The sequence below is a fragment of the Oncorhynchus masou genome, chromosome 21 (assembly GCF_036934945.1).
Source record: "Oncorhynchus masou masou isolate Uvic2021 chromosome 21, UVic_Omas_1.1, whole genome shotgun sequence".
Classification (NCBI taxonomy): Eukaryota; Metazoa; Chordata; class Actinopteri; order Salmoniformes; family Salmonidae; genus Oncorhynchus; species Oncorhynchus masou.
In genome coordinates, this window is record NC_088232.1 from 48,501,154 (window position 1) to 48,573,242 (window position 72,089).

Consider the following 72,089-nt stretch of genomic DNA (forward strand, 5'->3'; position numbering starts at 1 on the left):
GAATGGGATGGAGAAATGGTTTACAATAGGCAGGGTGGGGCTAAACTAGTGGAATGGGATGGAGAAATGGTTTACAATAGGCAGGGTGGGGCTAAACTAGAGGAATGGGATGGAGAAATGGTTTAAGGGTGGGGCTAAACTAGAGGAATGGGATGGAGAAATGGTTTACAATAGGCAGGGTGGGTTAAACTGGAGGAATGGGATGGAGAAATGGTTTACAATAGGCAGGGTGGGGCTAAACTAGAGGAATGGGATGGAGAAATGGTTTACAATAGGCAGGGTGGGTTAAACTAGAGGAATGGGATGGAGAAATGGTTTACAATAGGCAGGGTGGGGCTTAACTAGAGGAATGGGATGGAGAAATGGTTTACAATAGGCAGGGTGGGTTAAACTAGAGAAATTGGATGGAAAAATGGTTTACAATAGGCAGAGTGGGGTTAAACTAGTGCAATTGGATGGAGAAATGGTTTACAATAGGCAGGGTGGGGCTTAACTAGAGGAATGGGATGGAGAAATGGTTTACAATAGGCAGGGTGGGTTAAACTGGAGGAATGGGATGGAGAAATGGTTTACAATAGGCAGGGTGGGGCTAAACTAGAGGAATGGGATGGAGAAATGGTTTACAATAGGCAGGGTGGGTTAAACTAGAGGAATGGGATGGAGAAATGGTTTACAATAGGCAGGGTGGGGCTTAACTAGAGGAATTGGATGGAGAAATGGTTTACAATAGGCAGGGTGGGGCTTAACTAGAGGAATGGGATGGAGAAATGGTTTACAATAGGCAGGGTGGGGCTAAACTAGAGGAATGGGATGGAGAAATGGTTTACAATAGGCAGGGTGGGGTTAAACTGGAGGAATGGGATGGAGAAATGGTTTACAATAGGCAGGGTGGGGCTAAACTAGAGGAATGGGATGGAGAAATGGTTTACAATAGGCAGGGTGGGTTAAACTAGAGGAATGGGATGGAGAAATGGTTTACAATAGGCAGGGTGGGTTAAACTAGAGAAATTGGATGGAAAAATGGTTTACAATAGGCAGGGTGGGGCTAAACTAGAGGAATGGGATGGAGAAATGGTTTACAATAGGCAGGGTGGGGCTTAACTAGAGGAATGGGATGGAGAAATGGTTTACAATAGGCAGGGTGGGGCTTAACTAGAGGAATGGGATGGAGAAATTGTTTACAATAGGCAGGGTGGGGCTAAACTAGAGGAATGGGATGGAGAAATGGTTTACAATAGGCAGGGTGGGGCGAAACTAGAGGAATGGGATGGAGAAATGGTTTACAATAGGCAGGGTGGGGCAAACTAGAGGAATGGGATGGAGAAATGGTTTACAATAGGCAGGGTGGGGTTAAACTAGAGGAATGGGATGGAGAAATGGTTTACAATAGGCAGGGTGGGGCTAAACTAGAGGAATGGGATGGAGAAATGGTTTACAATAGGCAGGGTGGGGTCAAACTAGAGGAATGGGATGGAGAAATGGTTTACAATAGGCAGGGTGGGGTTAAACTAGAGGAATGGGATGGAGAAATGGTTTACAATAGGCAGGGTGGGGCTAAACTAGAGGAATGGGATGGAGAAATGGTTTACAATAGGCAGGGTGGGGCTAAACTAGAGGAATGGGATGGAGAAATGGTTTACAATAGGCAGGGTGGGGCTAAACTAGAGGAATGGGATGGAGAAATGGTTTACAATAGGCAGGGTGGGGCTAAACTAGAGGAATGGGATGGAGAAATGGTTTACAATAGGCAGGGTGGGGTCAAACTGGAGGAATGGGATGGAGAAATGGTTTACAATAGGCAGGGTGGGGCTAAACTAGAGGAATGGGATGGAGAAATGGTTTACAATAGGCAGGGTGGGTTAAACTAGAGGAATGGGATGGAGAAATGGTTTACAATAGGCAGGGTGGGGCTTAACTAGAGGAATGGGATGGAGAAATGGTTTACAATAGGCAGGGTGGGGTTAAACTAGAGGAATGGGATGGAGAAATGGTTTACAATAGGCAGGGTGGGGCTTAACTAGAGGAATGGGATGGAGAAATGGTTTACAATAGGCAGGGTGGGGCTAAACTAGAGGAATGGGATGGAGAAATGGTTTACAATAGGCAGGGTGGGGCTAAACTAGAGGAATGGGATGGAGAAATGGTTTACAATAGGCAGGGTGGGGCTAAACTAGAGGAATGGGATGGAGAAATGGTTTACAATAGGCAGGGTGGGGCTAAACTAGAGGAATGGGATGGAGAAATGGTTTACAATAGGCAGGGTGGGGCTTAACTAGAGGAATGGGATGGAGAAATGGTTTACAATAGGCAGGGTGGGTTAAACTGGAGGAATGGGATGGAGAAATGGTTTACAATAGGCAGGGTGGGGCTAGAGGAATGGGATGGAGAAAACTAGAGGAATGGGATGGAGAAATGGTTTACAATAGGCAGGGTGGGGCTTAACTAGAGGAATTGGATGGAGAAATGGTTTACAATAGGCAGGGTGGGGCTAAACTAGAGGAATGGGATGGAGAAATGGTTTACAATAGGCAGGGTGGGGCTAAACTAGAGGAATGGGATGGAGAAATGGTTTACAATAGGCAGGGTGGGGTCAAACTGGAGGAATGGGATGGAGAAATGGTTTACAATAGGCAGGGTGGGGCTAAACTAGAGGAATGGGATGGAGAAATGGTTTACAATAGGCAGGGTGGGGCTAAACTAGAGGAATGGGATGGAGAAATGGTTTACAATAGGCAGGGTGGGTTAAACTAGAGGAATGGGATGGAGAAATGGTTTACAATAGGCAGGGTGGGTTAAACTAGAGAAATTGGATGGAAAAATGGTTTACAATAGGCAGAGTGGGGTTAAACTAGTGCAATTGGATGGAGAAATGGTTTACAATAGGCAGGGTGGGGCTTAACTAGAGGAATGGGATGGAGAAATAGGTTTCAATAGGTAGGGTGGGGCTTAACTAGAGCAATGGGATGTAGAAATTGTTTACAATAGGCAGGGTGGGGCTAAACTGGAGGAATGGGAAGGAGAAATGGTTTACAATAGGCAGGGTGGGGCTTAACTAGAGGAATGGGATGGAGAAATGGTTTACAATAGGCAGCGTGGGACTTAACTAGAGGAATGGGATGGAGAAATGGTTTACAATAGGCAGGGTGGGGCTAAACTAGAGGAATGGGATGGAGAAATGGTTTACAATAGGCAGGGTGGGGCTAAACTAGAGGAATGGGATGGAGAAATGGTTTACAATAGGCAGGGTGGGGTTAAACTAGAGGAATGGGATGGAGAAATGGTTTACAATAGGCAGGGTGGGGCTAAACTAGAGGAATGGGATGGAGAAATGGTTTACAATAGGCAGGGTGGGGCTAAACTACATTTGAATTTGGTGGTAGCTGCAGAGAAATATTTGGGCATACGAGATTTGACTTGAAAAGAGTTCCACGGTGTGTTGAGTGAGTGGTGTCCAGTCCTCCCAGGCCAATGGCATGGTGCAGGAGTAGATAGGGTGAAATTACTGGAATGGGGTAGTGGGTTTTTAATGAGTGTAGGGTGTGTAGTTGGAAGGGTGTGTTTTTCATAAAGTATAATGGATTTATAATATAGTCCAGTTGGGGGCGGTAATGCGCCATATTGGATGCCAACCACCGTTATCCCCAAAGAAGAAGAAGAACGGTTAGGCTGATCCGATTTCGCAAAGAAATTCAGGGGGGGGGGGTGCTGGTCATGAAAGACAATGGCGGACAAGGAAAAGAGAAAGAAAGTGGAACATATTATAAATAAATATGGAGTGGGGGGTTGCAGAAACCTTCTGGAAGATCTGATGAAGGAGAAGATGGTGGATAAGGAAAAAAGGACAAAGTGGAACATGTTTTGATGGAATATGGAATGAAGGATCAAACAGAATTTTTGGAAGAGCTAGAGAAGGAAATTGAAAGTGAAGAGAGTGAGGATGAATTAAATGTGGTAGCAGGTGCAGTGATGACCACCGCGAAGGAGCTGAGTGGAGGGGGAAGCGGTGTGATGAGTAAGGTTGGCGTAAAGTTAAAAAAAGAGGGATACGTACTCCAGTAGTTCAGAGATGGAACCCGACGAGAGTGAGGATGAAGTACCTGCCGTGAGGGCCGTCGAGTTCGAGCCTCGTCCCGAGGATTAAAAGGATGATTCTGGCCCAGTGGGAGTAAGGTTTGTGGGGAAGATCCTTGCATTTTGGGTGATCAATATGTGGTGTCAGGTTGGGTGGAGAAGAGGTTGGGGACTGTTGACTTGGTGAGAGCACCTCGAAGTGGATTAGTGATGATTCATTGTGTTTCTTCAGTCCAGAGGGAGCGGGCGCTCCGGATCAAGGATTTAGGGACAAGAAATGTGACTTTCTTTACTCTCCAGAGCAGGGCGCCATTGAAAGGAGTGACATTGGCGGCATCTTGGCCATGTTCTGTTATAATCTCCACCCGGCACAGCCAGAAGAGGACTGGCCACCCCTCATAGCCTGGTTCCTCTCTAGGTTTCTTCCTAGGTTTTGGCCTTTCTAGGGAGTTTTTCCTAGCCACCGTGCTTTTACACCTGCATTGCTTGCTGTTTGGGGTTTTAGTCTGGGTTTCTGTACAGTACTTTGAGATATCCGCTGAATTATGAAGGGCTATATAAATACATTTGATTTGATTTGACATTAAGTGTTGTGGAGGATCAGTTGAAATGGAATATTCCCGGTGTCTGTGTTGCCCGCCGTTTGGTGGGACACAGATCCGATGGAGAGCGTGGGGAAATGGAGGAGAGGCTTTGGCAGACAAGGTCAAGTTATCCCGTGAGAGCTTTTGTTCCCGAAAATACTACAGTGTTTTAGGTATCAAGTTTATGTTGCAGCAGTGTGAAGGAGGGAGATTCCTAGATGTGGGAAGTGTGCAGGAGGGAATGTGTAGAGATGAAGGAATGTGTAGTAACAGTGGAGAAAGTTGCATGTAAGCTGTGTGTGTGATCATGGAGCTGGAGAGCTGAGGTGTGCGGTGAGAGAAAGGCAGAATGAGGTTGCTAGGGTCAGAGTAGAACAGAAAGTGTCGTATGCTGAAGCAGTGAAGAGAGGGCTAGAGGAAGATGGGTACAGGGTGAAGGATCCTATGAGGATTCCTGTGAGTAGGCAGAGACCAATAGAGAGGGATGGGAATATGTGCTTCAGTAAGGACAACTGTACTGCAGAAATGGAACGCAAGTCACAGAAAATAGAGGTTGTGGTGGCAGCTGCAGAGAAGTACTTGGGATTGCGAGGTTTTACTGCAGAAGATTTGCAGGGGGTGTTGAGTGGTAGTGTTCTGCCCTTCCAGACCGTTGGCCTGGAGTAGAATTAGATAGGGTTAAATAGTGGAATGGGGTGGGTTTTTTTTATTGAGGGCTAATAGTTGGCAGTGTAATTGTCCTTTTTTGGAATGTTGTATTACCGTATCAAGAATTGAATGTAGGTAGGCCATGAATGGCAAGACTCACCAGTAGGTGGCGGTGTATGCACATGAAAGTTGGATGCGATCCACCAACCAAATCCTAAAGAAGAAGAAGGAGCGGGGGCGAGAGAATGGTTAGCGCCAGTGTTTGGAATACATTGAGCTTGTTGACAAAACAGACCTTGGGACATCTTTCCACATGGAGATGCATTTAAGGTCTGTGTTGGGTCTGTGTAAGCTATGCAATTATATTGGAGACCGGTTTATAGTCGTGAATGTCATCTATTAATTTACAGTAATAGTATTTCTGTGTAGCAGCCATATTACAGCCAGGGAACGTAATTGTTCTCACTTTATGATAGAATATTCAGATTTTTTTCTGCCTGACTGTGGCACTCAGAAAAAAAGAACATGTAATGAATGAGTTACATTCACTCCAAGGTATATGAAACCAGAGTGGCTAAGCTGAAAGGTCAAGTCTGTCTGCTGGAGCTGTAGCACTGCTGGATTGAGTGGGAAGCACTCACTTTTCTGGAGACCAGAGAAGGTAAACAGGTTACAGGTTTATTTACATATGTTATCATTACATGCAGATGATTTTTTACTCTATGTTCGACTCCTTCCCTTGTTACACCTTGTAAAGAGCAGGATGCCCGCAAAGCTCCTGAAAAGGGGCTCAATGGCAACAGCAAATAATAAAGGGGACAGAGGGCAGCCTTGGCGTGTCCCACGTTCAATGGCAAAATAATCAGAACGGGTGTCATTGGTACAGACACTGGCCTGGGGAGATCCATGAGCTAAATTTGTCCCCAAATCCATTTTTTTAAGAACAGCAAATAGCTACTCCCACTCAATTCTGTCGAATGCCTTCTCTGCGTCTAGGGAGATTCCCACCTGGAGAATTGTTGGAGAATTGTTTATAATAAATAATGTTAAACAGCGTACGAATGTTAAAAAATTATTATCGGTCCTTCAAAAGCCGGTTTGTTCCTATGATATGAGTCCTGGTAAGATTCCAGATGCCTCGCTATCACTTTCGCCACCACCTTTACATCCACATTAAGGAGACTTCGGGGCCTAAATGAAGAACAGGAAGTGGGGTCTTTCCCCTTCTTAAGGAGAAGCACTATTGAAGCCTGTGTTAGGGTGGGTGGCAACGAACCACTTTCAAGTCATAGACTGAATAACTTCTTCAAGAAAGGCAGGCTACTTTGAATCTCAAATAAAAATATTTTGATTTGATTAACTTCTTATGGTATAGGGGACGCTTGCATCCCACTTGGCCAAAAGCCAGGGGAAATGCAGCGTGGCAAATTCAAATAAAATGATATAAAAACCGAACTTTCATTAAATCACACATGTAAGATACTAAATTAAAGCTACACTCGTAGTGAAAGCATAAGAAGCTATTATCTGATGATAGCACAACAGTAAACAAAGAGAGTACCATATTTCAACCCTGCAGGCGCGACACAAAACGCAGAAATAAAATATATAACATGCCTTACCTTTGATGAGCTTCTTTTGTTGGCACTCCGATATGGCCCATAAACATCACAATTGGTCCTTTTGTTCGATTAATTCCATCCATATATATCCAAAATGTCCATTTATTTGGCGCATTTGATCCAGGAAAAAACAGCTTCCAAATTGCGCAACGTCACTACAAAATATCTCAAAAGTTGCCTGTAAACTTTGCCAAAACATTTCAAACTACTTTTGTAATACAACGTTAGGTATTTTTAAACGTTAATAATCGATCAAATTGAAGAACGGTCTATCTGTGTTCAATACAGGATGACAACTCTCAACAGTGTTACCCATTTCCTAGATGGCCGTACTTCTTCATTGCACAAAGGAATAACCTCATCCAAATTCCAAAGACTGGTGACATCCAGTGGAAGTGGTAGGAACTGAAAACAAGTGCCTAAAATATATTGTTTCACAATGAGAACTCACTGAACAGACAGAGACCTCAAAAAAGAAATCTGAGCGGTTAGGCCTCGGGGTCTTGCCTTCTACATAAGTTCTGTTATACTCACACACATGATTCAAACAGTTTTAGAAACTTCAGAGTGTTTTCTATCCAAATCTACTAATAATATGCATATCTTATATTCTTGGCATGAGTAGCAGGAAGCTGAAATTGGGCCAATATTTATCCAAAAGTGAAAATGCTGCCCCCTATACCTTCAGAAGTTAACACTTTTTTGGCTACGACATGATTCCGAATGTGTTATTTCATAGTTTTGATGTCTTCATTATTATTTTACAATGTAGAAAATAGTCTAAATAAAGAAAAACCCTTGAATGAGTAGGTGTGTCCAAACTTTTGACTGGTACTGTATAAAAATGAGATTTGCCGGAATTAAATTTTCATTAAACTTGCAAAGATTTCTAAAAACATGTTTTCATTTTGTCTTTATGGGGTATTTTGTGTAGATGTGTGAGAGAATACAAATCCATTTTGAATTCAGGCTGTAACACAACAACATGTAGATTAAGTCAAGGGGTGTGAATACCTTCTGAAGGCAATGTACTGTGGTCCTACAAGGCTGAATAGCTGGTGTTGTGTATAACTTTAGTCCCATATTAATTTGTGTACAATTAGCCTTTGAGCAAGCACAACCATACACAGACAGGCAGAAAAACAGACAGCCATTTTACATTCTTCTGAATTCGTGGCAACCTAAAATGTATTTCAATTAAAAATCCTATTTTCCCCAACCCTAACCCTTATCCTTACCATAACCTTAAAATTAACCCTAACCCTAACCTTAACCTGTAACCCTAACCTTCACCCTAACCTAATTCTAACCCTAATTCTAACCCTAACCTTAAACCTAACCCCTAAGCTTAAAATAGGCTTTGTTCTCATGGGGATGCGGGAAATGTTCCCACAAGGGCAAATTGTCCTTGTTTTACTATCCTTGTGAGGACTTTTTGGGGATTTTAGGTCCCCTCAAGGGTAGAAGAACCAACCAACCAACACACTCACCCAACACCCACCCACACATCCACACATCCACACACACACACACACACACACACACACACACACACACACACACACACACACACACACACACACACACACACACACACACACACACACACACACACACACACACACACACATACACAGTGGAGAGTGATTTCTGATGCTTGACCTCTGGGGTCAAGATACTCTAAGGTTAGGACTAAGGTTGAAATATCACCTCACTTCAAAGGAAGTATGTGAAAGTGACAGATTGGGCCATGGTGGTCATGGTAAGGTTATGGTCAGGACCAAGAATGTCAACATAATCATCAGCAACAAAAGAAGGTTCCTTCAGGGGTCGAGTAGGGATAGTTGTGTGCTCAGGTTGGGGTCAGGGGCAGGACGTGCCATGGGGCGGAGATGCTTACGAAGTGGCTTCTTAGGCTGTTAGGGATCAGAAAAACAGTACTATTGAAACACAAGACAAAGTATTTCACCATAACCTACTGACTGTATGATCAGCTCACTGATTAGCTCACTCACCTTATCTCAGCTCACTGGTCACCATAGCAGCACCCACTCGTAGCACGCGCTCCAGCAGGTATATCTCACTGGTCACCCCCAAAGCCAATTCCTCCTTTGGTCGTCTTTCCTTCCAGTTCTCTGCTGCCCATGCCTGGAACGAATTGCAAAAATCTCCTCACTAGCATTAAGCACCAGCTGTCAGAGCAGTTTACAGATCACTGCACCTGTACTTAGCCCATCTGTAAACAGCCCATCTACCTACCTCATCCCCATACTGGTATTTATTTATTTATTTTGCTCCTTTGCACCCCAGTATCTCTACCTGCACATTCATCTTCTGCACATCTACCATTCCAGTGTTTAATTGCTATATTGTAATTACTTTGCCACGATGGCCTATTTATTTCCTTAACTTACCTCATTTGCACTCACTGTATATAGACTTTTTGTTTTCTTTTGTTCTACTGTATTATTGACTGTATGCTTTGTTTATTCCATGTGTAACTCTGTGTTGTTGTATGTGTCGAACTGCTTTGCTTTATCTTGGCCAGGTCACAGTTGTAAATGAGAACTTGTTCTCAACTAGCCTACCTGGTTAAATAAAGGTGAAATATATATATATATATATATATATTAAATGAGACATACCATATCTGTGAATGGCTAGATTTCTACACTTGCATTGCTTGCTGTTTGGGGTTTTAGGGTGGGTTTCTGTACAGCACTTTGTGATATCAGCTGATGTAAGAATGGCTTTATAAATACATTTGATTGAATAAATAAATTTTATTGATTGGAGCACCATGTGGGAAGGTCAAAAATCCTAGAGGTGTCTCATCCCTATTCTTTAACATGAAGCAAAGAAAAAGAGACTCACAATTAGTTACCATGAAACACCCAGATATTGAAAGTCACTGCTAGACCTTTCTTTCTGACTACTCAAGTTTGACAGACCAAGATGGTACCATATCAGGTCAGATAAGTAATTCAGCCCCATAGTGTATGTCTCCAGGCCTTTCTCCGCCCTCTTGCTGTGTTCCATCACCATCTTCCCCTTGGCTAGCCAGATCTGCTTGCGATTGGCTTCTTCCTGATGGGACTCATAGGTCTTGTCTGCAAATGCACAGGTTCTCTCTATTAGGATTTTGTGTTAGCCTATATTCTAATGAAAGGTGCAATTTGTAATTTGTTCCATGTGGTCATTGGAAGAATGAATTAACCTATTTCACTTTGCTGAGTAGAACCAGAATTACTGAATTGAGCTTTGAACTACTCAAACTCCATGTCCACCTCTGCTTCATCCTCTCTGTCTGGACGAGGGGGGTTCTGCAGCAGAGGTACAGTAAGTAACGCTGGGTCTTCCTTTCCTGTGGCGGTCTTCAATTACATCATAGCGCTTGATGGCTTTTGCGATGGCACTTGAAGAAACTTTCAAAGTTCTTGAAATTTTATTGATTGACTGACCTTCACGTCTTAAAGTAATGATGGACTGTTGTCTCTCTTTGCTTATTTGAGCTGTTCTTGCCATAATATGGACTTGGTCTTTTACCAAATAGGGCTATCTTCTGTATACCACCCCTACCTTGTCACAACTTAACTGATTTTCTCAAACTAATTAAGAAGGAAAAAAAATCCACCAATTAACTTTTAACAAGGTACACCTGTTAATTGAAATGCATTCCAGGTGACTACCTCATGAAGCTGGTGGTGAGAATGCCAAGAGTGTGCAAAACTGTCATCAAGGCAAAGGGTGGCTACTTTGAAGAATCTCAAATATAAAATATATTTGTTTAACACTTTTTTGGTTACTACATGATTCCATATGTGTTATTTCATAGTTATGATGTCTTCACTATTATTCTAAAATGTAGAAAATAGTGAAAATAAAGAGAAACCCTTGAATGAGTGGGTTTTTCCAAACTTTTGACTGGTACTGTATATCATTATAAAAGCATGGGATTTTTATTGGATTTTATCCATAAATAAGATCAAAAGATGTGCACCTTTCTGTCCAATGAGGTAATATCTGGAGAATATTTCTGCAAGTAAAAATATGCTTTGCCTATACTTTAGAATAGGGAACACATTTTAAGTAGGTACTTTGTCCTTAATGACCCCACATTGAAACACATATTGAATCTCCACCACAAATAGTTGCACAGGTGTAAAACTTTTATTTTCTTAATTTTTTACATTTATTTACATTTGAAAATCAGAATGATTTTTAGTGTTTTTTTTGCGCATGAATAACATTCTTAGAACAGGACTATTTTCTGGGTGTTACTGTATAATGAAATGTGTGACCCTCAACTACCAAAGAAATAATGCCCAACATCTAAAAATTCTGGTTATTGCTACAAAAACTAAAATTTGCTTAAATTATTGCTCTGGTTTTGTCTGTGTCAAGTCATCTTCACCTTCCGGAAGCTTCAGATATCCTCTCCTGGATCTGTGTAGGGGAAATACAAAAACATTGACCATCAACAGAAACCGACTGACCAATGTACTGAACTATAGCTATTAATCACCGTGAATTACAAAGGTTAAGTTGTTATGATCAGTTTTTGGGGAAAATGTGATGAATTGCCAAATGGACTGAACTTTTGGCCTTGTGGACATATTTAGAAGAGACGCGTTTTTTTTGCATTTGATTAGTAAATATTTCAGCTTTTATTTTCAGTGTTTTCTTTGTGTGTGTAAAGAACAGTGTTCCATGTCTGAAATGTGCTGTATAAATAAAGTTTGATTGGATTTAATTTGGACTCATTTATATAAGTGTATGAGTTGTTTACGAGTAGCTCAGCTTCAATCCAACATGAATCTTTACTCAGTACACAAAGGCCCTTCTGTCTGGGATTATACTCAGTAAGGCTGTGGTTCAACATCAATTCCTCATGGTTACCATTTCAATTATATGCGCTTGGGATAGACACTGCTAGTAGGTGAATGATGTGTAGTTAGACACTAATACTATAGTAGCTAATGAAATAGTATGTGAGTATAGATATAGTTGTGATAGACACTAATACTATAGTAGCTAATGAAATAGTATGTGAGTATAGATATAGTTGTGATAGACACTAATACTATAGTAGCTAATGAAATAGTATGTGAGTATAGATATACTTGTGATAGACACTAATACTATGGTAGCTAATGAGATAGTATGTGAGTATAGATATAGTTGTGATAGACACTAATACTATAGCAGCGAATGAGATAGTATGTAAGTATAGATATAGTTGTGATAGACACTGATGGCCGTCAGACTCACCCTTAGACCAGGGGGTAGCTGGAAGCGGTGGCGATGCCACACTGGTTGTGCTTGTTCCTGGACATCATGATGTAGCCTTTATCTCCCCATTCAAGGCCCCAGCTGGAACACACACATCGATCAACCATTGATTTAGCATTTAGCAATAGCATAACATCGTTCATCAAGCAACCACTTACTTAGCATTTAGCAATAGCATAACATCATTCATCAAGCAACCACTGACTTAGCATTTAGCAATAGCATAATACCGTTCATCGATCAACCACTGACTTAGCATTTAGCAATAGCATAACATTGTTCATCGATCAACCACTGACTTAGCATTTAGCGATAGCATAACATCGTTCATCAAGCAACCACTGACTTAGCATTTAGCAATAGCATTAAATCGTTCATTGATATTAGTGTGTCGGACTGCTTCCCCCACCTGTTTTTAGCATCACAGTTTGCTATGGGTACATCAGGAACCATGCTAACTAAAATACCCCCCCCCCCCCCCATCCCCCCAGTCCTGTTATACCAGAGCCCATCTCTGACAGTACTGAGTACTAGTTGCTCTTGACCAATCCAATAGGCCTAGCTTTATTCGATACAGTATGCAATATGTTGTTGTTTACCTGTTCTTCACCAGCCAGTAGTCCTGGCCGTCATCACTAGTGCCATAGCCAACAGCCAGCACACCATGATCCAGATCATCACTGCTGCACTCTGGCTCATCATAGACACCTGGGAATAAACAAACAATCCATTATTATCAATATGCACCCAATGTCAGCCTGGTATCAGTTTATATTTGTCACATTGTGAGGCTTTTGCAAAAGAAAGGGGTCACAGTTGTTGACGTCTAAGTCAATATATTGCATTCAATGTACAAAAGAAGGAAGCATATACTTAGCAGAAGCTCTTACCCAGAGCGACTTACGGGTGCAATTAGGGTGCCTTGCTCAAGAGCACACTGACATATTTTCAAGTAGTCAGCTCAGGGATTCTAACCAGCAACCTTTCGGTTACTGGCCCAACCTTTTAACCGCTAAGCTACCTGCCGCCCAGAACCGCAAGTCACAGTCAGTTCACAGTTATGAACAACCAGCTATGGAGTCAGTCTCAATGATGCTTCACAAACCATTCATAAGAAAATGTCACACTATAAATCATATAAGGCTAATGCCACATTTGGTAAAGAACCAGATGTCAGGATCTATTTGCTTATAAAATATGTGTGAAGCATATACCTGGGCCTTATCAAGGGTTTAGGAAGGCGTCATTGCGCGTTAGATGTTATAGTTTGTTTAAAGTGTGACCAAGATGACAAGTGTAGGTCCAGACTGGAGTGAGCCGTGTCTTAAAATGCATAACACGATTCCTCTAGAGAGACGTGTGTCCACAAAGACCTCACCTGAGTCGTAGAGCTGGAAGGAGGAGTGTGCAGCATCGATAGCCACAGACACCGGTCCCACGGTGGACACCGCCTGCTGCAGTGCGCTCTCGTCACCACTGGTCACATCAACAAACCCGCTGCAGGTGGCACCCACACTGTCGGGCTTGTAGCGGCACTTCTTGTCCTGTCAAAGAAAGACGTTAAATAAACCCTACAGAAGCATAGTTGCTAGTTGTTTACGCGTTTCTATAGAAACGTTTTATAAGGGCTTAGTTGCTAGTTGTTTCCACAGCATTATTTTGACTGAGCATAAAAATATGTATTCTTAAAACAGGTGTATCTACAAATTGGCAAAAAAATAGCATGAACTAGTAGAAGTGCAAGCACATACCTCATAGCGAATTTAAAACCAAAAATTCATACCGAAATGCATCGTTGTAAAATAATGCTCCTTTTTGTCAGAATCTATTGCACCGCTAAATATATACCCTAGATGGCAGTGTTGTGCTACTTCCTTGAGTCAGAAAGGAGTCATAGCCCAGTGTTTTCAAACCTCTCCTCGGGGACCCCCAGACGTTACCCTTGATTAGCTGATTTACCTAATTAGTCAACAAACTCAATAAGGTGTGCTAGTTCTGGAAGTTCAAATACATGGAACAGCAGGGGGTCCATGAGGAGAGGTTTGAAAACCCCTGTCATGGCCTACTACTATGCTGTGTGCCCCACATTGGGAGAAGGATGACATTAACAATGGACTGAAACAGGGAAGGCCTAATGAGTTAATTAAGAAACGCTAATTTTAGTTTTCCATTGGGAAATGTTTTTACACATTTGGCCCGAATGAACACAAGCCTTCCCACTGCTCACTGCTCAGTACTTACCTCAGCCTGGTAGGGGTAGGAGTCCTCAGTATCAACGCCTCCAGGGGCCAAGGACTTGATGTATTCAAAGGCCTGGTCCATGAGACCGCCCATGCAGCCCATGTTGCCGAAATCACCGGAGCAGTCAACCAGCTGCTGCTCACTGAGGGACACCAGCTTATTGGTCTTCTTATAGTGCTGGCCTTCCAGAGATCCAGTCTGAGGGAGGGAGATGGGGAGTTAGAGAGACATGGCAGGGAGATGTAAATGTACAATTAAGGACACTCACATTCTAATAGATGTACCTTTGCTAAGTTTTAGGGTCACGACCCACAGTGTTTTGAAAACAGCCAAATACAAAAATGGAAACATTTACAGACTGTGGATATTGTTTCTCTCTCACCACACACAAGACGAACGAGAACAAGTATTAGAACAGAATTAGAATTAGTCTACAGTGGAGGCTGGTGGGAGGAGCTGTAGGAGGTCTCAATGTAATGGCTGAAATGGAATAAACGGAACAGAGTCCAACATGTGGTTTCCATATGTTTGATGTGTTTGACTCCGTTCCATTAATTCCATCCGTTGTAGTTAACTCACTCTCTTAACCCCTTCCCACCCTCTCCCTCTCTTACCGCACTGAATGCCCAGCAGGAGCCACACTGTTTCTGGTCCTTGATGGGGGTGACGTAGCCCTTGTCCCTCCAGTCCACGGTGGTGGGCAGGTCATTCTCTCCAAGCATTGGGAAGAAGGTAGAGCCGCCGCGGGCCTTGGAGGCGTTGAAGGAGCCCAGGCAGCCCTGGGAGATGACGCGTCTGTACTCCTCGTTATCCTGTGATAGTGGGGCACAACAATAGATACACATACTAATTTATACATCATTGATATTAGATACATTGGTGGTGGATGAGGTAAGGTTTCCACTTACTATTGTAAAACGCATTGAGAACCTTAGTTGGTAGAAAGGCTCTATATAAATCCAATCCGTCATAATAATTATTTATTATCAATGGACTAAATGATTTCACAATGACTATTTCCCTTGTTTCTTTTTTTTTGGGGGGGGGGGTTCTATCCTTCTATTGTTTTTAATTATTTACTTCAGATAAAGGACACAGATCACAACATATTAACAAGTCCATAGTTCATCAAAATCATGTCAATTTATTTGTCAGTTTAATCGTGTCAGTTTTCTGAATTTTTCTATGAATGCTGTGAATCTGAAAATGGGACAGACAAAGAGAGATCCTTCCATTGTTCATTTAATCATTGTATCCTTCATAAATTGACACATACATATGTGATCAGTGTCTACAGTGACACGTTTCTGGGCCGTACCATGTCAGCGAAGTAGGTCATGCCCAGACGGAAGGACTTGATGCCATTGTCAGCCAGCATGTTGTGAACCACTACCAGCTTCCGGTTAGAGATCCAGGAGCTCATACGCTGAGCCTCCTCCGCCTGAGAGCTGTAGGACTTCCCTGTAGGAGTCAAAGTCAGTTCATTCAAGGCCTTATTCAGACTTGAGATAAGTTGACTCTAAACATGACTATTTTTGACATACAGTAAATCCATGTTTTATTGACATAAGTCCATGTTAAATCTACTCATCTCAAGGCCCTCCGTGAGGAAACAATGGAAAACAATAAAGCCAGACATTCAGGACTAACAGGTGCCTCTATTAAATATCACCAATTATAATAACAAAATATGCAGCTCTTATGAAAGAAAGGTTGATGTCCTCCTGCTCTACATCACATTAAACAGGATAACGAGAGAGCAGAGGTTCAGATTGATAAGAAACATGAAGAACAGAGGAGATAGTCACAGACTCCATTAAACAGGATAACGAGAGAGCAAAGGTTCAGATTGATAAGAAACATGAAGAACAGAGGAGATAGTCACAGACTCCATTAAACAGGATAACAGAGCAGAGGTTCAGATTGATAAGAAACATGAAGAACAGAGGAGATAGTCACAGACTCCATTAAACAGGATAACAGAGCAGAGGTTCAGATTGATAAGAAACATGAAGAACAGAGGAGATAGTCACAGACTCCATTAAACAGGATAACGAGAGAGCAGAGGTTCAGATTGATAAGAAACATGAAGAAAAAAGGATATAGTCACACACTCCATTGTTGTCAATGATAAGAAGCTAAAGTGAAACAAGCTGACGTGAAAAGAGATGCTTCTCTTACCAAACTTCAGTTTCCAGGCATGGAACTCCAAGTCCTCCAATGAGAGGCTAGCGGCACTCGCCACTGCCAGAGCAGCAGCCACAACTACCAACAACTTCATTCTGAGGAGAAAGACAGAGATTTACTAAGAACAACAGGAGACAGATCATACAGGGAGCTACAGTAAGCGTCAGATGTTTCTGAAACAGGAAGCATGTGTGTGTCTGTCTGTGTCTGTGGCTACTCACCTGTGTGTGTGTGTAGGATGTCTTGAAGCCACTGGCTGGAGATGGGTAACTGTCACTCTGTCCTCTGCTTAAGTACTTGCTGTGGTTATTGTTCAGTCAGGTGCCTGTCACGAAGCCATAAACTTCAGCAGGGAAAGACACGGGGGCGAGACAGACCAGAGAATGCTTACCAGTCAATTTACAGGAAGAAAATGGTGGTGTGGGAAATCACACTAGAACAGTTGCATGACAAACATGCCTTTGTTTTAGAGAACATCATGTCATTTAGATCTTCTTTATTGTAGATGGAAAAATTACATTAGTCTTTACAGTATTTTGTGACAGAGCAAAAAAGACATACAGATTGAATTTGTAATCAACCAATCCAGTGCCGTGTATTCTTAGATGCCAAGCTTCCTGCAAATAAATGACCAATATTTTTTTTAAATAATAATACTAATTTATCTTTTGTCACTCTCTGTGTTTTCATAATTTTACATCAATTCACAAGTGGCTGAATTTCACCAGATATATAACTTGAGAGACGGAAACAGCCCCCCTCTGTCTCAGAATGGACTCTATGCAAACTGGAAACAATATATCCTGAGGCTGCATTTATTGTAGCTGGGGATTTTAACAAAGCAAATTTGAGAACAAGGCTACCTAAATTCTATCAGCATATTGATTGTAGGTATCGTACAGGCACCAATTCCCTTTGCTGCTCTATCTTCCGCAAGGCCCTCCCCCGCCCTACCTTCGGCAAATACAACCATGACTCCATTTTGTTACTACCGTCCCATAGGCAGAAACTCCCCCTCTCCTTCTCCGTCATTAACGTGAGTAAGACATTTGGACGTGTTAACCCTCGCAGGGCTGCAGGCCCAGACGGCATCCCCAGCCGCGCCCTCAGAGCTCAGACCAGCTGGCTGGAGTGTTTACGGACATATTCAATCTCTCCTTATCCCAGTCTGCTGTCCCCACTTGCTTCAAGATGGCCACCATTGTCCCTGTACCCAATAAGTCAAAGATAACTGAACTAGATGACTATCGTCCCATAGCACTCACTTCTGTCATCATGAAGTGCTTTGAGAGACTAGTCAAGGATCATATCACTGCCACCTTACCTGTCACCCTAGACCAACTTCAGTTTGCATACCACCCCAATAGGTCCACAGACGATGCAATTGCCATCACACTGCACACTGTCCTATCCCGTCTGGACAAGAGGAATGCCTATGTAAGAATGCTGTTCATTGACTACAGCTCAGCATTCAACCCCATAGTACGCACCAAACTCGTCATTAAACTTGAGGCCCTGGGTCTCAACCCTGCCCTGTGCAACTGGGTCCAGGACTTTCTGACGGGTGAAGGTAGGAAACAACATCTGCACCTTGCTGATCCACAACACTGGGGCCCCACAAGGGTGTGTGCTCAACCCACTCCTGTACTCCCTATTCACCCATGACTGTGTGGCCATGCACGCCTCCAATTCAATTATCAAGTTTGCAGATGACACAACTGTAGTGGGCTTGATTACCAACAACGACGAGACGGCCTACAGGGAGGAGGGCAAGGCACTTGGAGTGTGGGTGTCAGGAAAACAACCTTTCACTCAACGTCAACAGAATAAAGGAGATGATCGTGGACTTCAGGAAACAGCAGAGGGAGCACCACCCCCCCACCCATCCACATCAACTGGACAGTAGCGGAGAAGGTGAAAAGTTTTAAGTTCCCCGGCGTACACATCACGGACAAACCGAAATGGTCACAGACAGTATGGTGAAGACAGCGCCTCTTCAACCTGAGGAGGCTGAAGAAATCTGAAGTAAATAATAATTTGTTCTTAACTAACTTGCCTAGTTAAATAAAGGTAAAATAAAAAATTAAATGTTATACCATCTATTGCCTATGCCGCTCGGTCTTCGCTGATCCACATATTTATATGTACATATTCTTATTCCATCCCTTTAGATTTGTGTGTATTAGACAGTTGTTGTGGAATTGTTAGATTACCTGTTAGATATTACTACACTGTCGGGAACTAGAAGCACAAGCATTTCGCTACACTCACATTAAACATCTGCTAACTATGTGTATGTGACCAATACAATTTGATTTGATTTGAGTGATTAAATCCACATTAAACCCGGGATCGATTGAGTTGAAAGTTGTATGCGTATGTCAACAGTTATTTGATGCGACATGATTACAGTGCAGTAGCATTATCACATAAGTGAAATAGCATGGAAACAATATTGACTGAACCACTTTGTTTCCAGTGCACATGTAGGCCTGAATTAGTTTCATTTTCTAATTAGGGTTTCCGTCAATGGCGATGCTTCAACTTCTCTGAAAGAAATGTGTCATTTACAGAAGATTTTCATTTCCCCATTTCTCATCTATTACTGAGTGTCACATGGTAGTGGTGTGGTAGCTGTGCTCTCCACTACCATGTCTTTCTATTGGACTGTTTCGGAGGTGTCCAGATGCCCTGTGGTAATGGTCATGGTAATTCCTCTTAAATAGGTGATACTGGGAGGGCATAAGAGGAACACACACACACACGTAACATCACAGCTGTTCGAGTATCTACTTCATGTCCCACACAAATGATTGATGTTTGGGTCAACTCACTGAGAACACGTTAGAACAAAAAATATCTTTACAGTTTTTACTCTATTCTAAAATGGATTAAATCGTTTTCCCCTCAATAATCTACACACAATACCCCATAATGACAAAACAAAAACAGGTTTTCAGACATTTTTGCAAATGTATATTTAAAAAGAAAACTGAAATATCACATTTACATTAGTATTCAGACCCTTTACTCAGTACTGTGTTGAAGTACCTTTGGCAACGATTACAGCCTCAAGTCTTCTTGGGAATGACGTTACAAGCTTGGCACACCTGTATTTGGGGAGTTTCTCCCATTCTTCTCTGCAGATCCTCTCAAGTTCTGTCATGTTGGATGGGGAGCATCGCTGCACAGCTATTTTCAGGTCTCTCCAGAGATGTTCAATCGGGTTCAAGTCCAGGGTCTGGCTGGGTCACTCAAGGACATTCAGAGACTTGCCCGAAGCCACTCCTGCATTGTCTTGGCTGTGTGCTGAGGGTCATTGTTCTGTTGGAAGGTGAACCTTCACCCCAGTCTGAGGTCCTGCGCACTCTGGAGCAGGTTTTCATCAAGGATCTCTCTTTACTTCGCTCCGTTCATCTTTCCCTTGATCCTGACTAGTCTCCCAGTCCCTGCTGATGAAAAACCTCCCCACAGCACGATGCTGCCACCACCATACTTCATTGTAGGGATGGTGCCAGGTTTCCTTCAGAGGTTTCCTCCAGATGTGATGCTTGGCATTCAGGCCAAAGAGTTTAATCTTGGTTTCATCAGACCAGAGAATCTTGTTTCTCATGGTTTGAGAGTCCTTTAGGTGCCTTTTGGGAAACTCCAAGCAGGATGTCATGTGCCTCTTACTGAGGAGTGGCTTTCGTCTGGCCACTCTACCATAAAGGCCTGATTGGTGGAGTGCTGCAGAGATGGTTGTCCTTCTGGAAGTTTCTCCCATGTTCAATGAGGAACTCTGGAGCTCTGTCAGAGTGACCATTGGGTTTTTGGTCACCTACCTGACCAAATCAAATCAAATCCAAATCAAATCAAATTTTATTTGTCACATACACATGGTTAGCAGATGTTAATGCGAGTGTAGCGAAATGCTTGTGCTTCCAGTTCCGACAATGCAGTAATAACCAACAAGTAATCTAACTAACAATTCCAAAACTAATATCTTATACACAGTGTAAGGGGATAAAGAATATGTACATAAAGATATGAATGAGTGATGGTGCAGAGCAGCATAGGCAAGATACAGTAGATGGCATCGAGTACAGTATATACATATGAGATGAGTATGTAAACAAAGTGGCATAGTTAAAGTGGCTAGTGATACATGTATTACATAAGGATGCAGTAGATGATAGAGTACAGTATATACAGTATACATATGAGATGAATAATGTAGGGTATGTAAACATTATATTAGGTAGCATTGTTTAAAGTGGCTAGTGATATATTTTACATCCTTTCCTATCAATTCCCATTATTGAAGTGGCTGGAGTTGAGTCAGTGTGTTGGCAGCAGCCACTCAATGTTAGTGGTTGCTGTTTAACAGTCTGATGGCCTTGAGATAGAAGCTGTTTTTCAGTCTCTCGGTCCCAGCTTTGATGCACCTATACTGACCTCGCCTTCTGGATGATAGCGGGGTGAACAGGCAGTGGCTCGGTGGGTGTTGTCCTTAATGATCTTTATGGCCTTCCTGTAACAACGGGTGGTGTAGGTGTCCTGGAGGGCAGGTAGTTTGCCCCCGGTGATACGTTGTGCAGACCTCACTACCCTCTGGAGAGCCTTACGGTTGTGGGCGGAGCAGTTGCCGTGCCAGGCGGTGATACAGCCCGCCAGGATGCTCTCGATTGTGCATCTGTAGAAGTCTGTGAGTGTTTTTGGTGACAAGCCGAATTTCTTCAGCCTCCTGAGGTTGAAGAGGCGCTGCTGCGCCTTCTTCACGATGTTGTCTGTGTGAGTGGACCAATTCAGTTTGTCTGTGATGTGTATGCCGAGGAACTTAAAACGTACTACCCTCTCCACTACTGTTCCATCGATGTGGATAGGGGGGTGTTCCCTCTGCTGTTTCCTGAAGTCCACAATCATCTCCTTAGTTTTGTTGACGTTGAGTGTGAGGTTATTGTCCTGACACCACACTCCGAGGGCCCTCACCTCCTCCCTGTAGGCCGTCTCGTCGTTGTTGGTAATCAAGCCTACCACTCTTGTGTCGTCCGCAAACTTGATGATTGAGTTGGAGGCGTGCGTTGCCGCGCAGTCGTGGGTGAACAGGGAGTACAGGTGAGGGCTCAGAACGCACCCATGTGGGGCCCCAGTGTTGAGGATCAGCGGGGTGGAGATGTTGTTGCCTACCCTCACCACCTGGGGGCGGCCCTTCAGGAAGTCCAGTACCCAGTTGCACAGGGCGGGGTCGAGACCCAGGGTCTCGAGCTTGAAGACGAGCTTGGAGGGTACTATGGTGTTAAATGCCGAGCTGTAGTCGATGAACAGCATTCTCACATAGGTATTCCTCTTGTCCAGATGGGTTAGGGCAGTGTGCAGTGTGGTTGAGATTGCGTCGTCTGTGGACCTATTTGGGCGGTAAGCAAATTGGTGTGGGTCTAGTGTGTCAGGTAGGGTGGAGGTGATATGGTCCTTGACTAGTCTCTCAAAGCACTTCATGATGACGGAAGTGAGTGCTACGGGGCGGTAGTCGTTTAGCTCAGTTACCTTAGCTTTCTTGGGAACAGGAACAATGGTGGCCCTCTTGAAACATGTGGGAACAGCAGACTGGTATAGGGATTGATTGAATATGTCCGTAAACACACCAGCCAGCTGGTCTGCGCATGCTCTGAGGGCGCGGCTGGGGATGCCGTCTGGGCCTGCAGCCTTGCGAGGGTTAACAAGTTTAAATGTTTTACTCACCTCGGCTGCAGTGAAGGAGAGACCGCATGTTTCCGTTGCAGGCCGTGTCAGTGGCACTGTATTGTCCTCAAAGCGGGCAAAAAAGTTATTTCGTCTGCCTGGGAGCAAGACATCCTGGTCCATGACTGTGCTGGATTTCTTCTTGTAGTCCGTGATTGACTGTAGACCCTGCCACATACCTCTTGTGTCTGAGCCGTTGAATTGAGATTCTACTTGTTTGATAGCCTTACGGAGGGAATAGCTGCACTGTTTGTATTCAGTCATGTTACCAGTCACCTTGCTCTGATTAAAAGCAGTGGTTTGCGCTTTCAGTTTCACGCGAATGCTGCCATCAATCCACGGTTTCTGGTTAGGGAATGTTTTAATCGTTGCTATGGGAACGACATCTTCAACGCACGTTCTAATGAACTCGCACACCGAATCAGCGTATTCGTCAATGTTGTTGCCTGACGCAATACGAAACATGTCCCAGTCCATGTGATGGAAGCAGTCTTGGAGTGTGGAATCAGCTTGGTCGGACCAGCGTTGGACAGACCTCAGCGTGGGAGCTTCTTGTTTTAGTTTTTGTCTGTAGGCAGGGATCAGCAAAATGGAGTCGTGGTCAGCTTTTCCGAAAGGGGGGCGGGGCAGGGCCTTATATGCGTCGTAGAAGTTAGAATAACAGTGATCCAAGGTTTTGCCAGCCCTGGTGGCGCAATCGATATGCTGATACATTTTAGGGAGTCTTGTTTTCAGATTAGCCTTGTTAAAATCCCCAGCAACAATGAATGCAGCCTCAGGATGTGTGGATTCCAGTTTGCAAAGAGTCAAATAAAGTTTGTTCAGAGCCATCGATGTGTCTGCTTGGGGGGGAATATATACGGCTGTGATTATAATCGAAGAGAATTCTCTTGGTAGATAATGCGGTCTACATTTGATTGTGAGGAATTCTAAATCAGGTGAACAGAAGGATTTGAGTTCCTGTATGTTTCCGTGATCACACCACGTCTCGTTAGCCATAAGGCATACGCCCCCACCACTCTTCTTACCAGAAAGGTGTTTGTTTCTGTCGGCGCGATGTGTGGAGAAACCCGCTGGCTGCAACGCATCCGAGAGCGTCTCTCCAGTGAGCCATGTTTCCGTGAAGCAAAGAACGTTGCAGCCTCTGATGTCCCTCTGGAATGCTACCCTTGCTCGGATTTCATCAACCTTGTTGTCAAGAGACTGGACATTGGCGAGAAGAATGCTACGAAGTGGGGCACGATGTGCCCGTCTCCGTAGTCTGACCAGAAGACCGCCTCATTTCCCTCTTTTACGATGTCGTTTTTTTCGGTCGGCTGGGATCCATTCCGTTGTTCTGGTTGAAAGGCAGAACACAGGATCCGCTTCGCGAAAGTCATATTCTTGGTCGTACTGATGGTGAGTTGACGCTGATCTTATATTCAGTAGTTCTTCTCGACTGTATGTAATGAAACCTAAGATGACCTGGGGTACTAATGTAAGAAATAACACGTAAAAACAAAACAAAAAACTGCATAGTTTCCTAGGAACGCGAAGCGAGGCGGCCATCTCTGTCGGCGCCGGAAGAGGCCCTTCTCCCCCGATTGCTCAGATTGACCGGGGGCCAACTCAAGGAAGAGTCTTGGAGGTGCCAGACTTCTTCCATTTAAGAATGATGGAGGCCACTGTGTCCTTGGGGACCTTCACGCTGCAGACATTTTTTTGTTACCCTTCCCCAGATCTGTGCCTTGACACAATCCTGTCTCTGAGCTCTATGGACAATTCTTTTGACCTCATGGCTTGTTTTTTGCTCTGACATGCAATGTCAACTGTGGGACCTTATATAGACAGGTGTGTGCCTTTCCAAATCATGTCCAATCAATTGAATTTACCACAGGATGACTCCAATCAAGTTGGAGAAACATCTCAAGGATGATCAATGGAAACAGCATGCACTTTATCACAATTTTGAGTCTCATTGCAAAGGGTCTGAATACTTTTGTAAATAAGGTATTTCTGTTTTTTATTTTTAATACATCTGCAAACATTTCTAAAAACCTGTTTTCGCTTTGTCATTCTGTGCTATTGTGTGTAGATTGATGAGGAATTTGTTTTATTTAATCAATTTTAGAATAAAGCTGTAATGTAACAAAATGTGGAAAAAGTCAAGGGGTCTGAATACTTTCTGAATCCGCTGTATGTCTCTTATTCATGTCTCCTTCAATTTTCTTTCTACTTTTTTGGGGCCAAACATACATGTTTTGGCATCAGTATGAAATAGCAACACCATAGTTAAGACAGTGTTTGATTTTGATTTGAATTACTACTCAAGAGTAGAGAACTCTTTCCTGCAGCAGCAACCTGCTATCGTTCTGATCTTGTCTGAATTCAAGCCATAGGTATTGAGTGCCTGCTCTGTTCAAAAACATAGATTATTCTTGTATATTTCCATCAACAACAGTGCAGAACATCCTGTCTTACCCACAAACTTCCTGTTAGAAGTTCAGCTTGGAAAGTTTCCCTCTCAATGTTTTTCACTTAACTTTCCCTCCTAAGTCTCTCTCCCTCATTTTACCTGTCCTTAATCGTAGCCATTCTATGTGACATATCACTAATAAGTTATTTTTGTGACATACGTAATATGCCACCAAAAGTGACACGTAGGGGAAAGTCAACGAGAGGGTAAATATGTTCTATGGAAAATAATGAACCACGTGAAAGGTGTGTTCCACGATCGTATTCAGCAATGCCAATAATGTTTTCAATTCAACTTTCAAAGCAACTCGAACATAGAACATGTAAGAATGAAGTAAAGCCATTGATTACTACCGTGCTGATATATCGTGTGGTATATAGAGAAATAACGCACTGGCTAGAATGCCCTTCAAGCCAGTCAGAAACAAGTATTCAACAGTACCTAATATGTTAGCTTCAGTGACACCTAATATGTCAGCTTAAGTGACATATTTACAATGATTAAATGTTACTAAATCTGCCAGAACTTTTCCAATGGTGAATTTCAGCATGGTCATTGTAGGACAATAGTCCTCACGAGGACAGTGGACATGGGTGTTTCTCCAAGTCACAAGACGTTCATGTCAAAACAAAAGCCACAGACAATAAAATACAGTTAAAAGAAAAATCAAAAGCTCAGCCAAACGTTCTGATAGGAATGACAATGAACTCAGTAAAACCTCGAAGTCAGCCTTCTTCTGGTCACATGTCTAGGTAGTTAATCTTTCTCAGAGCTATAACAACACTGTATACAAAAAGTCTGTTCAGTATCTATGTTCTATTTTGGCAGGAAGGTAAGGTATGTAGAAATGTACATATATGTACATATCTACATCAGTTACCTCGACTCGGTACTGTATATAGCCAAGTTATCTTTACTCATTGTGTATTTATTCCTTGTGTTATTATTTTAACATTATTATTATGTTTTTGTCTCTCAGCATTGTTGGGAAGGGCCCATAATGAATCATTCCACTGTTAGTCTACACCCGGTGTTAACAAAGCATGTGACAAATAACATTTGATTTGTTTGATATGAAATCCATTAAGCTTTTCTTTGAACTGTGTGATGGGAAGACAGGAGTTGGTGCTGTCAGGTCATGCAGTCTGTCACACTCCAGCCAGAGAACCCTTCAGGTGTGTAGGAAATTACTAGCCTGGGTACCAATATGTTTAGCTAGCATTCCTCTAGCCTGGGTACCTGTCTGTTTAGTCAACATTCCTCTAGCCTAGGTACCAGTCTGTTTAGCCAACATTCCTCTAGCCTGGGTACCAGTCTGTTTAGCCAACATTCCTCTAACCTGGGTACCAATCTGTTTAGCTAACATTCCTCTAGCCTGGGTACCAGTCTGTTTAGCCAACATTCCTCTAGCCTGGGTACCAATCTGTTTAGCGAACATTCCTCTAGCCTGGGTACCAGTCTGTTTAGCCAACATTCCTCTAGCCTTGGTACCAATCTGTTTAGCCAACATTCCTCTAGCTACTCTAAACAGACTGGTACAATACACTATTAACAGACTGGTACAATACACTATTAACAGACTGGTACAATACACTATTAACAGACTGGTACAATACACTATTAACAGACTACTCTAAACAGACTGGTACAATACACTATTAACAGACTGGTACAATACACTATTAACAGACTGGTACAATACACTATTAACAGACTGGTACAATACACTATTAACAGACTGGTACAATACACTATTAACAGACTACTCTAAACAGACTGGTACAATACACTATTAACAGACTGGTACAATACACTATTAACAGACTGGTACAATACACTATTAACAGACTGGTACAATACACTATTAACAGACTGGTACAATACACTATTAACAGACTGGTACAATACACTATTAACAGACTGGTACAATACACTATTAACAGACTGGTACAATACACTATTAACAGACTGCTACAATACACTATTAACAGACTGGTACAATACACTATTAACAGACTGGTACAATACACTATTAACAGACTACTCTAAACAGACTGGTACAATACACTATTAACAGACTGGTACAATACACTATTAACAGACTGGTACAATACACTATTAGCAGACTACTCTAAACAGACTGGTACAATACACAATTAACAGACTGGTACAATACACTATTAGCAGACTACTCTAAACAGACTGGTACAATACACTATTAACAGACTGGTACAATACACTATTAACAGACTGGTACAATACACTATTAGCAGACTACTCTAAACAGACTGGTACAATACACTATTAACAGACTGGTACAATACACTATTAACAGCCTGGTACAATACACTATTAACAGCCTGGTACAATACACTATTAACAGACTGGTACAATACACTATTAACAGACTGGTACAATACACTATTAACAGCCTGGTACAATACACTATTAACAGACTAGTACAATACACTATTAACAGCCTGGTACAATACACTATTAACAGCCTGGTACAATACACTATTAACAGACTGGTACAATACACTATTAACAGACTGGTACAATACACTATTAACAGCCTGGTACAATACACTATTAACAGACTGGTACAATACACTATTAGCAGACTACTCTAAACAGACTGGTACAATACACTATTAACAGACTGGTACAATACACTATTAACAGCCTGGTACAATACACTATTAGCAGACTGGTACAATACACTATTAACAGACTGGTACAATACACTATTAACAGACTAGTACAATACACTATTAACAGCCTGGTACAATACACTATTAACAGCCTGGTACAATACACTATTAACAGCCTGGTACAATACACTATTAACAGCCTGGTACAATACACTATTAACAGCCTGGTACAATACACTATTAACAGACTGGTACAATACACTATTAACAGACTGGTACAATACACTATTAACAGACTGGTACAATACACTATTAACAGACTGGTACAATACACTATTAACAGACTGGTACAATACACTATTAACAGACTGGTACAATACACTATTAACAGACTGGTACAATACACTATTAACAGACTGGTACAATACACTATTAACACTCATCTAGAACTGGTATCATTACTGAGAGAAGATGTTGTTTAGAATGAGTGCAATGGTTTTGTCACCTCGCCAATCTTATTATTACCTCAGTTTTTCTATTAGGGGAAGACTTGCTGGGTGTGTGGTGTGTGGAATCCCACGTGTTTATAGAGAAATACATAAAGGATATGCGGGAAAAGAAAAGGCCATGACATTTATCAAATGAATTGGTCTGTTTTCATAAGTGCAGTAACTGTATGTAAAATATTCTCTGTATGCATCTTATGCATTCATATCATAAAATATCATAGTAATATCAAACCCCTTCATTGCATTTTGACTACATTTATATGTATGTGTTATACTGATTTAGAATGTATTTAGAATGTATTTAGCTAATGTATTTAGGTTTCATTTTCAGTCTCGGAGTTCATGTATACTGTAGCCATCAAAATGAGGCCAGGGCTTGTGGGGGAGGTGTGCTGTCACCTTACCCCCAAAAGAGACTTTCTGAATGAGACCGTGAGACCACCATGGCTGTACAGTAAAACCACAACACTCCTGCAATCTCGCACATACACACAGACCCTAACAGAAAAATCACATGATTTCACGCGAGGATGAACCACTGAACACCTAGTATGGTGCTATGTGAGTTAAAGTGTGGCTGCATAAAGTTAATGACCTATAATGCATTTACAGCTGGAGTCAAGTGACAAGTCTACTTGATTTGCCAGAGGAGAACATATAACTAACTAGAAAGGAAGGAGGGTTCAGAGATCAATGTTGACGGTGTTTTTTCACGAGGTGTGCAGGTGGCAGTTGGCCAAACGTCTAATTTTGACTTGTGTTTGTGAGATCATGTTAATATTGTCACATGACAGACAGACGATGTGGAATGTTCAGCGATGGGCCAAGGGTTCCATGGAAAGGTTGCATGTGTTTATGTCCTTATTAGTCTATAATACTGTGTGACATTTTGGCTGTGTTTACACATGCAGCCCAATTATGATATTTTGTCTTTTTTCCTGGCAAAATATGTGATTTGTCAAAAAGACCAATAATTGGACAAAGATCAGAATTGGGATGCCTGTATAAACGCAGCCAATGTGACAGACACTTTAGGCCAGCAAATACACAGCCATTCTCTGACATTAAAACCTGGTTGCTGTCCAATAAATGTCACCTGGCTGCAATTCAAGACCAATAACCTGGTAGTCTATAACAAGGTAAAGGAACGAAGAAACTGGTCTGCTAACATACCAGACATGTTTAAATCAATTTAACCAATAAGGTCAAATCAGCTGAAGGTTAGGCTGCCATAAAACCACAATGAACAATGTTATCATCAACACATCCGGTATCTTAAATAAGACATTAAACAAATGGTGTCAAACAGGCCTCAATTAATTAAATGTAATAAATAAGCATAATAAATGTGAAAGTAAGAATTTCAAACGTTTTTTTGACTTGTGACTCCATCCCATGATACTTTGTCTCACTTCGCCTGGTAACTGAATCTGGGTCAGTTTTGGTTTCTATTACAGTAACTCAGATGACCTGCTGTCAGGTGGACAACGTGTCATTCTGGAAACCGACTCTGGGTCAGTTTGGGTTTCTGTTACTATACGTGATGTTGGGGATTATCATGTTATAATGGCATATTCGTGGATTAAGAAATAGCATTTATTTACTTATTATTTTGCCTTTATCTAACCAGCCATACAATGATAAAACATCTACAATAACAACCCTTAGGGCCTCTGATGATCTATAATCACTGTGAATAGTCCTATGTAGCTCAGTCGGTAGAGCATGACGCTCACAACGCCATGGGTCGTAGATTTCATTCCCGCTGGGGCCACCCATATGAATAATGCAAGGCTGTAGGTTGCTTTATGATAAAAGAGTCTGCTAAATGGCATATTATCATTATTATGTAACAAATACTCCTATTATTGTGTTCCCACTGGTGTCATTCATGATCCCGTTCAATCGATGTTGATACAGGAATATACCTAATGGGCATTCTTAACTCAAATTCTTCTCTATTTCAGTTCCCGTATGGATATAAATGAACATGACCTATAGCAGTTATGCTCACTCGGGTACTTTATTCTCTGTGCTGGCGGATGGCATTTTGCTTATCTGGAGTACTAATGAGAACTCTCCAGCAGAGGGCAGCACTGTCCATAGCTATTTGCTGCAAGTAAGTGGTTCACATTGACACCTCTGCCTCAGCACATCGAACAACAATGCTTATTCTAAGTTTCCCAAGCCATGATCAGTTACAATGAAAACATCCTCTATGGGGGTGGACACTGATGGTAGTCTACCACAAATATCAACAGAGCAGCAACACTTAACTCAAAGTGGAGACCTAACAGGGAACCTAACTGGGAGCGCTGGAGGCATCTTCGATTACACGTAACTGAAATTCACCGCTCGTTCCCACTTTATAGGTGACAAAGTGTCAAATGGGGGTGGAACGGAACGGAATGAAAGGTCTTTGAATTGAGGCTGGAAAAGAACTCCAACCTTGAGAATTAGGAACTGAATTCTGTTTCAATTAATTTACGCCCCACAAAACTATGTTGTTTACAATAAATCAAACATGATCATTTCAAGTGTCACATAAACCTCCAGGTATTAGGTATTTGTTTATCACCAGCTTTCCCAGCAGGCAGAATTGGACATGTAACTATTCAGTCATTTTCTGGTTGTAAATTGATCTTAGGTAAAGACAGTTGTGCTCATGACAACGGCAACACATGATAGGAAAGACGCCATATTCTGGACAGAAATGTTGTTAACTACAACCAGTTAGTTAACAACCAGACGTCCTGATGATATCATTACAACCAGACGTCCTGATGATATCATTACAACCAGACGTCCTGATGATATCATTACAACCAGACGTCTTGATGATATCATTACAACCAGACGTCCTGATGATATCATTACAACCAGTTAGTTAACAACCAGACGTCCTGATGATATCATTACAACCAGACGTCCTGATGATATCATAACAACCAGACGTCCTGATGATATCATTACAGCCAGACGTCCTGATGATATCATTACAGCCAGACGTCCTGATGATATCATTACAACCAGACGTCCTGATGATATCATTACTACCAGACGTCCTGATGATATAATTACAACCAGACGTCCTGATGATATCATTACAACCAGACATCCTGATGATATCATTACAACCAGTTAGTTAACAACCAGACGTCCTGATGATATCATTACAACCAGACGTCCTGATGATATCATTACAACCAGACATCCTGATGATATCATTACAACCAGTTAGTTAACAACCAGACGTCCTGATGATATCATTACAACCAGACGTCCTGATGATATCATAACAACCAGACGTCCTGATGATATCATAACAACCAGACGTCCTGATGATATCATAACAACCAGACGTCCTGATGATATCATTACTACCAGACGTCCTGATGATATCATTACAGCCAGACGTCCTGATGATATCATTACAACCAGTTAGTTAACAGCCAGACGTCCTGATGATATCATTACAACCAGACGTCCTGATGATATCATTACAACCAGACGTCCTGATGATATCATAACAACCAGACGTCCTGATGATATCATTACAACCAGACATCCTGATGATATCATTACAGCCAGACGTCCTGATGATATCATTACTACCAGACGTCCTGATGATATCATTACAGCCAGACGTCCTGATGATATCATTACAACCAGACGTCCTGATGATATCATTACAACCAGACGTCCTGATGATATCATTACAACCAGACGTCCTGATGATATCATTACAACCAGACGTCCTGATGATATCATTACAACCAGTTAGTTAACAGCCAGACGTCCTGATGATATCATTACAGCCAGACGTCCTGATGATATCATGACAACCAGACGTCCTGATGATATCATGACAACCAGACGTCCTGATGATATCATTACAGCCAGACGTCCTGATGATATCATTACAGCCAGACGTCCTGATGATATCATTACAACCAGACGTCCTGATGATATCATTACAACCAGACGTCCTGATGATATCATTACAACCAGACGTCCTGATGATATCATTACAACCAGACGTCCTGATGATATCATTACTACCAGACGTCCTGATGATATCATAACAACCAGTTAGTTAACAACCAGACGTCCTGATGATATCATTACAACCAGACGTCCTGATGATATAATTGCAGCCAGACGTCCTGATGATATCATTACAACCAGACGTCCTGATGATAACATTACAACCAGATATCCTGATGATATCATTACAACCAGACGTCCGGATGATATCATTACAACCAGACGTCCTGATGATATCATTAAAGCCAGATATCCTGATGATATCATTACAGCTAGACGTCCTGATGATATCATTACAGCCAGACGTCCTGATGATATCATTACAACCAGACGTCCTGATGATATCATTACAACCAGACGTCCTGATGATATCATTACTACCAGATGTCCTGATGATATCATTACAACCAGACGTCCTGATGATATCATTAACAACCAGATATCATAACAACCAGACGTCCTGATGATATCATTACTACCAGACGTCCTGATGATATCATAACAACCAGTTAGTTAACAACCAGACGTCCTGATGATATCATTACAACCAGACGTCCTGATGATATCATAACAACCAGACGTCCTGATGATATCATTACAACCAGACATCCTGATGATATCATTACAACCAGTTAGTTAACAACCAGACGTCCTGATGATATCATTACAACCAGACGTCCTGATGATATCATAACAACCAGACGTCCTGATGATATCATTACTACCAGACGTCCTGATGATATCATTACAGCCAGACGTCCTGATGATATCATAACAACCAGACGTCCTGATGATATCATTACTACCAGACGTCCTGATGATATCATTACAGCCAGACGTCCTGATGATATCATTACAGCCAGACGTCCTGATGATATCATTACAGCCAGACGCGTCCTGATGATATCATAACAACCAGTTAGTTCCTGATGATATCATTACAGCCAGACGTCCTGATGATATCATTACAGCCAGACGTCCTGATGATATCATTACAGCCAGACGTCCTGATGATATCATTACAGCCAGACGTCCTGATGATATCATTACAGACGTCCTGATGACCGTCCTGATGATATCATTACAGCCAGACGTCCTGATGATATCATTACAACCAGACGCCAGACGCCCTGATGATATCATTACTACCAGAAGTCCTGATGATATCATTACAGCCAGACGTCCTGATGATATCATTACAAGCAGTTAGTTAACAACCAGACGTCTTGATGATATCATTACAGCTAGACGTCCTGATGATATCATTACAGCCAGACGTCCTGATGATATCATTACAACCAGACGTCCTGATGATATCATTACAACCAGACGTCCTGATGATATCATTACTACCAGACGTCCTGATGATATAATTACAACCAGACGTCCTGATGATATCATTACAACCAGACATCCTGATGATATCATTACAACCAGTTAGTTAACAACCAGACGTCCTGATGATATCATTACAACCAGACGTCCTGATGATATCATTACAACCAGACATCCTGATGATATCATTACAACCAGTTAGTTAACAACCAGACGTCCTGATGATATCATTACAACCAGACGTCCTGATGATATCATAACAACCAGACGTCCTGATGATATCATAACAACCAGACGTCCTGATGATATCATAACAACCAGACGTCCTGATGATATCATTACTAGTCCTGATGAACCGCGTCCTGATGATATCATTACAGACGTCCTGATGATATCATTACAGACGTCCTGATGATATCATTACACCAGACGCCCTGATGATATCATTACAGCCAGACGCCCTGATGATATCATTACAGCCAGACGCCCTGATGATATCATTACAACCAGACGCCCTGATGATATCATTACAACCAGACGCCCTGATGATATCATTACAACCAGACGCCCTGATGTCCTGATGATATCATTACAACCAGACGCCCTGATGATATCATTACAGTTAGTTAACAGCCAGACGCCCTGATGATATCATTACAACCAGACGTCCTGATGATATCATGACAACCAGACGTCCTGATGATATCATTACAGCCAGACGTCCTGATGATATCATTACAGCCAGACGCCCTGATGATATCATTACAGCCAGACGTCCTGATGATATCATACAACCAGACGTCCTGATGATATCATTACAACCAGACGTCCTGATGATATCATTACAACCAGACGTCCTGATGATATCATTACAACCAGACGTCCTGATGATATCATTACAACCAGACGTCCTGATGATATCATTACAACCAGACGCCCTGATGATATCATTACAACCAGACGCCCTGATGATATCATTACAGCCAGACGCCCTGATGATATCATTACAACCAGACGCCCTGATGATAACATTACAACCAGACGTCCTGATGATATCATTACAACCAGACGTCCTGATGATATCATTACAACCAGACGTCCTGATGATATCATTAAAGCCAGACGTCCTGATGATATCATTACAGCCAGATATCCTGATGATATCATTACAACCAGACGTCCTGATGATATCATTACAACCAGACGCCCTGATGATATCATTAAACCAGATATCCTGATGATATCATTACAGCCAGATGTCCTGATGATATCATTACAGCCAGACGCCCTGATGATATCATAACAACCAGACGCCCTGATGATATCATTACCAGACGCCCTGATGATATCATAACAACCAGTTAGTTAACACCAGACGTCCTGATGATATCATTACAACCAGACGCGTCCTGATGATATCATTACAACCAGACGTCCTGATGATATCATTAACAACCAGACGTCCTGATGATATCATTACAACCAGACATCCTGATGATATCATAACAACCATATCATAACAACGTCCTGATGATATCATTACGCCCTGATGATATCATTACAGATATCCAGACGTCCTGATGATATCATTACAACCAGACGCCCTGATGATATCATTACAACCAGACGTCCTGATGATATCATTACAACCAGACGTCCTGATGATATCATAACAACCAGACGTCCTGATGATATCATACCAGACGTCCTGATGATATCATTACAGCCAGACGTCCTGATGATATCATTACAACCAGACGTCCTGATGATATCATTACAACCAGACGCCCTGATGATATCATTACAGCCAGACGCCCTGATGATATCATTACAACCAGACGTCCTGATGATATCATTACAGCCAGACGCCCTGATGATATCATTACAACCAGACGTCCTGATGATATCATTACAACCAGACGTCCTGATGATATCATTACAGCCAGACGCCCTGATGATATCATTACAGCCAGAAGTCCTGATGATATCATTACAGCCAGACTGATGATATCATTACAACCAGACGTCCTGATGATATCATTACTACCAGAAGTCCTGATGATATCATTACAGCCAGACGTCCTGATGATATCATTACAACCAGACGCCCTGAGATATCATTACTACCAGAAGTCCTGATGATATCATTACAGCCAGACGCCCTGATGATACAGTTAGTTAACAACCAGACGCCTGATGATATCATTACAGCCAGACGCCCTGATGATATCATTACAGCCACCTGATGATATCATTACAACCAGACGTCCTGATGATATCATTACAACCAGACGTCCTGATGATATCATTTACCAGACGTCCTGATGACGACGTCCTGATGATATCATTACAGCCAGACGCCCTGATGATATCATTCCTGATGATATCATTACAGCCAGACGCCCTGATGATATCATTACAGCCAGACGCCCTGATGATATCATTACAACCAGACGTCCTGATGATATCATTACTGATGATAGACGCCCTGATGATATCATTACAACCAGACGCCCTGATGATATCATTACAGCCAGACGTCCTGATGATATCATGACAACCAGACGCCCTGATGATATCATGACAACCAGACGTCCTGATGATATCATTACAGCCAGACGTCCTGATGATATCATTACAGCCAGACGCCCTGATGATATCATTACAACCAGACGTCCTGATGATATCATTACAGCCAGACGCGTCCTGATGATATCATTACAGCCAGACGCCCTGATGATATCATTACAACCAGACGTCCTGATGATATCATTACAACCAGTTAGTTAACAGACGTCCTGATGATATCATTACAACCAGAGATGATATCATTACAACCAGACATCCTGATGATATCATTACAACCTGATGATATCATTACAACCAGACGTCCTGATGATATCATTACAACCAGACGTCCTGATGATATCATTACAACCAGACGTCCTGATGACATTACAACCCTGATGATATCATTACAACCAGACGCCCTGATGATATCATTACAGCCAGAAGTCCTGATGATATCATTACAACCAGACGACATCCTGATGATATCATTACAACCAGACGTCCTGATGATATCATTACAACCAACGTCCTGATGATATCATTACAGCCAGACGTCCTGATGATATCATTACTACCAGTTAGTTAACAACCAGACGTCCTGATGATATCATTACTACCAGACGTCCTGATGATATCATTACAGCCAGACGTCCTGATGATATCATTACAAGCAGTTAGTTAACAACCAGACGTCTTGATGATATCATTACAGCTAGACGTCCTGATGATATCATTACAGCCAGACGTCCTGATGATATCATTACAACCAGACGTCCTGATGATATCATTACAACCAGACGTCCTGATGATATCATTACTACCAGTTAGTTAACAACCAGACGTCCTGATGATATCATTACAACCAGACGTCCTGATGATATCATTGCTACCAGTTTTGCCTCTGGGTTCATACTTTTTCCTTCATGCTGATTGGTCCATTTAATGATTAATAATAAATAAGTGTTATAATCACTCCAGACAGATAGTGAAAGAAAGTCTGAATGTACCATAAAAATATTTATTGATAATTATATTATTTCTTGACAAAAGCAAGAGAAAGGACACACTGAGATCCCACTTTTAAAACGACAAAAACTGGCATGTATAAACAAACGACAGCAACATCAATGGAACACCTTACAATGATGAAATACTTGATCAGCAGTTTGATATGCTGGGCTGATTGATGTTGTTGACTTACCGTAGTGTTTCCCTTCCTCTAACTAAAATATTAGTTCATATACAAACCAACACTATCATCACCATTATGGTCACCTCCATCAACCATTCTTCAATCATTCCTCAGACATCTTTTAAAGAAAGCACAACTAAAGTATTTTCAGAGCGCTGGCCAAATGAAGATTTCATTTCAGAAATGCTCATTTAAAAAACTAAAACAAAAAACAACTACCAGCATTATGATTACAGTCACAATCCAAATCCATACACAGCCAGACCGATGGTCGCATGTCCATTTGTTTACATGCAGATAATTGCCCAGATAATATGGATGAGGATGAATACAATGTCAACACAGAGATAATATGCAGTAAGGGGATGTAGTGTAACAGTGGGCTACCAGATATCATTCATCTTTATTTCTTCTTCCCCAGTGTCCAAAAGAAGTCTCTCCCCCTCTGCCTTTCTGTCAAAACCAGGTCACTGTTGCCAGCACCATGCCAGTGGCCTCCAACGGCCTCTATGCTGCCGCAGCCACACAGCTGAGCCCCGAGCAACGATAGGAGAGGAGAGGCCAGACACCACAGAACACAGAACAGTGGTCACCAAAGCTGTACCCCTTTTCTCTCTGTCCCTCTCTTTCTCTGCTCTGCTCTCCACGAGTCCAGCCTATGAGTCCTTATCTCCACAGTGCAAACACACTGACCTGCCTCTCAGCTGGCACTGTGGGCCTGGGGGGAGGTGAGGGGAGACGAGGAGGTAGTGGGTGAGGGATAAGGAGGGACGACGGGACGGGGAGGAGGGGGAGGAAGGGGCGCTTCAATGGTAGAGTACCAGAGGTCCAAATTGGATCTGGTAATGGCTGGTCGATGGCGATGGAGGAGGGTTGTTAAAACCAGTACAACTCCTTCCCTTTCTTGTGATGCTGGAGGCCTGGAAAAAGAGAAAGAAGAAAACAATGAGAACGAGGCAAAACAGTTGTACTGGCTGCTCCTGGTCTTTAATCCAAACAACAACAACTGTGCCCTACAGTATACAGCTCAATAACAACTGTGACCTACAGTATACAGCTCAATGACAACGGTGACCTACAGTATACAGCTCAATGACAACTGTGACCTACAGTATACAGCTCAATGACAACTGTGCCCTACAGTATACAGCTCAATAACAACTGTGCCCTACAGTATACAGCTCAATAACAACTGTGCCCTACAGTATACAGCTCAATGACAACTGTGCCCTACAGTATACAGCTCAATGACAACGGTGACCTACCGTATACAGCTCAATGACAACGGTGACCTACAGTATACAGCTCAATGACAACTGTGCCCTACAGTATACAGCTCAATGACAACTGAAATGACTAACAATCTCATCCTAAGCCACGTTGACAAACAATATTGTGGTTGTTGTTATGGTTGTTGTGGTTGTTGTTGTTGTTGTGGTTGTTGTTGTGGTGGTTGTTGTGGTTGCTGTTATGGTTGTTGTTGTGGTGGTTGTTGTGGTGATTGTGGTTGTGGTTGTTGTTATGGTTGTTGTTGTGTTTGTTGTGGTGGTTGTGGTTGTTGTTGTGGTGGTTGTTGTAGTGGTTGTGGTTGTTGTTATGGTTGTTGTTGTGTTTGTTGTGGTGGTTGTGGTTGTTGTTGTGGTGGTTGTTGTAGTGGTTGTGGTTGTTGTTATGGTTGTTGTTGTGGTTGTTGTGGTGGTGGTTGTGGTTGTTGTTGTGGTGGTTGTTGTGTTGTTTGTGGTTGTTTTTGTGGTTGTTGTGGTGGTTGTGGTTGTTGTTATGGTTGTTGTTGTTATGGCTGTTGTGGTGGTTGTTATGGTGGTTGTGGTTGTTGTTATGGTTGTTGTGGTGGTTGTTGTTGTGGTTGTGGTTGTTGTTGTGTTGTTGTGGTTGTTGTTATGATTGTAGTCATTGTTGTGGTGGTTGTTGTGGTGGTTGTGGTTGTTGTTATGGTTGTTGTTGTGAGGTTGTGGTTGTTGTTGTGGTGGTTGTTGTGTTGGTTGTGGTTGTTGTTGTGGTGGTTGTGGTTGTTGTTATGGTTGTTGTTGTTGTTGTGGTGGTTGTGGTTGTTGTTATGGTTGCTGTTGTGGTTGTTGTTGTTGTGGTGGTTGTTGTTGTTGTAATGGTTGTTGGTGTGGTTGCTGTTGTGGTTGTTGCTATGGTTGTTGTTGTTATGGTTGTTGTTGTGGTGGTTGTGGTTGTTGTTGTGGTGTTTGTGGTTGTTGTTATGGTTGTTGTTGTTGTTGTGGTGGTTGTGGTTGTTGTTATGGTTGCTGTTGTGGTTGTTGTTGTTGTGGTGGTTGTTGTTGTTGTAATGGTTGTTGGTGTGGTTGCTGTTGTGGTTGTTGCTATGGTTATGGTTGTTGTTGTGGTGGTTGCTGTGGTGGTTGTTGTTATGGTTGTTGTTGTGGTTGTTGTTGTGGTTGTTGTTGTGGTTGTGGTAGACTCAGCTGTAGTAGAGAAGAGACTGCATACCTGAGTCCATGTTGATGGATATCTCACCTGGGGGCAGGAGGCCCGGCCAGGGGGCGGTGGGGTCCAGCTTGCTGATATCATAGGGGTGTTGTCCGGGGAGGGTGCCCAGGTGGGAGGGTCGCACAGTGGGCATGAGAAGGGGGCCATATGGGTGGTGGGGCTCCAGGCTGCTGGGGGAGTAAAGTTCATGGAGGGGCCTGGGGGCCCCGTAGGCTTGGCATTGTGCGTAGCCCCACTCCTCTGCTGGGTGCAGGTGTGAGTGGGGGTGAGGAAGGCCTGGGTGGAGTCCGGAAGCGTAGGGGTCCATGGAATAGGTGGGCGCTCTGGGCTCGCAGCGGGAGCGACACTGGAGGGAGGGGTAGTTGCTATCCCAGAAGGATGGGGGGAAGCTGTGGCGACTGCTGGGTGAAGGGGTGTCTGAGAGAGAACGAGAGAGCGATAGAGGGAGGGAGGTAAACAAAGATCAGGTTAAGGTATGACATGGACAGTTGCTGTGTGTCATGTCATGATTTACAGACACGTATTGGATGGCCTGGGAAAGATGCATGCAAGTCATGACAACATTATTTAGGTCACATGGTTTTCACACCCCCTGGCCCAGACACAGTATATTGGTCATATGTACATACAGCACACAGTCCTACCAACAGCAGCCTTCTGCTGGCTACAGATACGAGAGAAAGAGACATATTCCAACAGACAGAGAAAGAGACAGAGAGACAGAGAGAGAGAGAGAGAGAGAGAGAGAGAGAGAGAGAGAGAGAGAAAGACAGAGACAGACAGACAGACAGACAGACAGACAGAGAACCCATCGCCCTCCCAGCAGCCCCTTCACTCCCCTCAGCACCCCTCCCTCACCTCTTCACCCCTCCTAACCCACCTGTTGTTTTTTCTCCCTCACCTCTTCAACCCCCCCCAACCCCTCCCCCCCAGGGGTTCTAAGCTTACGCCTGCATATAAACATAGTATCTGTTGTGAGGCAGGAAGACGGATGAAGACGTCCAGAGCGAGAGAGACAGAGAGACAGAGAGAAACAGAGAGAGAGAGAGACAGAGAGAGACAGAGAGAGAGACAGAGAGAGAGAGAGGGACAGACAGACAGACAGACAGACAGACAGACAGACAGACAGACAGACAGACAGACAGACAGAAACAGAGAGAGCGAGAGAGAGTGAGAGAGACAGAGAGAGAGAGAGAGAGAAAGACAGAGAGAGAGAGAGAGAGAGAGAGAGAGAGAGAGACAGAGAGAGAGAGAGGGACAGACAGACAGACAGACAGACAGACAGACAGACAGACAGACAGACAGACAGAAACAGAGCGAGAGAGAGAGAGAGAGAGACAGAGAGAGAGAGAGAGAAAGACCGAGAGAGAGAGAGAGAGAGAGAGAGAGAGAGAGAGAGAGAGAGAGACAGAGAGAGAGAGAAAGGGAGAGGGAGAACAGGCTGAGCACTACTGTGTGGGCGAGGTAAATGGTAAATGTAAAAGTGGAGAAATTGATGAGTAGCAGTGAAACAATTTGTACAAACATATTGCTGTTGAATACAGTTAATGTGAAGACATTGGTTGACATCAGAGGAATATAAAAGACCTTCCACACCATCTGCCCCTGTTGTTGATTAGAGAGAAAATGTCCACTGATTGATAATAATCCATTCATCTATGAATTGGTAGCCTCTTTGTGTAAAAAATTATATATTTAACTGGTTCTCTCTACAATGTCACATTGATGTATAACATACTGTCTAGACTTGGGTTTTTTCTGTTCATCTGTATCTGCTTGTGTTTAATAAATAAAGGTTAAAAAAATATCATCAAAACACCCCTAACTACCCAAAGCACATCTAACTACCAAAAACACACCTAACTACCCAAAGCACATCAAACGACCAAAAACACACCTAACTACCCAAAGCACATCTAACTACCAAAAACACACCTAACTACCCAAAGCACATCTAACTACCAAAAACACACCTAACTACCCAAAGCACATCTAACTACCAAAAACACACCTAACTACCCAAAGCACATCTAACTACCAAAAACACACCTAACTACCAAAAGCACATCTAACTACCAAAAACACATCTAACTACCCAAAGCACATCTAACTACCAAAAACACACCTAACTACCCAAAGCACACCTAACTACCCAAAGCACATCTAACTACCAAAAACACACCTAACTACCCAAAGCACATCTAACGACCAAAAACACACCTAACTACCCAAAGCACATCTAACTACCAAAAACACATCTAACTACCCAAAGCACATCTAACTACCAAAACACACCTAACTACCCAAAGCACATCTAACTACCAAAAACACACCTAACTACCCAAAGCACATCTAACTACCAAAAACACACCTAACTACCCAAAGCACATCTAACTACCAAAAACACACCTAACTACCCAAAGCACATCTAACTACCAAAACACAGCTAACTACCCAAAGCACATCTAACGACCAATAACACACCTAACTATGCAAAGCACATCTAACTACCAAAACACACCTAACTACCCAAAGCACATCTAACGACCAAAAACACACCTGACTACCCAAAGCACATCTAACTACCAAAAACACACCTAACTACCCAAAGCACATCTAACGACCAAAAACACACCTAACTACCCAAAGCACATCTAACGACCAAAAACACACCTAACTACCCAAAGCACAACTACCAAAAACACACCTAACTACCTAAAGCACATCTAACGACCAAAAACACACCTAACTACCCAAAGCACATCTAACTACCAAAAACACACCTAACTACCCAAAGCACATCTAACCACCAAAAACACACCTAACTATCCAAAGCACATCTAACTACCCAAAACACACATAACTATCCAAAGCACACTTAACTGAGAGCCTGAAGAACCTCAAAAGCATGTCTAATGATATGCCTGACCCTTGACCCGCAAGCCTTCCTAACCTCTGATCCCAACATTTTTAGTCCACACACACACACACACACACACACACACACACACACACACACACACACACACACACACACACACACACACACACACACACACGTGTCCTCTGACCTCACCAGTCACACACATGGTGGCAGACACACACAGACCCCCCGCCATACCACACACACTCCTAGCTGTGTCTACCCTACCTGTACCCAGGTCCAACGCCCTCCTCTTGCCCTCTCCTTCCATGTAGGAGCTGAGTGCCCTGGAGAAGTGTTCGTCCACCACACTGCTGATGTCCCCCTGGTAGTACGTGAAGAGGATGCAACGCGACGTCAGGTACTCAGCCTCGGGGACTTCCTGTTTCTCCTTAGGGCCTTCCTCCGGTCGCTTGGCGGAGGGATACGAGGAAGAGGAAGTGCCGGGGCCCACGCTGGTGCCTGACGACACCCCCTCGGGACCTCTTTGCATCCCCCTGCTTTCCATCATGAAGTCTCTGTGGCGAGGAGAGGTGCTCCTCAGACCGACTGGTGCCTGGAGGGGGATGGGGTTGGGTGGGGGCAATAGACAGTTGTTAGGAGGGAGAGAGATCTGGTAGACATCACGTCTATTGTGACATAAGACGTGTGTGTGTGTTTGTGTGTGTGTGTGTGTGTGGGTGGGCGTGTGCATTGACGAATAGTCCTGTGATCATGACACTGTTTTTTCCCACAACTATTCAAACAAAATCAGTGTCTTCCAATTGCCAAACAACAAAAATGCTGAGCCATAACAAAAATGTAATCCTTAGCTTTGATAATGGAACATTGAGAAACAGAGCACTGTATGTGGAATACATTTGGCTTGCAATAGACCTCGTTAATAAACTGTCCATATTGGCTACATCAACATTTTGTGAAGCTGAAACAACCAAATAGGTTGCTTTACAACAACAATTTTAAAAAAAATACAAATCTGTAACGATTTCCTTTGAGTACATAGCCATAACTCATTCATTACACATCTGCAAGCATTTCATGAACACATTATAACAGGTCCTAACTTGATTATTAAAGGGTAATGAAATATATCCAGAGCAGATCTATAGAGCATTCATGACATGCTATAGAAGAGCTCATATATACAAGAGCTCATATATACAAGAGCTCATATTTACAAGAGCTCATATTTACAAGAGCTCATATTTACAAGAGCTCATATTTACAAGAGCTTGTATATACAAGAGCTCATATATACAATAGCTCATATTTACAATAGCTCATATTTACAAGAGCTCATATTTACAAGAGCTCATATATACAAGAACTCATATTTACAAGAGCTCATATATACAAGAGCTCATATTTACAAGAGCTCATATATACAAGAGCACATATTTACAAGAGCTCATATTTACAAGAGCTCATATAAAAAAGAGCTCATATTTACAAGAGCTCATATTTACAAAAGCTCATATAAAAAAGAGCTCATATATACAAGAGCTCATATATACAAGAGCACATATTTACAAGAGCTCATATATACAAGAGCTCATATATACAAGAGCACATATTTACAAGAGCTCATATTTACAAGAGTTCATATAAACAAGAGCTCATATTTACAAGAGCTCATATTTACAAGAGCTCATATATACAAGAGCTCATCTATAAAATAGCTCATATACAGTGCCTTGGGAAAGTATTCGGCCCCCTTGAACTTTGCAACCTTTTGCCACATTTCAGGCTTCAAACATAAAGATATAAAACTGTATTGTTTTGTGAAGAATCAACAACAAGAGCACATATTTACAAGAGCTCATATTTACAAGAGCTCATATAAAAAAGAGCTCATATTTACAAGAGCTCATATTTACAAAAGCTCATATTTACAAGAGCTCATATTTACAAGAGCTCATATAAAAAAGAGCTCATATTTACAAGAGCTCATATTTACAAAAGCTCATATTTACAAGAGCTCATATATACAAGAACTCATATTTACAAGAGCTCATATAAACAAGTGCTCATATAAACAAGAGCTCATTTATACAAGAGCACATATTTACAAGAGCTCATATTTACAAGAACTCATATTTTGTTATCTTAATAGATGCATTATTACAATGACAGCATAGTGTCATCATTATTGTTGTTATCAAAAAGTGTGCTTCTGCCATACCAGGGTTAGAGAATATGCCAAAAGACCAAACATGTGATCATGTGATTACCAAATGAAAATTATGCTGATACACTATATTTACAAAAGCATGTGGTCACCCCGTCAAATTAGTGGATTCTGCTATTTCAGCCACATCCATTGCTGACAGTTGTATAAAATTGAGCAGCCAGGCAATCTCCATAGACAAACATTGGTAGTACTGAAGAGTTCAGTGATTTTCAACATGGCACCGTCATGGGATGCCACCTTTCAACAAGTCAGTTTGTCAAATGTATGCCCTGCTAAAGCTGCCCCGGGCAACTGTAAGTGCTGTTATTGTGAAGTGGAAAAGTCTAGGAGCAACAACGGATCAACTGCGAGGTAGTGGGCCACACAATCTCACAGAACGGAACCGCCAAGTGTCATTGGTTGCAACACTCACTACCGAGTTCCAAACTGCCTCTGGAAGGAATGTCAGTACAATAACTGTTTGTCAGGAGCTTCACGAAATGGGTTTCCATGGCTGAGCAACCGCACACAAGCTTAAGATCAACATGCGCAATGCCAAGCGTCGGCTGGAGTGGTGTAAAGCTCGCAACCTTTGGATTCTGGGGCAGTAGAAATGCGTTCTCCGGAGTGAGGAATAACGCTTCACCATCTGGCAGTCTGACGGACAAATCTGGGTTTGGCGGATGCCAGGAAAAGCTACTTGCCCCAATGCATAGTGCCAACTGTAAAGTTTGGTGGATGAGGAATAATTGTCTGGTGCTGTTTTTCATGGTTTGTGCTCCTTCGTTCCAATGAAGGGAAATGTTAACGCTACAGCATACAATGACATTTTAGACAATTCTGTGCTTCCAAATATGTGGCAACAGTTTGGGGAAGGTCCTTTCCTGTTTCAGCATGACAATGCTCCTGTGCACAAAGTGAGGTCCATACAGAAATGGCTTGTCGAGATCGTTGTGGAAGAACTTGACTGGCCTGCGCAGAGCCCTGACCTCAACCACATCAAACACCTTAGGAATGAATTGGAACACTGACTGCGAGCCAGGCCTCATCACCCAAAATCAGTGCCCGACCTCACTAATGCTCTTGTGGCTGAATGGAAGCAAGTTCCCGAATCAATGTTCCATCAGACCCAAAGCGGTTTTAACAGAAAACAGAGTTCTTTAATGAAAAACAGGAATGGCATAAATCCTCTTCCAACGTTGACAATGGAACAAAAAGAACGTAGTATAGTGCAGGATGCACCTGCCAGGCAGACTCCGACAGGATAGGACAAGGTGGAAGCAAACGAGACGACAGCTTGCTTCTGGCATCAAAAACACAAACAAGAATCAGACACTGAAAGTAGCAGGAACAGAGAGAGAAATAGAGACCTAATCAGAGGGGAAGAGAGAACAGGTGGGAAAGAGTGAATGAGCTAGTTAGGGGAGATGTAGAACAGCTGAAGAATGAGAGACAGAGAAGGTAACCTAAAAAGACCAGCAGAGAGAGACAGAGTGAAGAGAAAGGACAGGAACAGACATAACAAGACATGACAGTACCCCCCCCACTCACCGAGCGCCTCCTGGCGCACTCGAGGAGGAAACCTGGCGGCAACGGAGGAAATCATCGATCAGCGAACGGTCCAGCACGTCCCGAGAGGGAACCCAACTCCTCTCCTCAGGACCGTACCCCTCCCAATCCACTAGGTACTGATGACCACGGCCCGAGGGCGCATGTCCAAAATCTTACGAACCCTGTAGATGGGTGCGCCCTCGACAAGGATGGGGGGGGAGGGACGAGCGGGGGCGCGAAGAACGGGCTTAACACAGGAGACATGGAAGACCGGGTGAACGCGACGAAGATAGCGCGGGAGAAGAAGTCGCACTGCGACAGGATTAATGACCTGGGAAATACGGAACGGACCAATGAACCGCGGGGCCAACTTGCGAGAAGCTGTCTTAAGGGGAAGGTTCTGAGTGGAGAGCCATACTCTCTGACCGCAACAATATCTAGGACTCTTGGTCCTACGCTTATTAGCGGCCCTCACAGTCTGCGCCCTATTACGGCAAAGTGCCGACCTGACCCCCTTCCAGGTGCGCTCGCAACGCTGGACAAAAGCCTGAGCGGAGGGGACGCAGGACTCGGCGAGCTGAGATGAGAACAGCGGAGGCTGGTACCCGAGGCTACTCTGAAAAGGAGATAGACCGGTAGCAGACGAGGAAGCGAGTTGTGGGCGTACTCTGCCCAGGGGAGCTGTTCTGACCAAGACGCAGGGTTACGAAAAGAAAGACTGCGTAAAATGCGACCAACAGTCTGATTGGCCCGTTCGGCTTGCCGTTAGACTGGGGATGAAAGCCGGACGAGAGACTGACGGAAGCCCCAATCAAACGGCAAAACTCCCTCCAAAATTGAGACGTGAACTGCGGGCCTCTGTCGGAAACGACGTCAGACGGAAGGCCATGAATTCGGAAAACATTCTCGATAATGATCTGAGCCGTCTCCTTAGCAGAAGGGAGCTTAGCGAGAGGAATGAAATGAGCCGCCTTAGAGAATCTATCGACAACCGTAAGAATAACTGTCTTCCCCGCTGATGAAGGCAGTCCGGTGATAAAATCTAAAGCGATGTGAGACCACGGTCGAGAGGGAATGGGAAGCGGTCTGAGACGGCCGGCAGGAGGAGAGTTCCCAGATTTAGTCTGCGCGCAGACCGAACAAGCGGCGACAAATCGACGCGCGTCACGTTCCCGAGTGGGCCACCAGAAACGCTGGCGAATGGAAGCGGCGTACCCCGAACGCCGGGGTGGCCGGCTAACTTGGCAGAGTGGGCCCACTGAAGAACGGCCGGACGAGTAGGAACGGGAACGAACAGAAGGTTCCTAGGACAAGCTCGCGGCGACGGAGTGTGAGCGAGTGCTTGCTTTACCTGCCTCTCAATTCCCCAGACAGTCAACCCGACAACACGCCCTTCAGGGAGAATCCCCTCGGGGTCGGTGGAGACCTCAGAAGAACTGAAGAGACGAGATAAAGCATCAGGCTTGGTGTTTTTGAGCCCGGACGATAAGAAATAACAAACTCGAAACGAGCGAAAAACAGAGCCCAACGAGCCTGACGCGCATTAAGTCGTTTGGCTGAACGGATGTACTCAAGGTTCCTATGGTCAGTCCAAACGACAAAGGAACAGTCGCCCCCCAACCACTGTCGCCATTCGCCTAGGGCTAAGCGGATGGCGAGCAGTTCGCGATTACCAACATCATAGTTACGTTCTGACGGCGATAAGCGATGAGAGAAAAACGCGCAAGGATGGACCTTGCCGTCAGAGAGAGAGCGCTGAAAGAATGGCTCCCACGCCCACCTCTGACGCGTCAACCTCAACAACAAACTGACTAGAGATGTCAGGTGTAACAAGAATAGGTGCGGATGTAAAACGATTCTTAAGAAGATCAAAAGCTCCCTGGGCGGAAACGGACCACTTAAAGCACGTCTTAACAGAAGTAAGGGCTGTGAGGGGGAGCTGCCACCTGACCGAAATTACGGATGAAACGACGATAGAAATTAGCGAAGCCCAGAAAGCGCTGCAGCTCGACGCGTGACTTAGGAACGGGCCAATCAATGACAGCCTGGACCTTAGCGGGATCCATCTTAATGCCCTCAGCGGAAATAACGGAACCGAGAAAAGGGACAGAGGCGGCATGAAAAGTGCACTTCTCAGCCTTCACATAAAGACAGTTCTCCAAAAGGCGCTGGAGGACGCGTCGCACGTGCTGAACATGAATCGAGAGAGACGGTGAAAAAATCAGGATATCGTCCATGTAAACGAAAACAAAAATGTTCAGCATGTCTCTCAGGACGTCGTTAACTAGTGCCTGAAAGACAGCTGGAGCGTTAACGAGGCCGAAAGGAAGAACCCGGTATTCAAAGTGCCCTAACGGAGTGTTAAACGCCGTCTTCCACTCGTCCCCCTCCCTGATGCGCACGAGATGGTAGGCGTTACGAAGGTCCAATTTGGTGAAAAACCTGGCTCCCTGCAGGATCTCGAAGGCTGAAGACATAAGAGGAAGCGGATAACGATTCTTAACTGTTATGTCATTCAGCCCTCGATAATCCACGCATGGGCGCAGGGACCCGTCCTTCTTCTGAACAAAAAAAAACCCCGCTCCGGCGGGAGAGGAGGAGGAGACTATGGTACCGGCGTCGGCGAAACCGACAAATAATCCTCGAGAGCCTTACGTTCGGGAGCCGACAGAGAGTATAATCTACCCCGGGGGAGTAGTTCCCGGAAGGAGATCAATACTACAGTCATACGACCGGTGTGGAGGGAGAGAAGTGGCCTTGGAACGACTGAACACCGTGCGCAGATCGTGATACTCCTCCGGCACCCCTGTCAAATCGCCAGGCTCCTCCTGTGAAGAAGAGACAGAGGAAACAGGAGGGATAGCAGACATTAAACAGGTCACATGACAAGAAACATTCCAGGATAGGATAGTATTACTAGACCAATTAATAGAAGGGTTATGGCGCACTAGCCAGGGATGACCCAAAACAACAGGTGTAAAAGGTGAACGAAAAATTAAAAAAGAAATGGTTTCGCTATGATTACCAGAGACAGTGAGGGTTAAAGGCAGCGTCTCACGCTGAATCTTGGGGAGAGAACTACCATCTAAAGCGAACAAGGCCGTGGGCTCCCCTAACTGTCTGAGAGGAATGTCATGTTCCCGAGCCCAGGTCTCGTCCATAAAACAGCCCTCCGCCCCAGAGTCTATCAAGGCACTGCAGGAAGCAGATGAACCGGGCCAGCGGAGATGGACCGGAAAGGTAGTGCGTGATCCAGAAGGAGAGGCCTGAGTAGTTGCGCTCACCAGTAGCCCTCCTCTTACTGATGAGCTCTGGCTTTTACTGGACATGAGGTGACAAAATGACCAGCGGAGCCGCAGTAGAGACAGAGGCGATTGGTGATTCTCCGTTCCTTCTCCTTGGCCGAGATGCGGATACCCCCAGCTGCATAGGCTCAGCATCCGAGCCGGCGGAGGAGGGTGGCAGTGATGCGGCAGGTGGCAGTGATGTGGAGAGGGGAGCAACGGAGAACGCGAGCTCCTTTCCACGAGCTCGGCGACGAAGATCAAACCGTCGCTCTATGCGAATAGCGAGGGCTATTAAGGAGTCCAGACTGGAAGGAACCTCCCGGGAGGATCTCATCCTTAACCTCGACGAGGAGACCCTCCAGAAAACGAGCGAGCAAAGCCGGCTCGTTCCAGTCACTAGAGGCAGCGAGAGTGCGAAACTCAATAGAATAATCCGTTATGGATCGATTCCCCTGACATAGGGAAGACAGGGCCCTGGAAGCCTCCTCCCCAAAAACAGAACGGTCAAAAACCCGTATCATCTCCTCCTTAAAGTCCTGAAACTGGTTAATACACTCAGCCCTCGCCTCCCAGATTGCCGTGCCCCACTCACGCGCCCGTCCGGTAAGGAGAGAAATGACGTAGGCGATGCGGGCTGCGCTCCTGGAGTAAGTGTTGGGCTGGAGAGAGAACACCACATCACACTGAGTGAGGAATGAGCGGCACTCAGTGGGCTCCCCAGAGTAACAGGGCGGGTTGTTGATCCTGGGCTCCGGAGACTCGGAAACCCTGGAAGTGGGCGGTGGATCGAGGTGGAGTTGGTGAACCTGTCTTGTGAGGTCGGAGACTTGGACGGCCAGGGTCTCAACGGCATGTCGAGCAGCAGACAATTCCTCCTCGTGTCTGCCTAGCATCGCTCCCTGGATCTCGACGGCGGAGTGAAAAGGGTCCGGAGCCGCTGGGTCCATTCTTGGTCTGATTCTTCTGTTATGTACTTGAGTGAAGACCCAAAAGCGGTTTTAACAGAAAACAGAGTACTTTAATGAAAAACAGGAATGGCATAAATCCTCTTCCAACGTTGACAATGGAACAAAAAGAACGTTAGTATAGTGCAGGATGCACCTGCCAGGCAGACTCCGACAGGATAGGACAAGGTGGAAGCAAACGAGACGACAGCTTGCTTCTGGCATCAAAAACACAAACAAGAATCAGACACTGAAAGTAGCAGGAACAGAGAGAGAAATAGAGACCTAATCAGAGGGGGAAGAGAGAACAGGTGAGAAAGAGTGAATGAGCTAGTTAGGGGAGATGTAGAACAGCTGAAGAATGAGAGACAGAGAAGGTAACCTAAAAAGACCAGCAGAGAGAGACAGAGTGAAGAGAAAGGACAGGAACAGACATAACAAGACATGACAATAGCAGGTAAGGGGGGACCCACTCCATATTAATGCCCAATGAGTAGGTATCCACATACTTTGGGTCATGTAGTGTATATAGCCTGTACTAGCCCCATTTCCCACCACAGATCGGTACATCTTGGGGCGGCAGGGTAGCCTAGTGGTTAGAGCGTTGGACTAGTAACATTACATTACATTTAAGTCATTTAGCAGACGCTCTTATCCTAACCGGAAGGTTGCAAGTTTAAACCCTCGAGCTGACAAGGTACAAATCTGTCGTTCTGCCCCTGAACAGGCAGTTAACCCACGGTTCCTAGGCTGTCATTGAAAATAAGAATTTGTTCTTAACTGACTTGCCTGGTTAAATAAAGGTAAAATAAATCAAAATAAAACATACTGTAGACCCGTGTCTTACCATCTTCTTCTCACTGAGGTCAATGTCGCCTGAAGATTCTCACATGGTTGAATCCTCAGGGTAAATTTGAACAGATCAAATCGTGTAGTTAAGGATCATATCATAACTCATTAACAGTCCTTTTTCCAAATCACAATTAGGCCTAAGTTGGTCATACTGATCTATAACATGAAAGGTTTATGTACGAATTCTATGCAAAGTCAAGTGAACTATTTGTTCCCATTCATAAAGTGTTTATAGCTAAGCACTTCATGGTAATTAACTGTGCAGATTGCCACTCTAATCTAGAACACAAACATTCAAAGTTGATGTATGAATTCACATTGTGGGGATCTTCATGAACATTTGACCTCAGTGGGTAGAAGAAGGTAAGTCACAGGCCTATGCTGGTCTGTGGGAGAAATGGGGCAGGCACAGGCTATATCATCAGCATAATTCTCCAAATGTGGTTTGGCCTTTTGGCAAATTCACTAACCCTGCTTTGGAAGAAGCACACTTTTGAGAACAGCCATTATGGTGACAGTACGCTGTCATCATTATGATGCATTAACATATATATATATACAGTGCCTTCATTCCTACCCCTTGACTTACTCCATATTGTGGTGTCTTACAAGCCTGAATTCAAAATGGATAAAATATATTTTTTAAATCTCACTCATCTACACACAATACCCTTTAATGACAAAGTGAAAACGTGTTTTCAGACATTTTTGCCAATGTATTGAAAAATATATATAGAAATATCTCATTGACATAAGTATTCACACCCCTGAGTCAATACTTTGTAGAGGCACCATTGGCAGCAATTACAGCTGTGAGTCTTTCTGGGTAAGTCTCTAAGGGATTTCCACACCTGGATTATGCAAAATCTGCTCATTATTCTTTTCAAGCTCTGTCAAATTGGTTGTTGATCATTGCTAGACAACCATTTTCAAGTCTTGCCATAGATTCTCAATTAGATTTAAGACAACACTGTAACTCGGCCACTCAGGAATATTCACTGTCTTTTTGGTAAGCAACTCCAGTGTAGATTTGGCCTTGTGCTTTAGGTTATTGTCCTGCTGAAAAGTGAATTCATCTCCAAGTGACTGAACAAGGTTTTTCTCTAGGATTTTTCCTGTGCTGAGCTCCATTAAGTTTATTTTTTATCCTGAAAAACTCCCAAGTCCTTAACAATTACAAGCATGCCCATAACATAATGCAGCCACCACTATGCTTCAAAATATGGAGAGTGTTACTCTGTAATGTGTTTTATTGGATTTGCCCCAAACATAATACTTTGTATTCAGGACAAAATGTTAATTGCTTTGTAACATTTTTTTGCACTATTACTTTAGTGCCTTGTTGCAAACAGGAAGCATGTTTTGGAATATTTGTATTCTGTACAGGCTTCCTTCTTTTTCACTCTGTCTATTAGGTTAGTATTGTGGAGTAACTACAATGTCATTGATCCATCCTCAGTTTTCTCCTATCACTTATTTCGGTTTGCCATAACAAAGGGGCTGAATACTTATTGACTCAAGACATTTCAGATTTTCGTTTTCAATTAAAAAACATAATTCCACTTTGACATTATGGGATATTGTGTGTAGGCCAATGACAAAAAAAAATCTACATTTTAATCCATTTTAAATGTAGGCTGTAACACAACAAAATGTGGAAAAAGTCAAGGGGTGTGTATACTTTCTGAAGGTACTGTATGTATATATATAACAAAAAAATCTCAGTTGGGGTCTCAATTTACTGTTGAGAGTTAGAATAGTAGAATACACAAGGTGTACTCACTGACCGTCACTCAACTAGCCCATGTTAGTTAAACATTTGTAGATTGGTAAATTAGTCTAGAAAGTCTAGTCAACTATCTAAACATGTAGTAATCATGGAAGAATTACTCAGGGGCCCTGATCTCCAGGGGGCCCCCATTGATTGTTTTAGTCACTCTCAGTCAGATATCATACTAACATGGCATAGGTCATAGTGAAATGTGTACAATTGCAAGAAATTAGCTTTAAAACGGGAACAATGTGTCCCCCCCACCCAATGGCAAAACGTTTAGAAGAGCAGGAAATAGCTGTAAAACTGCACACAAAACATTCTGTAAAACAAACTCATGTGATTACTTTTTGTTAGTAAAATACCTTTTCTAATAACAGATCCCTCTGTAGGTATTAAATTATAGTTCTTAATCCCGGTTAGAGTTAATGTGAGGTAATGTTTAGCGGTTAATTAAACAGCTAATAGGCTTATGTGTTTGTAGATGCTGAGGTAATGAAGCTATAGCAACCAATGTGATAATGTCTGGGATCATTTTTGCTTGTTTTTGCTGTTCTCCAAATAGCATTTTCAATAAATAAGCTTAAACTCTCTTAACAAATATTTGGTGTGCATCCCCCCGTCCAGACATCACTAAAACTCAGACCCTGGTTACCGCCCTGTATACCTAAATATGAGCTCTTGCATGTCATGGCAGGATATATTTAATGAACTTTGTCGCCCTGTTGTAATATGTTGATGCAATGCTTATAGATGTGTAATACATGCTTTACGGATATGTAGTCAAAGTAAATAGTTACCCAAAAGTATTCCCACAATGCAAAGTTTTTCTCGCGCATTTAATTCATTAACTGGAAACCTTTCCAAAGCGCCTCCTTACCTGGAAGTTGTTGATGAACGCGGGAGTGGCTGGCGCGTACGGTGCGTAATGTCCATAGACTGGGTACATAACATCCAAACAACTCATGATAATGGCACGGTGTCCTCTCTGGGCAGGGAAGGGAAGTGTAGCGCTGTCGTATGGAAACCGACGTTGTGACAGAGAGACAACATTCCGTTCGCTAGCAGCAATGCAACGAACTAAGCAAGGCGCTCCAGCTCGGTCAGTAGCAATGCAACGAACGAATCAAGGCGCTCCAGCTCGATCAGTGGCAATGCAACGAACTAAGCAAGGCGCTCCAGCTCGATCAGTGGCAATGCAACGAACTAAGCAAGGCGCTCCAGCTCCGTCAGTGGCAATGCAACGAACTAAGCAAGGCGCTCCAGCTCGGTCAGTGGCAATGCAACGAACTAAGCAAGGCGCTCCAGCTCGATCAGTGGCAATGCAACGAACTAAGCAAGGCGCTCCAGCTCCGTCAGTGGCAATGCAACGAACTAAGCAAGGCGCTCCAGCTCCGTCAGTGGCAATGCAACGAACTAAGCAAGGCGCTCCAGCTCGGTCAGTGGCAATGCGCAGCAAGCAGCACGAAGCTTGACATCACTCCAGAGCGCGCTCTCCACTACTGCACGCAACAACAGCTGTGCTCTCAGATTGTACTGAGAGAGGTTTATAGAACAAAACAGACACAAGAGTGTCCTGTACATCTCGACCCCACCCAGTAGTGGTTCCCCCCTAAAATAAATGTTTGGATTTGTAATGTGTTTACATATTACATCACTATACTGTATACAGGACAATAGGCTGTATTGTGTATACACTGAGTATACTAAACATTAGGAACACCTTCCTAATATTGAGTTGTACCCCTCTCTTGCCCTGATAACAGCCTCAATTCGTCAGTGAATGGACTCTACAAAGTGTCAAAAGCGTTCCACAGGGATGATGGTCCATGTCGACTCCAATGCTTCCCACAGTTGTGTCACATTGACTTGATGTCCTTTGGGTGCTGGACCATTCTTGATACACACAGGAAACTGTTGAGCAGTGTTGCAGTTCTTGACACAAACCGGTGCGCCTGACACCTACTACCATACCCCGTTTAAAGGCACTTAAATCTTTCATCTTGCCCGTTCACCCTCTGAATGGCCCACAAACACAAGCCATGTCTCAATTGTCTCATAGCTTAAAAATGTTTCTTTCACCTGTCTCCTCCCCTTCATCTACACTGATTGAAGTGGATTTAACAAGTGACATCAATAAGGGATCATAGCTTTCACCTGGATTCACCTGGTCAGTCTGTCATGAAAAGAGGAAGTTTTCTCAATGTTGTGTACATGCATTGTAAGGTGTGCCTATAACAGGCCTATAGCCTAACCTGTTTAGGAACTATAATGTTGTTCTTGTGGATGGTCAGTCCTTGCTTCCATAGCTCCATCTATACATTCCAGCTGTTTACTAAAGAATAGTGTCAGGGTGGCTTTTGAGTTGTTTTTTGAATCCCAGACTGTCCGATTAAGATCAGAATTGTACTAAGAAGTGTAAACCTAGTATCATTTGTACAGTAATTGTTTAAATTTTTTAAAGGTTCTCTATTATTATCAAACAATCTATTTTTCAATCAATGCTTTCCATTTTCCCTGATGTAATCTGCCTTGTGCCACAGCAGAGTTTAGTTGGTGGGAACCGTGCTCCGCTCATACCCCTAAATGAACTATCCCAGGTTTACACATAGGCCTACAGGAGATTCATAATGTACTGTACACGGTTACAGTAGTAGAGGTAATTTAACAACCAAGTGGCTTCCTGTCCACCTTCCGAAGGTGTATTCCATATGAATGAAGGCGTTATGATGGCCTTACAGCCCAACATCCATATGGGTTAGCATGTCTGAGAACATCAGAGCTGTTTGGTGGGATTCTCAGAATGACACATTTGGGTTAACTTAAGGGAACACACACTGGCCATACCAACACCAGGACAGGAAAAACGACACAATTCCATGACAAATTATCACCCATCAGTTAAACAAACAAGGCCCTTTCCTCACACCATGTCACCTGTCATAGTATGGTTTGAGAATTAATTACAAAAGAAAATAATTAATCAATTTACCCTACCACCCAAACCGCCCAGGTTTTATTCTGGCTTGATTCTGTCCAGGTTTGATAGGTTAGATGTTATGTCTGAAATGTGACCCATTAACAGTTTAAAGGAGCAATGTGGCACTTTAAGTGCTTTAAAGGAGCAATGTGGCACTTAAAAGCTTTAAAGGAGCCTGATTGGGTCGGCATGCCAGTATTTTTGACAGACACTCGGGAACGCAAGGGAGAATAGTGTGGAATATTTGTAGACTTCCTTTGACGAGTGTCAGATGAGATGGAATGCCTCTGATGTCTGTTGCCGGACGAGGCCGTTGGGAAGTTGGATGATGTCGTGTTGCTGCTGAGGTGGGGGGGCATAGACGTCGCTCTGTCAATCCCTCGATGTCTACAGTAGGTTTGGGCACCGTGTTTACTAGTTGTGTATCAACAATACGTTTACTTTTGCACTTTAAGTTGTGATTCAGCTGTTGTGGCATCATTTCATTTATAACCTGGTGGTTTTCTTATTTTTGCTCCTTTGATGTTGTTGTCTGATATTGTACATACAAACCCAAAAATGCTCCAGAGGCACCTGCTATAAATCACATAAAAGTTACATGTAAATGTTAGCCAAATGTAGTAGAATATAATATAATAGGTATTTTCAGATATAATCAGGTCTGGAAAGGTTTGGTTCCATTTTGTCTGTTGTTTAGGACGCAGCAAGGCACTGGAGCCAGAGGAAGTATGTGATGCAATGTTGGAGCGCTCCAACTTACAGCGTGATCAACAGCTGCAGCTGACGAAAGGGAGACCTCTAGTATTAATGACCATGACTCTCTCCCTCGCTCTTCCCCAGCAACACATAAACCGCATCGTTGCCTTACAGCACTCTGCCCTCCCTCTGGAACAGCCGTCTACAGTCATTTGTCTCTATTGGGCAATGGTGTGTGTGTGTGGTTAGCAATGCAACACTTGTCATACAGTGACCAAACTAGGAAAGGGAGGAGGGTGAGTGACTCAACCCGTTGCCTGGAATAGAGTGTAGATGTAGGGAACAAGCTAGTTCAAAAAATTACTTTGTTTTTGTATATATGTTCATGATGAGCATCATTTTACTAATTTATTATTTATTACAAATTTAGTTTTGTATTATTATTCAAGCACAATAATGTGTGTGTGTGTATTTCTGTGTGTGTATATTTGTGTGTGCATGTGATGTCTGTGCTCGAGCCAAAAATAAACACAAGTAACATCACTGTTGCTTATGACCACCCCACCAAACACTTCCTCTGGGGCGGCAGGAAGCCTAGTGTTTAGAGCGTTGGGCCAGTAACCCAAAGGTTGCTGGATTGAATCCCCAAGCTGACAAGGTAAAAGTCTGTCGTTCTGCCCCTGAACATGCAGTTAACCCACTTTTCCCCGGTAGGCCGTCATTGTAAATAAGAATGTGTTGTTAACTGACTTGCCCAGTTAAATAAAGGTTCAATTAAAAAAAATTATGCTAATCATTTCTGCACAGGCTAAATGAGAACTGCTCCGAGGCCTCTGATTGGCTAACCTGTTGAAAAAATATGAAGTAACATCCTAGAACATGACGTCATCTCACTGAGGTCAGTATAAAAGCACGACTTGCACAGAACACGCCAGTCGAGCCGGACTGATCAACAAATTATTTTGTAGATCAGTCAGTCACAATTTACCCATGATGCTGTACATCACGGTCTGGAATATGTCCATAGGCTGTGTACTATACCGCGTGCATGGAAATAGCACAGATAGCCTGGTTAATCCAGACTGAATTTAGCTGTTGTTCTTCACTTCAATGGTGAGCGCAGTGTTCATTCTGGTTTAACCAGGGTATGGAAGATTGAATCTGAAACCATTTACCATAACCACTGAAACAACAAAGCCTTTATTGAGGTCTCAGTCTGGCGTGGACCCAAGGGTGTCTGCTACTCTTCTGCAGAATTCCAGGGTTGTTTATCCATCCACCTGCTTTAGCTCCATGCAGCATGTGTTAGAGAGACAGAGACATGCATACAGCTGCTCAACTGTCCTGAGCCATCCCTATACGCCTGACTGATCAACTGTCCTGAGCCATCCCTATAGGCCTGACTGATCAACTGTCCTGAGCCATCCCTATACGCCTGACTGATCAACTGTCCTGAGCCATCCCTATAGGCTTGACTGATCAACTGTCCTGAGCCATCCCTATAGGCCTGACTGCTCAACTGCCCTGAGCCATCCCTATAAGCCTGACACACACACACACACAAACGCACACAGACACACACACACACAAAATCACACAGGTCTGGCTGGTTCACAGTCAAAGGTATCCTTGTTAAACCACACTGAATGCTGCATTAACATAGCAAGACACAACAGTATACAAGAGAAGAGTCTTGTGATGGCTATAAAGTTGATTGATTGAGAGACTGACTGGCCAGTTTCCAATGTGAATCCAGGCAGTCGGCAAACACAGCCACTTTCCCCTCACTCTGCCTGTTTATTAATGGCTAACCCTCTCAAATGGACAGAATGTGAATTAACAGCGTGGCGGGAGTAGCTGGCGGGTGCCACATTCCTCCCGCCGCACGGCCGTGCGTCTCCTTCCTCCTTTCCGCACGGCGTGCATGCCGCGCTGCCGCCGGGTCGCTGATGTCATATACACTGCTGGGGGGGGGGGGGGATTGTCACCTTCCCAACAGACACTCTTCCAGAGGGGAAGACAGAGGGGGGGGGGGGCTGTGGATGGGGGTGGTCAGCTACCAGTAAAGAAGACATGGATGTGGGGACAAGGCGGGGGAAAGGGGGGTAATACCGGTGTCGGGGGGGTGGGTTTGGGGGTGGAGAGGTATCACAAATGTGGCATGTCACATGGTCAAACAGTGGCTGATTTACAGGCGATCGGGTTCCGCGGCAGCCACATGGTGTTGGCGCCTCAGAATGCCAGGTATGGAGGAGTGAGATCAGCGGTTGCTTTTAGACGGTACCTTTGGACTACGCAGGGAAGAGATGTTGGTGCCACCAAAGTCTTTCCCTCCATGCATTCGCATCCTTTAAGTGACTCCCCCTGATTCTCCAAGGTGCCCTGGGTTCTGGTGGTTGGGTCTATGTACTACATGGCATGCATCCCGAACCACTCCAAAGATAGCATGGCTAGTGAAACACGAGAATGCAAGCCGAGAGGTCGAGCGATCGAGTCATCAAGAGAAACTCAAAGGGAAGGAGGGAGGCAAAATAGAAAAGAGTGATGAGAGAAAAGGAGAGTGAGAGAAACATATGAAATGATCAGCCATACAACGAGCAAGGTTGGGTACGGGGCGGAGACTACTGTAAATAGTGAGGAGAGACACGGCGAGAGGGAGTAATAAGAGAGAGATAGATTGTAGGAAAGAAAAGGTGGAGAATTAGGGCGGTACGGCAGACCCTCGTGCCTCTTACCCAGAGCAGCTACAGCCAGTCAGCCCAGAGAGATCAGACTGTGATTTACTTAGCGGTGACATCATGGAGGCCGCAGCTATTTTTATTGGCCGGTAAAAGTGCCAGATCGGCTCCACGCTATGCCACCTGTCCGATCAGCTCCGATCACAAAAACCCTGGGAAAAAGTCAAACACGGAAAATGATTGTGAGTTGAAGAGAACAATATGAGACTATGTGTGAACGTGCTACTGTTTGGGAAATGTTCAACGAGACAAGCCATGTTTGGAATCTCGGGTTCTTCCGCGGCCATCACTTCCTGGTGCATGTCGTTTTTTTACAATATGTGGTACAATCAGGGTTTGAATTATACATCGACTCGAATTGTCATACTATTTTTCAGCAGGCAGGGAAGAGGTAACGTCACCGTAGAGACATGTCTATGCAGGGCACATAGTTGACCTGTTCGAAGCAGCCTCACCCTCCCCCCACCTCCCTCCCCACTCCTTGTACAAGTGGGGTTGGGGAGGTAAGGGGGTGGGGTTATTCCTATCCCTCTGCCCTGGATGTCTTATTTGCCATCGGACTTTGACCGAAGTTCGTCACACAACTCCCGGTCGATGATGTCACCTCCCGAGACGGTGATTGGCCAATGAGTGGCACCTTTATAAAAAGAGTCTGGGGAGAAGATGTGGAAATGAAACAAAAACATTATAGCGAGATAATAAACAAGATAAAGATAGACATGAACTGTATCAGAGTACAATGTAGAAAGTCTCAAATCTCAACAGACATTTATCGACGTTCCACCCAAAAGTTTTTTCCGATGTGTCTGACATGTTCCATGGCTGACAGGTCCAGTTCCAGCTGCCAGGTCCAGTTCCAGCTGCCAGGTCCAGTTCCAGCTGACAGGTCCAGTTCCAGCTGCCAGGTCCAGTTCCAGCTGACAGGTCCAGTTCCAGCTGACAGGTCCAGTTCCAGCGGACAGGTCCAGTTCCAGCTGACAGGTCCAGTTCCAGCTGCCAGGTCCAGTTCCAGCAGTTCCACCCTTCCCTGGCCCACCTCCCCACCTGGCCCACCTCCCACCTGGCCCACCTGGCCCACCTCCCCACCTGGCCCACCTGGCCCACCTCCCCTCCCTGGCCCACCTCCCCACCTGGCCCACCTGGCCCACCTCAATCAGGAAAGTCCTGCGGAAGTTTTACCGCTCAGTCCAGTCTACCTAAAGGGTGCCACTGGCGGTATCAACAAGAGAACATTCAAGAACGAGAGACAGCTGACCACCTAACCACCGTGGTGTGGCCAGTGAATCCCCTAGGAAGTCCTAGGGCCCAATGGAACCACCGACACCGATAAGCACACTGTACTGATAGTGCACACTGTACTTTACTCTTGTGAATTCAATGTTTTTTTTACTAGATTACTTGTAGTTTTTCATGTTGTCTGTCTGTATTTTTTTTGTAATGACTTGGTGCTGCCTATCTTGGCCAGGGCACTCTTGAAAAATAGATTTTAATCTCAATGAGCCCGTCCTGGTTAAATAAAGGTTAAATTAAATAAATAAAACTAGATACATTGAGAAAAGTCAGCCTGTTCCAAACAGCCCATCAATCAATCAAATGGATTTATAAAGTAATTTTTACATATACTGCAAGCAATGCAGTTGTAGAAGCACGGTGGCTAGGAAAAACTCCCTAGAAAGGAAGAAATCTAGAGAGGAACCAGGCTCTGAGGGGTGGCAGGTCCTTTTCTGGCTGTGCCAGGTGGAGATTATAAGAGTACATGGCCATTAAGGCCAAATCATTCTTCAAGATGTTCAAAAGTTCACCAACAGGGTCAAATAATAATCACAGTGGTTGTAGAGGGAGCAACAGGTCAGCATATCAGGAGTAAATGTCAGTTGGCTTTTCATATCCGAGCAATCAGAGGTCAAGGCAGCAGGTGCGAGAGAGAGAGAGAGAGAGAGAGAGAGAGAGAGAGAGAGAGAGAGAGAGAGAGAGAGAGAGAGAGAGAGAGAGAGAGAGACAGAGAGAGACAGAGAGAGACAGAGAGAGACAGAGAGACAGGGAGAGAGAGAGAGAGAGAGAGAGGACAGGCTGAGCACTACTTATGTTTGGGTGAGGTAAATGGTAAATGGTAAAAGTGGAGAAATTGATGAGTACAACAAAGGCCCTTGAGTACAACAAAGGCCCTTGACAGTATTAGTAGCTCAAGGCACATTGTCTCTCCTTTAAACCAGCCAATTAGTGAATCTGAGATTGTGGCAGTACTGCAAAGAGCCTACAATGGTAACGCAAACAGTTATGATGGGTTTCCCGTGGAAGTCTTTTTTAAATGATAAGGCCTGAAATGTATTGTACAAGTTATTTGGTTATTGCTATGAGCAAAGTGTCATCCCGGATGATGTGGAAATATGGCAGCATCAACCCTACACCCAAGTCAGGAGACAAAAGGGTATCAATGAACTATCATGGTATAACCCGTACCTCTGCTGTGTATAAACTATGTTGTTGTGTTCTGTTAAACCGCATTTCCTACTGGGCTGAAACCAACAATATCATACAACAATATCATAGCAGTTGAACGAAACAGGTTCAGAACGAAACAAAGCTGCCTGGACTAGATCACCACCTTAAACCACAATCAGACATTCAAGGAAAAAAACTAAGAAGTCCACTTTCTGTTCTTTCATAGATTTCTCTAAAGCCTTTGACCACATTGGCAGAAATACAGTATCTACAGTACCAATCAAATGTTAGGACACACCTACTCACTCAAGGGTTTTTCTTTATTTTCACTATTTTCTACATTGTAGAATAATAGTGAAGACATCAAAACTATGAAATAACACATATGGAATCATGCCGTAATCAAACAAGTGTTAAACAAAACTAAATGTATTTTATATTTGAGATTCTTCAAAGTAGCCACCCTTTTCCTTTGTTATTTCAAAGTTTTGATGTCTTCACTATTGTTCTACAATGTTGAACATGGTTACATTAAAATAAAGAAAAACTCTTGAATGAGTAGGTGTGTCCAAACTTTTGACTGGTACTATATATACATAAGTATGTGGACAACCCTTCAAATTAGTGGATACAGCTATTTCAGCCACACCTGTTGCTGACAGGTGTATAAAATCAAACACACAGCCATGCAATCTCCATAGGAAAACATTGACAGTAAAATGGCCTTACTGAAGGGCTCAGAGACTTTCAAGTGGCACCAACATCCACCATAGGATGCCACCTTTCCAACAAGTCAGTTCGTCAGATTTCTGCCCTGCTGGAGCTGCCCAGGTCAGTACTGTTATTATGAAATTAGAACGTCTAGGAGCAACAACGGCTCACAGAACGGGACCACCGAGTGCTGAAGCAAGTAGCGTTCAAAAATTGTCTGTCCTCGGTTGCAACACTCACTACCGAGTTCCAAACTGCCTCTGGAAGCAACGTCAGCTCAATAACTGTTTGTCAGACTTTTTCCCAGGGTTTTTGTGATCGGAGCTGATCGGACAGGTGGCATAGCGTGGAGCCGATCTGGCACTTTTACCGGGTTTCCATGGTCAAGCAGCCATCAAGTGGTGTAAAGCCAAGCACCATTGGACTCTGGAGCACCATCGGGCAATCCGATGGACAAGTCTGGGTTTGGCGGATGCCAGCAGAATGCTACCTGCCCGAATGCATAGTGCCAACTGTAAAGTTTGGTGGATGGGGAATAATGGTCTGGGGCTGTTTTTCATGGTTTGGGCGAGGCCCATTAGTTCCTGTGAAGGGAAATCTTAACGCTACAGCATACAATGACATTCTAGATGACTCTGTGCTCCCAACTATGTAGTAACAGTTTGGGGAAGTCCCTTAGCTGTTTCAGCATGACAATTCCACCGTGCACCAAGCGAGGTCCATACAGAAATGGCTTGTTGAGATCGGTGTGGAAGAATTTGACTGGCCTGCATAGAGCCCTGACCTTAACCCCATTGAACACCTTTAGGATGAATTGGAACGCCGACTGCGAGCTAGGTCTAATAACCCCAACATCAGTGCCCAACCTCACTAATGTTCTTGTGGCTGAATGGAAGCAAATCCCTGCAGCAATGTTCCAAAATCTAGTGGAAAGCCTTCCCAGAAGAGTGGAGGCTGTTATAGCAGCAAAAAGTGGGGGGGACCAACTTCATATTAATGGCCATGATTTTGCAATGAGATGTTCGATGAGCAGGCGTCCACATTCTTTTGGTCATGTACTGTATGTTATGGGACAAGCTGGAGTCATTTGGTCTAAATGGTAACACCCTGAAATTCCTTGTCTCCATGTACAGTATGATAATGTGAAATGTTGTGTTCAAGTCAATGGCTGCCTTACTGAATGGTTCGTCGTTGACAGTGTTGTGAAACAGGGTTGCATTGTATCACCCAATCCGGTGTTTCTATGTCAAAGGGTTTTGTTGTATTTCAGTCTTCTGTGGTGTATATAAAGTGTAATATTGGGATGCAAACAAAAAATGTAATACACTACAGCTCTAAATCTGACATGGTACAGGTGTCTTCTTTATTTTGAACCCATAACTATGTGTGTGAGGTGTATACTTTTGTTTCAAAGTAGATTTGTTTAAGACTACCAAGAAACACTCTGTGTGACCCTGATTTAGCCCACTGCTGTAAAAGGTTAATGATCTCACTCTGGCCATAAAAGCTCTAGGAAAATATGTCTGTCTGAACAAGTGTCTGTTCATTCATATGCAGATGAATTATCCCAGCTAGCACATAACGTTCTGAGAACCATATGTTTTTTAGAGCTTGGTGAGCGTGTGGTTGTCCTATGGTTATATAGTTGCTTGGCTTTGAAACATTGTCAGCACATTTAAGGAACTTGACAAAATAACATTATTTTCTTGGAATTACTTTAACGGAATGTTTCTAAAAGTTCAAACTTGGTTACATTTAATTCATGTTCTAGGAACGTTCTCCAACTGGTTTGACATTTGGGAATGTTCTCAAATAGTTCAGAGGACATAAAGAAGGGAATTTCCAGAGGGAATTTCAGCATAACATTTCCTACAGGTTTCTTCATGGTTCAATATAAAGTCTCAAAACATTAACTCAACTTTTCATCAAAAACACAAAAAAAACATTAATGTTCAAAGAACATTCTAATAACGTTTTTGAAAAACATTTAAATTCCATTCTCAGGTTCAACAAAACTCTATCCTCTATCTTGTTAAAGGGAAACTCCACCCCAAAACTTTATTTTGGTATTTGTTTCATTAGTCCATTGTTGATATAGTCCCAAAATGTTTTTCATGTCAGCAATCAAGTATTCTAGATATATAACTTTCAAAATACATAAATACAGCCGGTATGATGCATTTTGTATCACATGATGCAAAGCGGAGCATCTTATGATGCATTTTGCATCATACCGGCTGTTTAATGCAAAGCGCAACCTCATATGATGCATAATTTATCATACTGGCTGTATATCTGCATTTTGAAAGTACAAAATACCAAAAAATCTTTAAGTGTGTTCAGGTGTGTTGGCTGTTCCCACTAATTGCCCACACCTTATCTTAATGAGACCTTGTTTCCTTTGAAATGGGGTCTATTTTAATAGATGAAAATGTACAGCTTTGTTTGAGTTTTAAAATAAATAACATGGCATGCTAGTTCCATCCTAGTGGTGAAGAGGACTAATTCCAAGGATAGAGAACAGAATATCATAGGCTTGAATCTCACTGATGCCGTGTCACAATAAAAAAAATACATGTGTTTGCATGATTACTGCCTAAGCAAAATCCTTTCCATGTGTCATATCTGTGCTTGGAGTTCAAAACAGTTAACACAAACTAAGCTAGCAGTGTTATTAAAAGTCGTATTGAAACATTCAGTTAAAGTTTTAAGGAAGTATTTGAAAACACTAAAATAACCTATAATTGACATTCTCAGACGTCAATAAAACCTCCCAGGAAAACTTTCAGGGAACCATAGTGAAACGTAATCAGAACCTCCCTGCAACGTAAAAATGTACATTCCCAGAACAGGTATAATTTTTACTTCTGTTCTCAGAACTTTAAAAAAAAAACGGTCAGTTTTACCGGTCAGGAATGTTAGGGCTTTGTTCCTAGAACCAATGGGAAACCTAAAACGAATGTTCCCACAACTTCCAAGGAACCATATTTGCTAGCTGGGATTAATCTCTGAAATTGAAGAAGAGCATCATGAAATGTAAAAACATATATTTTTTTTTACTGGTGTGAACAATGGAAACTGAATATCAATGTAGACAAAACTAAGGTAATACACCATAGAACACCTTTTATTTTCTCCTGTGGTCCTGCCATGTTAGATGTTGTTCGTGAGTAGTACAAGTACAGTATCTGGGGTTGATTATTAATGCATTTTTGGATCACCATGTGAATCGTGCCCTTGGTGCCATCATTGCAGTTTAATTTTCAATTTAAAGCCATGGGTAGCCTACCTTTGAAATGTTTCACAAAACTGTTTGATTCATTGGCGCTACCTATTATTACTTATTCTGCAGCAGTATGGGGGCACAGAAATTATACTAGCGCTAATGTTGTTTTTAAACATGCCTGGTTAAAAAGCTCTATGGCATCACCAGTGGCTATTTATTTTTATTTTTTCTATGTGCCGAGATTTTGTGGCATGCTAAATGAATGTCTATGTAAATGCGTACTCTTATGGGCTCGTGGTGTTGCAACTGCAAAGCAAAATGTTATGTACCATGTCAAATACAACTAAAGTGGTACGAACTGATAAACAAACCTGAAAGTAACAAGCTTCATCACTTAATGCCTTTTTAAATGTACTTTTGGGACAGAACCTGATATGCGTACTGTTTCATCCGACCAATAGCGAAGCTCTTCTGCAAAATGTTGATGTGGTCGCTCGCTATTGAGACTGGTCCATACACAAACACTCTCTTAGACAAATGTGTGTGTACTTTTTGCAATGTTGGTTCCATTGAAACTTAAGCTTATGCCTTGCTTTACGGGTTGGGTAAACAATGAAATTCGGCATGATATTTTTTTGTCAGCTGTCTAGCCAAAAGGAAAACGCTAACGGTCTTGATGAAAATAATACATTTTGTGACATTTTATTAGGAAACAATATTGTAAAGGCCTACACCAAAGCCTGTCATCTTATCCTCCAATGGAGACGTTTGTGCCTGAGCTCCCTTTTATCCACAGTAGCCGACTTTGGTTTTGTTTATGCATACATGTGTATAGACGATGTCATGTATTATAGAGGAGGCGTGTACCATGTTGGACTATGATTGGTTTTGTTTATGCATACATGTGTATAGACGATGTCATGTATTATAGAGGAGGCGTGTACCATGTTGGACTATGATTGGTTTTGTTTATGCATACATGTGTATAGACGATGTCATGTATTATAGAGGAGGCGTGTACCATGTTGGACTATGATTGGTTTTGTTTATGCATACATGTGTATAGACGATGTCATGTTTTATAGAGGAGGCGTGTACCATGTTGGACTATGATTGGTTTTGTTTATGCATACATGTGTATAGACGATGTCATGTATTATAGAGGAGGCGTGTACCATGTTGGACTATGATTGGTTTTGTTTATGCATACATGTGTATAGACGATGTAATATATTATAGAGGAGGCGTGTACCATGTTGGACTATGATTGGTTTTGTTTATGCATACATGTGTATAGACGATGTCATGTATTATAGAGGAGGCATGTACCATGTTGGACTATGATTGGTTTTGAGTGTCTCAGTACTCAACTTGAGTGGTCCTCAAAGCGGTTTTATTAATAAATCATCTGTATTATTGTATCACACTTAAATACGTTTTTTTTTTAACTAACTCTGGATAGATATGAAGGGTAGGCGGATGGGACCACACCAACTGTCAAAGGGATACACAAAAGAGGGCCATCCGTGAGTGACTCTGCGTGCGTCCGTGCGCGCGCGCGCGTGTGTGTGTGTGTGTGTGTGTGTGTGTGTGTGTGTGTGTGTGTGTGTGTGTGTGAGGTGAAAGGGTCGCTCTAAGTCTATCATATAGGATCCTGCGTACCACAGACTACATTTCCACAGGCAGAGCTGCTGGCTGTGTTCTGCCCTTTGCGACACAGATGCCATCTTGTGGTCAGGACATAGAATGACAAGACATTGGCTACAAATAAACACATCAAGCGAAATCTGTCAAACTTCATTGTAGTTGGTGCATCATGGGAAATTGCAATTGCTCAGATGCTGAGAGTAAAATTAAATAAATAATACGTAGACCACCGAACATAGCAAAAAAGATACACCTGAAATTGCTTTTTGTGACTGTAAATTAAAGAATCTTCCTCAGAATTGGGTGAATTGGATAAAAAGTATGTAGTTAGCCTTTTTATTTTATTTTAATAAGCCTTAATGTAAGCATCTGTGTGCCTAAAAACTCAACAACAACAAGAACATAGGGTTCTCAAAGGGTTATTCAACGGGGACAGCTTTCCACACAGATGAATGAATTGGTTTCACATATAAATATTTTCATAATACAAATATAAATATATATATATATATATATATATATATATATATATATATATATATATATATATATATATATATATATTCCAAAGGTGAAAAGGTTCGAACCATAAATGGTTACACTAGAAACAAGCCAGAAACGTTATACAAATGTATGGATAAAACTTTGCTTGAAATGGAAAGATTATCTTGAAAAAAAGCATACAACTTCCAGTAGGCCTACGGAAATTGTGAGTTATGTGGGGAATTTAAGTAGGTCTATATCAGGGATGGGCAACATTGCTGAGGGATGGGGGCCACAGCAAATTCTGAACTCATCATAAGGGGACGCAGTGCACGACTCGGCTGTTCCACTTTTCACACCGGACCATATTCCTTTGTTACATGGGCTACAAAACGCCACAGGTGTTGACACGGGAGACGAGCTGGAGCCCTAGTGAAATTGAACGCCGCTCTCCTACGTTCTGTTGGAAAATGTCCAGTCGAGAATAAGATGGATGAGCTTCGTTCGAGAGTCTCCTATGTGAGAGACTTGAACAGCTGCTACATTATATGTCTTACTGAAACGTGGCTGGATGATCACGCTATGCATGTAGTACTCCATACAGCGGCAGGATTGTATGGTGACTCTGGGCAAATCGAAAGAAGGTGGAGTGTGTTTTTTCATAAATAACAACTGGTGTGCTGCCTCCAGTGTAAAGGAAATCTTGAACTTTTGCTCACCTAATATAGAATACCTCATAGTAAGCTGCAGACTCTTTTATCTGCCAAGAGAGTTCTCATCTGTAATTATCACGGACGTCTACATCCCCCCCACAAGCCAACACTGGCACTCAATCAACTGTACGGGGCCATAAACAAAAAAGAAACCGCTCATCCAGAGGCCGCGTTTCTGGTGGGCGAAGACTTTAACGCGAGGAGACTTAAAACTGTCCTACCTCACTTCTTACGACACGTCTCCTGCACCACCAGGGCGGCGCTAAAACTCTAAAACACTTTTATTCTACCCACATAAACACATACAAAGCCCTCCCTCGTCCTCCCTTTGGCAAATCTGACCATGACTCCATTCTTCTGCTTACAAACAAAAGCTCAAACAGGAAGTACCAGTGATGCCCTCAATACAGAAGTGGTTGGATGAAGCAGATGCGAGATTGTTTTGCTAGTACAGACTGGGATATGTTCCCGGGATTTGTCCGATTAGCATTGAAGAGTTTACGAGCACAGCATTCACGAGCTCCATTAATAAGTGCATACATGATGTCGTCCCCATAGTGACCATAAGAACGTATCCAAACCAAAAACCATGGAGTACAGGCAATATCCGTGCTGGGATAAAGGCTAGAGCTACTGCTTACAAAGAACGGGACAAGACCATGGACGCATTCAAGAAAGCGCCCTACGACCTCCGATGAGACATCAAACATGCAAAAGGACAATATAGGAGGACGGTGGAATCCTATTACACTGTCTCTGACACTCGTCGTATGTGGCAGGGCTGGCAGAGGACAACGGATTACAAAGGCAAACACAGTCGTGAGTTTCCCAGCGATGCAGATCTCCCAAACGAGCTAAATGCCTTTTATGCTGGCTTTGAGGAATATAACACTGTTCCATGAGTAAAAGACCCTGTTTTCCTGAATGACTGCGTGATCTCGCTCTCCGTGGCAGATGTGAGCAAAAAGTTTAAACAGGTTAACAATCACAAAGCCGCCGGGCGGAATACCAGGCCGTGTTCTCGAACATGCGCAGACCGGCGGGCCAGTGTCTTCACAGACATACCGTATCTACGTGTCCCAGTCTATAATCCCAACATCATTCCAGCTGTCCACCAAAAGCTGCAAGGTGACCTGCCTAAATGACCATCTCCCTGTAGCACTCACAACTGTAATTATGAAGTGCTTTGGAAGGCTGGTCATGACACACCTCCGCCACACTGACCCTCACCACGGAGGCCCCCAAGGGGTGTATCCTTAGTTCCCTCCTGTGCTCCCTGTTCACCCACAACTGGTTGGCAACACATGACTCCAACACCATCATTACATTTTTATTTTTTTATTTTACCTTTATTTTACTAGGCAAGTCAGTTAAGAACAAATTCTTAGTTTCAATGACGGCCTAGGAACAGTGGGTTAACTGCCTGTTCAGGGGCAGAACAACAGATTTTGTACCTTGTCAGCTTGGGGATTTGAATTTGCAACCTTTCGGTTACTAGTCCAACGCTCTAACCACTAGGCTACACTGCCGTCATTTGCTGATGACACGACTGTGGTACTGGTACTTCCTGTATAGAGCTCCATTCTTGTGTATTTTATTTTATTCCTCGTGTTACCATTTTATTTTTTAACTCTGCATCGTTGGGAAGGGCTTTTAAGATAACATTTCACTGTAAAGTCCACACCAATTGCATTCAGTGCATGTGACATTACATTTCATTTGATTTTGACCTACCATACAAAACATCACAGACTTACTTTTACTATGTTATGTCTTCCCCTGAGTCCAGGTTGACTTTAAATGTCCAAACTCAGAATCAAATATGCTTCACAAAAATAACATGGTTGCTGTGTTAGAACATATATTTTGATTACCGATTCTTTGCATTTATCAAAGTCGCATCAATGAATCTGATTTCAGATGTGTCTATGTAAATTTAAACACGAATAATATGGAAATAGTTATTCTTGAAAAGCATGTAAACGTTTAAATCAAACTATTATATTCATCTGACTATTCGTGCGTATAACTGTAGTGACTGACATAACAAGAGAAAAACTGCAATTAGAAAATGGGTGGTTCGAGCCCTGAATGCTGATTGGCTAACAGCCGTGGTATATTAGACCTTATACCATGGGTATGACAAACATGTATTTTTACTGCTCTAGTTACGTTGATAACCAGTTTATAATAGTAAATAAGGCAGCTCAGGGGGTTATGATATATGGCCAATATACCACGGGCTGTATCCAGGCACTCCGCCTTGCGTCACGCATAAGAACAGCCATTAGCCGTGGTGTATTGGCCATTTACCACAACCTCTCGTGCATTATTTCTTAATTATACAACCAAATTTCAAAAATGCAACTTGTGAATTATAGTATTGTAACTCTAGACAGTAAGGTGAGACAATGACTGAGTTCCTAAAAAAACGAACACATTTCCCGTTTTGGAAAATTCATCCGCGGCCCTACAAAAGGGGGCGGTCCGCATGCCGCCAGTTGCCCATCCCTGGTCTAAGTCAATATAGCTACTTTCCTAATTATGAGACAATCTCCGCGTATCTATTGTAACAATTATTACAATATGTTAAATGTCTGTTTTTCATATAGATCGTTTACCTGCATCATATAGTTCCTCCATGCCGTTGAGGGGCGCATGTTCGTCATAAATAAACGCCATCGATAAACCCAGGCGCTCAGCCATGTTGAAGAAGTCTCAGCGCTGAGAGAGCTGCATCCCGCCATTGTGTAGATTCTATGCTCTGTAGAGAGACAGGGACTCTTGACTAACTCTCAATATACATTTCATACACCCTGCCACTTAAAGAAATAATAACAAAAAATTCAAATACAAAAAAAAGAGGCTCCAGGGAGAAAGACATGTCAGCCAGCAGCCTTCTTGAACAGGTAAAGAGAGTCACTTTATGAATATCTATCGAGAGGTAACCAGGGTAGCTTGTTTCAGAGGCGGTGACTCTCTCTGTAGCTGGCTAACGTTAGTGCAGTAGGCCTGACCACCTGCTAAAGGACTGACTGGTGAATATACATTTCTTCATTTATTTTTATTTTTTTCCCCTTCCTCTTTTCTCATAAATCAAACCTTCATGAATCACCTGGACCCAATCCAGAGACCGAAAGGCCAAGGAAACAAAGGTAAGCTATTGTAACATGACAAGTTTACTGTCTCTGTATGCGGATTTCTTCTGTGTGGTCGCGGATGTGATGATAGTTAGCCAGATAGCAGGCCAATCTCGCATTGCGCCCATTTTTCGCTTCTATAGTTGATTGGATATGTGAAAAATATTCCGATAAATTGGTACTACTTAATCTTTAGTTTAGTTTGTTTAAA

General features: G+C 43.1%; 3 protein-coding genes across 3 annotated transcripts in view; 1 reads left to right on the forward strand and 2 right to left on the reverse strand.

Annotated features, from left to right (window-relative positions):
- Positions 1–11,076: 11,076 nt before the first annotated feature.
- Positions 11,077–16,739, reverse strand: LOC135508445 (procathepsin L-like). The gene is made up of 8 exons (XM_064928632.1): positions 16,640–16,739; positions 15,777–15,919; positions 15,073–15,270; positions 14,459–14,656; positions 13,596–13,761; positions 12,817–12,925; positions 12,197–12,298; positions 11,077–11,371 (listed from the first exon to the last, which is right to left on the reverse strand). The coding sequence occupies exons 1-7, from the start codon at positions 16,737–16,739 to the stop codon at positions 12,199–12,201; spliced, it is 1,014 nt and encodes a 337-aa protein (XP_064784704.1). The 3' UTR covers positions 11,077–11,371; positions 12,197–12,198.
- A 20,194-nt stretch (positions 16,740–36,933) lies between these two features.
- On the reverse strand, positions 36,934–54,606 carry LOC135508446 (transcription cofactor vestigial-like protein 2). The gene is made up of 4 exons (XM_064928633.1): positions 53,983–54,606; positions 42,756–43,083; positions 39,605–40,021; positions 36,934–38,049 (listed from the first exon to the last, which is right to left on the reverse strand). The coding sequence occupies exons 1-4, from the start codon at positions 54,067–54,069 to the stop codon at positions 38,006–38,008; spliced, it is 876 nt and encodes a 291-aa protein (XP_064784705.1). The 5' UTR covers positions 54,070–54,606; the 3' UTR covers positions 36,934–38,005.
- A 16,654-nt stretch (positions 54,607–71,260) lies between these two features.
- The window catches only part of LOC135508442 (YTH domain-containing family protein 2-like), a 12,833-nt gene continuing 12,004 nt past the window's right edge, over positions 71,261–72,089 (forward strand). The window contains exons 1-2 of the mRNA XM_064928627.1: positions 71,261–71,647; positions 71,869–71,893. Coding sequence (XP_064784699.1) covers positions 71,621–71,647; positions 71,869–71,893 — 52 coding nt within the window. The 5' untranslated portion in view covers positions 71,261–71,620. The remainder of the gene's footprint in view (positions 71,648–71,868; positions 71,894–72,089) is intronic.

Coding starts and splice junctions, on each gene's coding strand:
- LOC135508445 (XM_064928632.1), bottom strand. CDS start 16,739: ATGAAGTTGTTGGTAGTTGTGGCTGCTGCTCTGGCAGTGGCGAGTGCC. Junction 15,920..16,639: donor TGCCTGGAAACTGAAGTTTG/GTAAGAGAAGCA, acceptor TGACTCCTACAG/GGAAGTCCTACAGCTCTCAG. Junction 15,271..15,776: donor TGACCTACTTCGCTGACATG/GTACGGCCCAGA, acceptor CCACTATCACAG/GATAACGAGGAGTACAGACG.
- LOC135508446 (XM_064928633.1), bottom strand. CDS start 54,069: ATGAGTTGTTTGGATGTTATGTACCCAGTCTATGGACATTACGCACCG. Junction 43,084..53,982: donor CGTTCATCAACAACTTCCAG/GTAAGGAGGCGC, acceptor ATCCCCCTCCAG/GCACCAGTCGGTCTGAGGAG. Junction 40,022..42,755: donor GGCGTTGGACCTGGGTACAG/GTAGGGTAGACA, acceptor GTTCTCTCTCAG/ACACCCCTTCACCCAGCAGT.